A 72089-nucleotide genomic window follows, 5' to 3' on the forward strand; every position below is an offset into this window, starting at 1 on the left:
TCATTCCCTATTGGAGGTCCTGGCAAAGAAACAGATCTGCACGCCAGAGTTGGTGATCATTTTATGTTCTTTCTTCAAAACATGAGATCCTTTATCGCGCAGTGGGATTTTTTTGTTTTCAAGGTCTATTGGGGCAGTGCACTCTTCCTGTGGACTCTTAGGACTACGGAGTGGTGAAGGTAATTGTTTTCTCCTCTGGGGGAGCTACCAAAGACCAGTTTGTTGGACTAGAAAAATACTTCCGGTTGACTCCTCCTATTAGCATTATGCTTAAGTTAGCATTTGCGGCACCATTTTACATTTAGCTGCCATTTTGTGTGATGATTGAAACTAACTTCTGTCTCATTTTGCCTACCACAGCAGAAAGCAGCCTCGATATTTTTTGTTTTTCTCCAAGGCTGAGCTTTGTTGTCTCAATGAATACATGAATGTGCCTTTGCATACCTTTCTTGTTAGATAGGCATGTTCTCATGCTTACAGTGGCGGGCACAGGCAGAGTAATCTTGAAGCTGAGATGACATGTACCTGATCCCAGGGGCGTAGCTCATCTTCTGTATCTCCTTTGCTTAACCTGCTCCAACTGGAAAGTTCCAGTTTTTGGGCGGGTCTTGCTGGGCATTGGAGATGTATATCATCTATTGTAATGTTGGTGAAGGTCAGTCCCCTCGGTAGCATCTTAGGAGGCTAGTCAGACTGGACTCCGCTCGAGTGCATACTAATAAATAACTTGGTTTGTATTCTCTACTGTCTAGTGCACGTCTGACTGGTTATGAGCTGACCCTGTTTGCACAAGAAGTCATGATCAAATGATGTGCCACCCTGAACCCAGCCACGTTACTAACCCTCCCTTATGAAAGTAAGGAAATAGGCATACATGATTGCATTTTTCGGACTGAGGAAGAGACGAAGGAACGGGTAGACCTGACTGATGTTCCCCTATCTGAAACCCAAGGGGAGCTATCTGTCGAGGGCTCTTGTTTCAAATTACCGGATGGCATCACAACTCCGGCATATGCAATCACTACCTTATACACAGTAGTCGAGACATCACGAGTTCCCTATCAATCAGCCTAAGCTGCAGAGTTAGTTGCCCTTCTTCACGCTTGTGAGCTAAGTGAGGGACTGACTGTCAATATTTATACTGACAGCCAGTATGCCTTTGGAGCTGCCCACAATTTTGGGCAGCTCTGGGCAGAGAGAGGATTCCTGGCTTCACACAGGTTAAAGATCCAGAACGGCCCATTGATACATAGGCTTTTTTCAGCTCTGACATTCCCCTAGAAATTAGCGATAGTGAAGTGCAGCACCCATTAGGCAATTACTGATGATGTGGGAAGGGGAAATGCATTTGCAGGTCAAACAGTTAAGGAGACGGCTCGAACAAAAATGAAAAAGATGTTTGTGGCAGGTCCTGCTAAGCGAAGTTACTATGTTTGAGGATACACTGAACAGTGTAAAAGAGATACAGAGTGAGGCAACGATTGAGGAGTTAGCAATATGGCAGGAATGCATAGCACGTTTAGACAAGGATAGGTGCTGGACGGATAAGTCAGGAAAACAAAGGTGGATGCTGCCTGATGCCTATGTCCTCTCTGTAGTCACTATGGCGCATGGGCCAGCACACATTAGCGTCTAGAGAGGCCCGGGCATGACATCCGACCTGGTGATTTTATCCTTGTGCGGCATTTCCAGAGTAAAGGAAGTTTGGAGCCCTGCTGGAAAGGGCCACTGCAGGTGCTCCTCGCCACCAGAAGTGCTGTGAAGGTGACCGGTTAGAAGAACTGGATACGCACCAATCTCTGCCGTAAGGTACCGTTGCCTCTCCCCTATGATCGGTGGGTGATCAATAGCATTGGTGACCATGAGACGGAACAAGTGCCATGCTTTATCCCTTTTTTGGATGCCCGACTGGCGTAGACGCAAACAGAGGAGGAGAAAGACACAGTGTTAAATGAGGCTGTGTCTCCTGAAATAAAGGTTATTCAGGATTCTCCTTCAACTTGCCCACAAGTGCTTGAGCCCCAGTCCCCTGACCCCTCTGAATTTGAGCCCCTGTTTACTGATCACTCTGTGCCCGGAGAGACTAGGTACAATTTGCGTCCCTGACGGAGGCACAGTGCACCAAAGGAGAAGTCAGATTAGTAGGGATGGGGGAATGAAAAATAGGGTGCATGTACCCTGTCTGTGGTTCCAACGATAGCTTAGGGAAAGAGAGATTGCTGCATTGTCCAAGACACTGGGCAGGATAAGCTGAGGGTGTCTTCCCAGAAGGTGCCCTATCATGAGCGACGTGGGATTTCTTCAAAGGGCCGCGATCACGCTGCCCCACCGAAGTGCTCAATAGCACCACCTTGGATGAACAATAGGAGTCTGCCAGCGAGGCTCTGACGGATGCTGAGAATATTTGCCTTTCACTTGTTTCATTAGTAGTCTGCCAGCGGGGCTTTTAATGGACTCTGGGAACATTTTGCCCATCCTCTTGTTTCCTTGTCGCCAGCCCCATTGCATTGCATTTCTTCCCCTCTAATCACCATGTATCCTTTTGACAACCCAATTGTTGAGGAGGAACAGCCTTTTGCATCACCACGTTCGGAGAAGGGTGGGGTTGGTTGGTCCAGTTGGTCAAAAAGCGGTAAAATAGTTTTCATAGTGATTGTCCTGATTTCCCTAATAACAATACTAGGAATAATGTGGTTTCTAGAAGAGAAATACCCTGTGAACTCTTTGATTGGTATAACACCTGTCACCCCTGAACACATGTTTGTCACCTTGGCTCCTCACAAAGTTGAACACAGAAAGACTTATGTAGATAACGTGTTCCTCCAAATATTGAATCAGGCCCACGGTACGTTGAATGTCACAAATTGTTGGATTTGAAGACTGCTCCATTCTGTAACACACAACAATGACGTATTACTGTCCATGCCTTTTTCTTACTCTGGGAGCTGTGAAGAATGGTTCCAGCTCTTTACTATGGTATACACTCATTATCATTCTGATACTATGAATATGATCTTAGCCGACTATGAAACTGTCTCAGAGTATTTACGTGTACATCAAGGGTTTACCCCAGGGGAACAAGGGACCCCGGATACATTGTCCCCGACAGCTTGCATGAATGTGTATGAAAGAGAACAAAATGCAACATGGCTTCAAAATGAAATGTCGGATTTTCGGGGTTTTAATGGCACTGAATATTTCAAATCTTTTCAAATTCGTAATATTACTCATGATGTGGAAATGCCAGTGCCGGTGGTTAACACAACAGCGAGTTTCTGTGTTAAAGGGAAATGAAATGTCGGGGTGGGGTGAGTAATTGCAATTACACCTATGTATTGAGCACTGTAAATAGCCCACCTCTGCTGCACCCTCATAATCTTTACTTTGTTTGCGGGTCCCAGGCCTATGTTTGGCGTCCTCGGGGATGGTCTGGAATATGTTATCTCTCCTTTCTCCTTCCCCAGTTTATATAGCTCCATCCAATTATCATAGGGATCACAGACTACAGCACAGGAGCGCTCATCTGTTTTGTGTTAGACGAGTTATTGACACCGCAGACATAGATCAGACAGACACCACTTTGAAGCAGTTCCCTTTTGGGGCCCCATGTCCAATAGTCTCAATATTCGTAGACTCACCAGGGTGGTGGAAGGAGTAATAAATGCAACAGCTGGAATTCTGACTAATATTACTGCTGAGCTTCAGGCTACGAGACACTGTCCAGCGAATTACAGACCTATATCGCTGCTTCCTTTTCCTATTAAGATTCTAGAGAAACTGGTTACTAAACATCTGTCCAGTTTCCTGGAGACCAACTGCTGCTTGGACGCTTCTCAATATGGCTTCAGACCAGCACACGGTACGGAATCGGCCCTGGTGACCGTGTTGGACGATCTTCGTTCGCGAGCCGACATTGGGCGAGCGGCCTTTTTAGTGCTGCTCGACATGTCGGCCGCTTTTGACACGGTCAACCATGACATCTTGGTCAGAAGACTTGAGGATACAGGGGTGAAGGGCTCGGCTCGCGATTGGCTGTTTTCCTATTTGGGAGACAGACGCCAGGTAGTGGCCTTGCCACCATTCCAGTCGGAGATTAAAACAGTTGAGCAGGGCGTACCGCAAGGGTCTGCCATCAGCCCTATACTGTTTAATCTTTATCTTCGCCCTCTGGTGAGCTTGATTAAATCATTTGGCATCTCGGTTATTAACTATGCCGATGATACGCAGCTCATCTTCTCCATCGAGGGCAAAGATGCGGTGTCGCTGGAGACTTTCCATCAATGTATGGCGTCAACCGCGGACTGGTTGAGGCAGAATTCTCTGCAGTTCAACAGCTCTAAAACAGAGGTTCTACACTGCTCGCTGGACCACATCCCTCGGCCACTGCCTCCTGATTTTTGGCCTGCCTCTTTTCAGGAAGTTCCTTCTGCAGCAGCATCTGCCAGGAACCTGGGCGTTGTGTTTGGGCCTGATCTCCAATTGGATCTTTTTGTAAATAAAACCGTGACCACCTGCATGATGTTGCTTCGCATGCTGTGGAAGATACTTCCGCTGCTGCCGGCCCATGTTCGCCCAGAAGTGGTTCGCGGTACCATTTTGAGTAGGTTAGACTACTGCAACGCACTACTCCTGGGAGCTCCAAACAAATTGTTGGCCAAGCTACAACGCGTGCAGAATATGGCAGCCAAGCTAGCCCTGTCCCGTCGCCGATCTGATTCTTCATCTATGGCGCTAGCCGATCTTCACTGGCTACCGGTTTCACAGCGAGTTATCTTTAAGGCACTTTGTTTGGTGTTTAAAGGACTTCATGGGCAAGGACCTGCTCCATTGCAGGAGCTGTTCCAGTGGTATGTGCCCACTCGTTCCCTTAGGTCACTGTCAGCACATCTTGTGGTAGTTCCAAAGGTATTGAGGGCTCGGATGGGCAGCCGAGCTTTTGGTTTCGTGGCGGCCAAACATTGGAACTCTCTCCCTCTGCTGCTGAGAAGTTCTGGGGAGTTTCCCTCCTTTAAGAAGGAACTAAAAACGTTTCTCTTTCCTAGGTTTGCTTAATTTCACCTGACTGCTATGTGTGGTGGTGGTATAACTGTCTAAAGCGCCAGGATACCCTTCGGGTGACAGTACGCGCTATATAAATACACCATACATACATACATACATACACTCATTGACCTTCAAAACCAGATGGCGTTAGACGTCATCCTTGCTGATCGGGGTGGGGCCTGCTGCTTCATCGGCAGTAGCTGCTGTGTATACATACCGGACCACACTCCGAATGAATATATGCTGCTATACAGAAGCTTCATAGGCTTGCCTCTGACATACACCAAGCGAATGGTACATGGTCTCTCACTGGGTGGTTTTGGGGCCTATTCACGTTCTGGGGTTGGAAGATTCTCATCTTCCTGGTCACCATAGCTGGTATCATTTTAATATATTGTCTGTGCATACACTGCCTTCCTGCCTGTTGTGCCTGCTGTGTACAAATATTGACACTTCACCCCAACCCCCTAGAACATGACTCTAAGAACAAGGTCATGATGATGCAGGGTATCCAGGACCTGATGTGCATTGACAAGGGCATTTTTGAGTATTGATGGTGTATGTCTAGATTTGAAATATGTTCATCACGTAATGCAGAGAGTTCTAGCTTACAATAGTAGCAAAAGTAGTTGCAAATGCTAAAAGGGGGGTCGGTTGGACTAGAAAAATACTTCCGGCTGACTCCTCCAATTAGCATTATGCTTAAGTTAGCATTTGCGGCACCATTTTGCATTTAGCCGGCATTTTGTGTGATGATTGAAACTAACTTCTGTCTCATTTTGCCTGCCTAAGCAGAAAGCAGCCTCAATATTTTTTGTATTTTTCCAAGGCTGAGCTTCGTTGTCTCAATGAATACATGAATGTGCCTTCGCATACCTTCCTTGTTAGATAGGCCTGTTCTCATGCTTACAGTGGCTGGCACGGGCAGAGTAACCTTGAGGCTGAGAAAACATGTGCCCGATCCCAGGAGTGTAGCTCATCTTCTGTGTCTCCTTTGCTTAAACAGGAAATTTCCAGTTTTTGGGCGGGTCTTGCTAGGCATTGGAAATGTCGATCATCTGATGTAATGTTGGTGAGGGTCAGTCCCCTCGGTAGCATCTTAGGAGGCTAGTCAGACTGGACTCCGCTCGAGCGCAATACTAATAAATAACTTGGTTTGTATTCTCTACTGTCTGAATGACTTCATTTGTCTGGAAGACTGAGAGGTGGTTGTTTGGTCATACTCTGGACCTCACATTGTTTCTCCCTCTCTATTACCTAGGGCACCTATCCCCTATGATTTGCAATAGGGGTAGTCCCCTACTCACCCCCTTTACCTACCTTGGATGTTATTTTTGATGGTGTGTAGTTTCCTAATTGAGTAAGTGAGGGAAGGTGGCTGAGGGGGTTATAGGGACGGAAACTGTCTTCTCCAGAATAGTATGGTTTTCCAGTCACTCGCCTGTGTCCTGTGTGATTTCTGTCTTCCTGGGGGTAGAGACGCCTACAGTTTAAAGACATGAGATCATTTCCATTCCATGTCCTGGTCTTTCCAAGGGTAACCTGTAGTCCCACGTGTATGGTATCCCACTTTCTTCCTTTTCCCCATGGGACCAATCGCCAGTGCTGCTTGATCAGCATGGAGGGTTGGTCTGGAGGTAAGAAGGGGGCTCTCTCAGTTTCCGTGGCCCCTGGCTTTCAGGTGAGTAGTATCGCGACAGGTGGCCCTGTGCTCTATGGTCAATCTACTGTAAACTGGCTATCAGCATTTAACTTCTCAAGCATCTGCCTAATGACCTGTTAAAGTGTAATGGCAGTCCTGTGTCACTAGGGGTTGCACTAGGAGAAACAGGATCCCCATTTTGAAGAGTATTTTGGTGATGAGATTCATTCATCAAGCCTCAGACCCCAGAACCTGAGCATCCAGAAAATAAAATGTCTGGGAGTCACCATGAACAGATGCAAGTTCTCACAGAGCTATAATACATTTTGAAAAAATCAATGTCATAAAGGGTCTTTCAGGCACAAAGTCATGTCCATAATCAGTGTCTGACAAATTTCAAAGTGGAAGAAGGCGACATCGAAATGTGTGACATAGTGTATATGTATGTAACAGATCTGCCCTACCATAGCTTCTGCTGGACAAACTGAAGGCTGTTGGGAGCAAACCAAGAACTACCATAAGGACTGGAGTATGCATCCAAGAGGGGAGTTCATTTATCCCAAGCAAGATCCTCACTATAGGAGATCACTACAGGCCCGGCACCACCCAGGAATGGAATGCCAGGGATGGGTGGTGCCACGGTACTGATAGGAACTTGTTTCAGAAGAGCAAAAGGCTTTTCAGCATAACGTGCCTTTCAAATAACGAAGACGCCATCCACGTCTGGGTTCATAAACACGCAGGATGAACTTGGCCTGCCCATGCCCTTCAATGCCATGATAGAAAAATGAGGGAAAGATCAGTGTCCAACTCATAAATAAGGGACAATGGAAGTTTACAACAAGGGGGGTTGAAGGAAGAGGGAGGACAACCTAGAGAAAGCAATGTGACAGGAGGTCATAGGAACTGCTGTCCCCCGATGGCTAGTTCTATCCTGCTCTTCCTAAGAAAACAAGTAAACAGGTAAAGTAGAGGCACAAGAAGGCTTGATTCAATGGAGCTGGGTAGAGGATGAAAGGATGATCAGTGATGTCATCAATGATGGCATAGAACATGTCATGAGTGATGTATTATGTGAAGCAGTGCATGGCAGGGGCACAAGTTACTGGTGAATTTGCGTTCTTTTTTTTTTTTTTTAAATCAAATCATTAATGTTGTCACTGACAAATTACCCTAACTATAACGTTACTTTAACTTTTGTTTTTTCAGTGAATTTCTAATGGTTTTATTTCTTAAACAGATCTTTTTATTATACATAACTATGCTGTTACTTCAAACTTTTTTTCTTCAGTGAATTTTTAGGGCTTTTGTAATATTTTATTACAAAACCTAAAGCTAACATCCCCGCCTCACACAGCCAAAGGCAGGGGGTCAGCTACAGTGCCTTATGTTGTTTGAATGAGAGGGGGGCCCCTCCCTGAGCCTTTTTAATCCCTGGGGACCCCATCACCCAGGGCCATTACTAAAATTAAACTTGATGGGGCCAGTACTAAAATTGAAGAGGAGGGGGGTCGTACACCCTCCCTCCCCAACCCTTGTTACGCCCTGGGGGCCCCATCCCCCAGAGCCATTACTGAAAATAAAGGGGACGGAGCAATATTTTGATCTTTTTCCCTGCCGGCATCAAATAAACAGATCTGGGCGCAAGCATTTTTAAAGCTCTTGCCTGCTGGGAGCAGACTTTGTGACCTATGTAGGAAGCTGGCTCAATATATGCTATACCAAAGTAAGGTATTGAGTCTAGTAGATCCCCAAAGGTAGGCAGAGGTTAAAGTAAATAGTACCTTACTCTCTATTTGTGGTAGTGTGGGAGAGCAGTAAGGCCTTATCAGAGGGTAGTCCTAAGCATTTATTGCACACACTCAGGCAAGTAATGATTTAACACACTCAAGGACTGAACTCTGACCAATTTGTTTTGTATAAAAATATTTGTTAGGTACATTTATTTTCTAGAACCAAGTCAAGCCTGGTACAGGTAAGTATAAAATACTTTGCAAGCATATGCAGTTTAAAAAAGTTTGAATGCAATGAATTGCAATGAATCGATTACAGAATAATGTACTTTGTATTTGCAAATAGCCAGATTTACTTCTCAATTCCTATTCTTATGCAGCCAGGTATCTCTAGATACTAGACTGGTGCATTTCCTGAGGGAAGGAAAAAGGAGATAATGTGTTTTGCAAGCTCAGTACAGGTTTACAGTATTACTCACCAGACACATTTAGTCCTGAGAAGGCAGAACCGGATTTACGGGTCCGTGGGTAGGATTTGGTCAATTGGGCACTCGAGTCGCACCGCCAGCGGCACAGAGGCAGCCGGATGCAGAGTGCAGGGACCACACATTAGCCAACGGGCTAAGCCCAGTCATGGGCTTGAGGATTGCAGCGAGCAGGCCACCAGGCTAAGAAACAAAAGCTCCAGGTATTGAGGTCAGGACTGTAGAGCCCAATGGCCAACACAAGAACTACACCACTAGCTGCCCAGAGGCGGCCGGGTGTAGGATGTGGTCTTGGCTGATGCTGCAGATTCGGTCGAGGTTCGCTCCGAGTTGGTCAGCGGCTGATGAGGCAAATGGGGTCTTTGGGAGTTGTCATCTTGTGATCGCATGCGGTCGGGCGGTCGCTGTTGATCTTTCTAGACCACTTCGGTTACGGAGTCGGTCAGGGTGTAGCCTTCGGTCACGATTCATTAGACCTTCCAGTTGTTGGCTGCAGATTTGATTTGGGAGCTGTTAGAGGTTCAGAGGTCACTGGGATCCAGGCTAGGATGGCTGGGATGACCTCTTTAGGGTGTTGTCTCACTCGGGCTTGGGCTTGGGGCACCGGGAGCGGAGTGATAGAGACTCACCGAGCCGACCATAGTCAGAGTCGGTTCCTTTTGAGCAAGTACAGTGCTCACAGGAGAAAAAGTCCTTTTAAGTCGCAGGGGCAGGGCAGGTTCTCTGGGTTTTCAAGGACTGCTGGCTGCAGGACACAACGAGGTTCTGTTGGAGGAGTCTGAGGTCGGGACTGGCCGGTAGGACTGGGGCCAAGTCAGTTTGTGTCCTCCTCTTTTTCTCTCCACACGGCTGTTCAGTCCTTCTTCTCTTCGGCTCTGGTCTGAGGAGGCAATGTTTCCCGATTGCCCCTAAATACTAAATTTAGGGGTGTTACAGGTAGATACAGGTCGGGACCAATGGGTCCCTTCACCCCCTATTATGCCACTTTCCAGTGGGAGGGGGGTGATAAGCCTCCCTCTGGTTGGTTGGGTCCCCAATCTGCAAGATGGCGGGGACTGAAAGTTGTGCTTCACCTCGCCTCCCTCACCTGAGGGGCGGGATTGGCAAAGGTGGGCACACCTCTCTTCCTAACTTTGGTGTCCCCGCAGATTCTCCTGCCCAAAGTTGGGGTCAAAACCAATGAGGGCCAGTTGCTGGGAGCAGAAAATGGCTGGGGTAGCTCTCAAAGTAGGCAAGCCATTGAAGCTTCCCCTTTGAGGACCCTGCCCATACTGAGGGGGGGGGGGCTTGGCACCTTGTCCCAGGATGTGCTTTGTTTCAGGACCCCGAGTTTGGCAGGCTCTCGACCCAGGGGTCCAGAAACATGTCTGGTGGTGGCAGCTGGCAAGCAGTCACTCAGCCAGGACACTAGAGTTAGGTCGTTTTTCAGGGGACATCTCTAAGATGCCCTCTGGGTGCATTTTTCATTAGATCCCACATTGGCATCAGTGTGGGTTTAATGTGCTGAGAAGTTTGATACCAAACTTCCCAGTTTTCAGTAAGGCCATTATGGAGCTGTGGAGTTCGTAATAACAAACTCCCATACAATATATTCTTTGTGGCATTACTGCACTTACAATATCAAAGACCTCACCACTGGTATAGTGCACCCAGCTAGAGGGGTGGTTTACATATGACAGGGCAGTGGATTGTAGGCATGCTTCACAGGGATGTGTGTCATGTCGACTCTTCACTTTATTCTGCACCAAAACACACAGCCTGCAATGGCAGTGTGTGTGTCTGTAAAGGTACAGGGCCTCTAAGAGTGGCACAATAAGTGTTGCAGCCCTTAGAGGCCTTCCCTGGTCACAGTGCCCTTGGTACCTAGGGTACCTTTTATAAGGGACTTACATGTGGCCAGAGAGTTGCCAATTGGGCTTTGAAACAGCATAGATTTAGGGAAAGAACATAGGCGCTGGGTACCTGGTTGGCAGGAACCCACGGCACACTCAGTCAAAATACATCAACATTAGACAAAAAGTGGGGGCAACCATGCCAAAAAAGAAACACTTTCCTAAAACCCTGCCCCAGGGATAAGGTACCCAGGGCCATTAATGGCTCAGGGAAGGGTGCCGCATGGCCCCTCTCCCTTAAATTAATTGACCCCGAGGGTAGGCTCCCTGGGGCCTTTAATGGCTCGGGAGGCTGTGCGTCCCCCATCCCCCTTTTGAGTAATTTCGGCCCCTGGGGGGAGCTCCCTGGGGTCTCTGGAGGCTTGAGGAGGGGGGCCACGTGGCAGTACAGTGGAGTTTCATGTAGAGGAGGAACGCTTGGGGTAGAGTAACACAGAGTGGAGTGTTGTAGAGTAGAGTGGCATACAGTAGAATAGCATATAGTGAAGTCGCGAAAAGTGGAGGTCATAGAATGTAATAGTGTACAGTGGAGTAGTGTACAGTGAAGTGGCATACAGTGGAATGGCGTACAGTGGAGTGAGGTACATTATAGTGGCATGTAGTAGAATAGCGTACAGTGGAGTGACGCAGAGTGTAGTGGTGTAGAGTGGAATAGCATATATACTGGAGTGGCATACATTGGAGTGGTGTACAGTGGAGTGACGTACAGTGGAATAGCATAGAATCTAGTGGGGAGACTTGAGTTGCGTGCAGTGGAATAGCATACCGTGGAGTAGCATAGAGGGGACTAGCGTACAGTGCAGTGACGTAGACTGGATTGCCATAGAGTGGAGTGGCATAGAGTGGAGTGGCGTAGAGTGGATTGGCATAGAGTGGAGTGGCGTTGAATGTAGTGGGGTAGACAGGAGTGGCATAAAGTGCAGTGGCATACAGTGGAGTGTTGAACAGTGGAATACTGTGTATTAGAGTTGTGTACAGTTTAGTGTCGTACAGTGCATTTGTGTACAGTTGAATAGTGTAGAGTGGATTGGCAAACAGTGAAGTCGTGTAGAGTGCAGTGACATACAGTGCAGTGTACTAGGGTGGAGTGCCGTACAGTGAAATAGTGTAGAGTGGAGTGATGTAGAGTAGAGTGGCATATAGTAAAGTAGTGTAGGGTGGATCACTGACATAACATCGATCCAACAAATATCAAAATGCAAAAATATCGGAAATTAAATCTGGATAACAAAAATATTGACTCCGTATACTTAGCTATAAAAAACACATATCGGGAACATAAATATCATTGTTAAAACTATCAATTTTTACATATATTGAAAACAAAAATACTAGCAATAAAAATGTTGTTACCTTTTAATAGACTTAGAATATGTCAAAATATCCATCCACACAATATTGGGTACAATGTTATTGCCAAAATAAAACAAATAATCATTAATAAAAAACGAATAAAACACTTTTCACAGAAAAAAATTGGTTTAAATAAACCCCAAACCTGCTATATACATATTTAATTTAAAATATATATTACATCAACAAAATATTTACGATTCACTCCAAAAAATTACAATTCTACAATATATACAATTATGTCCCCCCCCAAAAAAAAATACTATTAACTACAAACTAGTAAAGTAAACACCAAACTAAAACTGGTACATGATCAGATGTCAAAAGTGTGCCTATTTCAGCATGCACTGAATATTTGCTTGAAAAAGAATAATCACTACGTGTTTGCGTATTATGCACGGGGGAAATGAATATTCATTACAATCATGATTGAACAATCAGATCAGGCATCTGATAGTGCTCAATATTCTGATACTCTCTTAAAGTTTTTATAGTCTGGATTCTGAATGTAATGGGAAGCGAATTCTTATTCATGATAGGATCCATAACTTGGGTGCAACCCCCACAAAATATAATCACATCATGGGAATATAACATTACTTTAGGAAGCACATTTTTCTAGAAGGTGTTACTAGCATAATTGGGGCCAAAGAAATTCATAATAATAAAAGGTGAGCTATATATATTAAGTTCCAGTGGTGGCTGGCATGGCTCTCGGGTGGCGGGTGGGAATGCTGGGGGGTCGCGTGGGGCAAATATATATTTAAAAAACGTACCTTGCCGCCGGGTCCCACATCTCTACTCCTGCTCTCTTCGTGAAACTCGAGGAACAAGAAGCACAGCAGCCCCCACTGACCAATCAAAACGCTGCAATGCAGGCTACCGTGACCAATCACAATGATGCAATGCAGCGTTGTGATTGGTTTTGAGCGTCCTGGTTCGATGTTCCACCAGGGAATGGGGGGCTGGGCATGATCTCCACGCAGCCTGTAATGCAGCCGGCGTGGAGAAACGGCTAAGTGTGCATGACTGTCAGGCCGCCCAAACAGTCATTGCGCACTTAGGAGTGGGCAAACCACTCCTCCCCTGCCCTGCTCCGAGAGTAGAGCAGCCATGCTCACCCACCCGCCCGCAAAGCAGCACAGAAGCATTAAATTATAATAACACAAAGTTATTATCATTTTACATTTCTACTACGCACTGCTTAAAAGCAGTGGGGCGATGCTCCTCCGCCATAGCGGAGGAACCGCCACTGTTAATTTCGCCTATTTTCAACAGGGTGGATTTCAAGGAACATGGTTTAGGCCCTGACGCATCAGAACAAACCGTAGTGTGAGACTGACGAAAGGCGTTATGGGACAAGGAGGCAAGAGATATTGGTGTGAAAAAGTCAAGTCATGGTGGGAGTTTATCTCTAAAACAGGAAGAAGTGGAAAAGGGGTGTGGAGGAAGGATTGTAGTCTAGACTGGGACGTAGTGGCGGGTTAAAGGGAAGGTAACCCTTAGCAGAAAGAAGCAAAGAGTAAACAAAAGCGAAAGAAAGGAGAGAGGTGTCCATATAAAAGAAAAATGTAACTAAAAAAGGTAAAATATAGGAGTGGTGCCCCATGCAAAAAAAAAAGTGAAAAGGTGGAATAAGGAGATGCATGGAAACAAACGAGGATATGGAAGGACATACCTGAAATTAACAGCCTCTTAAGTAAAAATGTGAAAGCCACCTCAATTCATAGAAACAGTTGTACCAAAATAAGGATCTTGTTGCAGCTGCATAAACACAGTTACAATAACAGTATACCGTAACTTCTGCACGGGTCTTAATGGTTAAAGTTATAATTGTGTGCCAGCGATTACCGAGACATGGGTTGTTTGCATGTTCAAAACTACGTGTTCATTCATTGTTCTTTTTAGGTCTCGCTGAGCCCCAGCGCTTGCGCTGGCTCGAAGAGACATTTTGTATGTGGGATTTTCAAAGTGCTGCTGGCTGGCCTAACGCTTGCGTTCACGCGATCGTGCACGAGCGCAGCCGGCCGCCAGCAGCACTTTGAAAACTCGTGTGTGTCATCGCGATCACTTTCGCTTTCAGAGCGATCGCGATGACGCACGCGCACACACAACTCCCGCTTCTCCCCCTCCCCCACCACATTTTGCGTCTCCGGCCGCTCACGCGCGGCCAACGCTTGTCTTCCTTCCTTACACAAGAGTTCAAGTGAGAGGGAGCACAATTTTCTCTGGTCCGATGCAGAAGTCCTTAACTACAAGGCTTAATGCGCACACATCCTAACCCTCTAACTGCACCCATCTCCAACCAACGTACACGAGTCACACTTCTCTTTCTCACCCCATGCAACTTCGCCACCCATTCAATCCATGTTCGAAAATACAAAATACATAATTTTGCAGCGGCAGTAAAGTACCTACAGTGAATCACTATTATTGGGAGATCCATTTTAGGACACTAAGAAATGCCACATTTCTAATAAATGGATGCTACTTTACAAGCGGCATCTAAACCTACCCTACAATTCTGGTCCAGAAGCGCTACAGACAGGAGATAAAAATAAAGCAGCAATTGCCTTTACTGCCATTGTTAAGCCCACTTTGCTACACGGCTCTTACGATTCCCTAGCAGCTACAATACAGGCTGAAATTAATTTGCACTTTCTTCAGCTAAATGCATATGGCAACCAAACTGGACTGCAAAACCGTTCTGTGCAGCAAGTGGCAGAGCAAGAAAATTATATTCTATATCCAAGGTTTTAAATAAAATCATCCCTTTGCCATGTTGGAGTGAAGCTGTGTTTTCACACGACGCAGCGGTTTTCACCTGCACATTAGCAGGGGTGAAAACGTTTTCAGTTCAGGGCAAGAGAACAGATAAGTGCCCATTTCCCTACCTGCCGTGAGGACCAGAGATGCTCAGCATCTGGCTTTTGGGTTTGCCACAACCTGGACTACTCTTCAACAGGGGCGCTAGCTTCCGCAGGGCAGAGGGTCTCAAGATACAGCAATATTTCAGCTAAGTAGCACACCTTTTGCAAAGTCAACACTGGCGACTTTCAAAGTGCAATACCTGAACTAAGGACATTACACACAAGTGCAGCGGGTGAAGAACTTCAAAGTGCACAAAAACTCGGCTCTGGAACACAGCAGCCAAAAAGGACCATTTATTTTCCCTATGTCTTCAGACAAGGTCAGCTGCTGTTCCTATGCATTGTGACAAAAGTAGAGGTGTGAGTTGCAGGTGACTAGCTTTTGGAACACACTTCACATGGGGATCTCACTGTGGTATACAGCACTGGCATTTGAACAATGGGTCCAGCAAGTACCGCAGCACCCCTAGACCTGTAGATAAACTAACAAGCATTTGCAATGCAATAGGTCTCGCATTTATGCGATTTTGAGCTATTGACATTGCAAATAACAATGCCTTTTATTTTTGTTTTCGTTTTTAAAACATAAATAAAAGGCATGGTCATTTACAATGCCAATAGCTTAAAGTTGTGTAACTGCGAGACCTATTGCATTGCAAATGCTTGTTTGAAACTTACGTTTGTGCTCTTGGCCCAATGAACATCACAGTGCTTGTGAATTGGAAGTCTACTTCTACGCATCTTACATATTAAAAAGCAAAGCTTGCTTTTCAGCTAGCATTAGAGGTCATTGGGAGAAATTGCACATTGTTTTATTCAGGTTTTACTTACACGTTACGGTCATTCTCCTCATTGCAAGTCAAACTTGGCATATGTTGCTTGATACCAAACGAAAAACTATTTTAAGCTGACAAAACCTTTTTTAGAATGTGCCAGGACGAAATGTAGGGCGTTTGTACCAAGCGTAAAATAATCACTTTACTGCAACAACCAGAAAATGTGTCTAGCATTCTAGCCCGCCACTTTGCAGGAAAGTGTTACATTGTTAAAAAAACGGAGTCCACATCTGTCCTGGAATCAACTCTTAAATGGTTTAACCACCAGACAGTGGGAAAAACAACAAAGGAAAACACTGCAAGATAATAAAGGGAGCAAATTAAGTTTGTGACTGTAATGCCATGAAAGAAAGGGTAGTGCATTTCTCTCATAAATGCTGCTACTCTTAAATATTCTGTGATGAAATGCTCATGTCTTCCTTCCTAAAAGCATACAGGAAAAAAACAATAGAATCAGCTGTCCAAAGGGACATGACTCAAATGGAAGTGGCGTTCCAATCAAAATGACAAGTGGAAAACACCTGGCCCGGGCTGCAATCCAGTTTAATTTTCTAAAAAACACTTTTGATATAAATCAGCAATGTGAACAGACAGATATGGTGTCTAGCACAAGCATAAAATTCTCTCTGACTGCAGTGATAAGCTGAGCAGGAATACAACATAAAGCCCGCAGGCAAATACCTAAATGGACCAAATGCCTCACAACATGCAATGCATAGTAGTGACCACATACACACAGACAAAGCGCGCGCACACACACACTCTCTCCTTTTCTCTGTTTTGAAAGTCTTCAAAAATGTTGGGTATTTTATCAAATATTGTGTTTTCTCTCACGTAGTACTCTCACCAATCCGTATTCTTCTTCCTTTCCACAGCCACTAAAGGCCCTATCATGTGCCATGCTTGTCTCTAATGTATTTTATCATTATGTGTGTAGGAAGGTAGGATCCTTCTGCATGGTTACCCCCACTTTTTGCCTGGTGCTAAGTTATGTTTTGACTAGTCTGACTGGGATCCTGCTAATCAGGACCCCAGACTATCTGTTTTCCCTAAACTGTTGTGTTCAGTAACTAGGTACATCCCAGATTGGAGACTGGGGACCTTTTTCAGTCCCGAGTATATGGTACACATGTATCCAGGGTATAGGTAACCCAGAGGTCTCCAGTGGGCTGCATCATGCATTATTCTACCTCTGAGAGACCATTCAAAATGGAGCTACAGGCAGCCTGTGTAAGTTGGTGCATGCACCACTTACTAAAGATATAGGTTTACTATATCTAAGGGTCACTGCACTTAAAACCTATAAGTCACCCCTAGAGCAGGCCTTTACAATCCTGAGGGCAGGGTGCTTGGTTCTAAGTGAGAGGGTGCCCCTGCATGAGCAGGACACCCCTGCAGCCTACGAAGTCCATTCTCCTGGGTTGCCAGTAAAGCAGTCATATACTAATATAGAGGGGCATTAAGTGACCGCGCGATGACCATCTCGAAAAACGGCTGCAACCAAACCTATCCTGTTTGGTATCAAACATGTTGGAATCATACCCCCAAACCGTTACCGGTGTAGGAGGTATGATTCCACCCACCGGGAGAGCCTCTCAGTGTTCCCGGTACAAGCCTTCTAGTACCATACAGCACAAAATTGTTGCTGCCGACCAGAGACACATTTATGCCCTCCTGCTGCTGAGCCAAGCTTGAGCAATGGAAGACAGAACAATAGGCATCCTGTCACAGGGAGGTGTGACCACATCCCAGACAGGATTTAGTGTATTAGGGCTGGGTGGGTGCGCTTGCCAGCGCCTGGAAGTCTGCATGAGGGGCACATTTGGTATCCCTGTGCATAGCCCAGTTCAAACCAGTCCTGGGAGCCATTGCCTCCCGCTCTGGCGCGAAACTGGACAAAGGACATGGGAATAACCTCCCCCCTCTCCAGACCCTCCCCTGGGAGGGTCCCCTGAATCTTCCCAACCCATTCCTTAGGGTACTTAAGGGCTTAAATGGGTGTAGGTCCCTAGATTAATCACGGACAAGATTCAGAGATTCATCGCGGACAAGATTCAGAACTGAAACCACTGCACTTCTACCGTCTGGGCACTCTGGACTTCGCTGGACTTCGTTTGGGTCTGACTTTGTCTCCCTTTCAGTCTGCTGCCTCGTCTGTCCCTGTGCACTATACAGGATCCAAGCAGGACATGTGGAGCATCCAAGACACCTGAAAATAATCTCCCTTGGAGTGAAGGAGACACTCCCCTGCATTCACAGGCACCGCAACACTGCTAACTGGTCTGCTGATCCCGAGCTTCTACGGACTCCGAAGGGTTCAACACAAGAGGTGGGTTTCTATGTCCCTCGAGGGACGAGCTGTCCTCTCACCCAGTTTAAGATGAGAATCCCTCGTGGGAGCTGCAATACCCGAACCCCTGTGCACCGCGTACCTTTGCAAGTGCAAATGCTTGTTGGTAATACTGCAGCAAGTGCATTAGGCTCCAAGTAGCCCCAACGTCTGGCAACTTCTCCTGCAAAGATCTTCAACCACAATGCAACGTGTGCTCCTTGGCCTGTTGTTTTGTATAGCTGCACGAGGTCCTCCGGCGACTCCAGTGTCTTCGACCTGTGGGTCCTGTGGAGGGTCAACTACATCTTCTATGGGCTCCCCTGATTGCTCTGGGCTTACCCTGACTCCCCTGCTTGTGGTGAGTCTACTGGACCTTGCTGGTACTCTTCCTGCAACTTCTTAACTTCCTGTGTGGGTTGCTTTCATCAAGGCTTGTCAGTGCTCCCGCAGGACACCGACCCCTCAGCACTTGACATCCATCGTGGGACAGCTGGTATCCAGCTCCTAGTCGTCCTCAGGGTCATCTGGTCCCCACAGCTGCAAAATCTGTTATATTTCATATCGGTACCCTAATATAGGTCCAGGGAACATCATACACTTTCCCTACATCATCTCCCCTTCATTTCATATGAACGAGCCTTATAAGGACATAACTCCTAATAAGGAGAGAATGCCTTATAGGGACATAACGCCTTATAAGAACTGACGCCTTTTATGGACTAAACCTTTCACCTAGTTCCGTGCAGAGGGAGGGTTTTTCCCAATCGATATTGCTAAGACGTCATCCTTAGCACATATGAATAATTTATGAGGACACTACCCGGGGGGTATACTTCACCTCTCCTATCTACGCTCAAGATTTAATCCCCAACGTCATCCTCATACTGAACAATGGCACATGCACAAGAACTGTATAAATACAGCACCTCTTGCTATCAGTAGGCAGGAGGGAACTGAGACTTCAAGGCTGACACACTGACCAGAGACGCTGAGACTTCTGCATGCAGTCGCTCAAACTGACAGTGGTCTGAACATCCCTTGCGGGGTGTCCAATTCAAGACCAGGATGAGGTCCCACACTCTCAATATTCAGATAATGGGGTTTGACTAAATCCTAGCGGGTTTCTTGGCTCTTAAGCTTATTATCTCTTTCACACCTACTCACATGCTAGGTACACTTAGGTACATCTAGACAGGCATCTTAGGAGTATGCGCTTTATTTTATAAATGCATTTTATATTCATGTATATGTTCATGACTATTGCAAAATGGTGGAACTGTACTATTTCTTTTTATTCATTGTACTGCTGATCCTATATCTCTGCTACTGTGTAACAGTTTTAGCAGCGCATATATTTTACACTAGAAGAACAACGGTACAATACATTCTTATTGTAAACTCGCTCGACTGTTTCTTCTGTGTATCTCTCTGAGACAAAATGAGCAAGCATGAGTGACTGGGTGAAAAGTAGTATATTGTTTCCACGAGTCTAAGAAATCAGGGTTAGTTGTGTTCTGAGGTTGCCAAACACTAATCTCTCTGATAAAAGGAGATTCTAGTGGCACTGTGAGCTAGCTAATGCAAAACACGGCTAACATACGTGGTGGGGGTGCACAGAGTCAGTCTACCACCCGACCCACAGTGTGTGTTGTCCAAAAGCGCAAGTCCTACATGAGGGTACTATAGGAACTACACTACATGGCACCAACGTTTGGTTTGGTACTTATTTAACAGTAGAATCTGAGTAGCTCAGTTGTGCTTATTCTCAGAGACCCCTACTCACAAAAACCTGAGACATCTGGAGTGAGTGGGCAAAACCTCTGCCACAGCTGAGTAGGCGAGATATCCTATTTATTGGCTTTTGGTTAATCAAGCTTGAAGGATTTTTTCCAAAAATTGTGCATAAAACCTTATCATATTTTCCTTGGACAGTTAGTCTGTGTTCTATACACAATGAATACCAAAAATGGAGATTTACCACAGGCACTAAATCAATCAGAAGGTGAGGAAGATGCCAATGCAATACAAATTGCAGCCAAAGTAAGACATACTCTGACAGTTAAACTACTCAAAAATGGGTTAACACCCAGAGAAGGTGTAGTAATATTCGCGATAGAGGCACACAAATATTTCCAAAACAGAGGTGTTCTATTCACGGGTTACATTCCCAGCAACAAATGCTGTCACAGAAACTTTTCATTATTACTTACATGAATAGACTCCAGCGGTCTACACTCCGTTTGAGGAGATTGAAATTCCGCTTACCTACCAGGAACATATTTTCTGGTTTAATGGCACCCTACCCACTCAAGAAAAAGAACAAGACTCGGTCCTTTAGGAAGACCAGGAGCAACATGGCCGATATTAGCGACCTATGCACCACATCCTGACATTGACACACTGCCATGTGATGAACTGCTTGTTCAACAAAAAGAGTTGATAAAACTTTACAAAAACATGACACACTTCGTCTTGAGGACACTAGCGGTCCAACCAATAATAATTACACCAAATGCAGCTCCTACACAGAGCACAGCCACTAAAATTACTCCACAGACATTACAAGCGGTAATTGGTAAATTGCCCACAAAACGTGAACAAATTCCTTTCTGGGTAGCTCAGAAAATAACCCAGTTAGAAGCAGTATTTCCAAATACAACACCATTTTAAAAACACAGAATGTTAACAATCTGCTTGCCCATGGGGATTACACCACAATTAGAGGATTGTACCTCTTGGGGTACAGTCTTTGCTGCCATATATACCAGAACTCATGGTATTCCTTTATTAGCAGTAATACCAGATGCGTTCAGACAAATACAAAATGAGTACGGACCAGAGCCTGCCCTGAACTTAGGGATGAAGTTATGAAATAACTACGACCAGGTATCAACCATAATACAAGCTAACATTAAAGGGGAAGCAGCATCAGTGGCAATCCGCCAATGCTTACGTGAGTTCTCTCCATTAGAACAGGAGAATGAACTACCCAAAATAATAGAAACTGCGTATGCAAAATTAGGCAGGGATAGTTTGAGGAGTAAAGCTTTAAAACCTCAACTACAGGGCAGTCCCGAAAAAGACACTTCTAAGCAGACACCTACTTCTTCTAAAAAGAAGTGGGATAATAAAAAACAAAATTTTAAAGACAAGAGATCTCAATACCGAGGTAGGTCTCCTCCACAGGAGCACTCTGAAAAGAGGTACAAACTTAGGAATAGGGATAATATTAGGAAAGCTGACAGGTATCAGGATACTGATACCCGTTCCTCTTGTTCTTTTCAGGGCTCAAAGAAAAGCTCAGAAAGAGAAGGACGGTCAGAACACAGAGAGGAGCGCACACAGTCCAGAGACAAGCAGCGCGCTCAAGACTTTACTTCTAAAACCAGAGGATAAGCAAAATTCAAAACCTCAATTTAAGAAAAAGAAAGTTGCTGGTCTGAAAATCAGACATCCCAGAATTCTGAGGACACAACTTCTGAACGGGAAATAGGCTCTGACGATGCTAGATAGTGCAACAGAAGTAACAATAGCTCGCCAGAACCTGAAGGAATTTCTGGTGAGAGCCGAGTTGAATGACTACATCATGGTGGAAACACCAGACACCAGGGTGAGCTTCCCACATAAGTTATATGAAAAAACACTCTGGATGGAGGGGGACAAGCCCAGGAAAGTAAGAGGTCTTTTTTGGAAGAACTTATCATCTGGTTATGACATCCTGTTAGCAGAACAAGATTGGCTGCCAGCATTCGTAATTGAGTGCCCAAGGGGAGAAAGTATAATTTTTTCTGCATTTTCCGATCATGTTCCCGTTCACCTTAAACATACATATGCACAGGAGTGGGCAGTAGCCCAAGCTCCAGCATTGTATGCAAATCACACTGGGTGGGATGAGAACTCAACCTACCATGTGATCCCATTACAAGTTTCACCTATTGCTCAGAGGCAATATCCAATAAAGCAAGAAGCTAAAAAACAGGTCAGGGAGATCTTAGATCAACTTGAATACCAGGGGTTCATTGAAAAATGTACCTCTCCAATGAACAATCCTTTGTTTCCCACCTCTAAACCCGACAATACATATCGTCTAGTTTTAGATTACAGACATTTAAACTCATGCACAAAGACATTTGCTGTCCAAAATGCACATAGTGCTGCATTAATGAATAACGGTGTGCGCAAAAAATACAAAACAACACTTGATATCTCAAATGGGTTTTCCTACCAAAATATATATAGCACCTGAAAGCAGGTATCTGACCGCATTCAGTGCGTTAGGGTCCCAGCGACAATTTTGACAACTAGCCCAAGGGTATAAGAATAGCCCCGGGGTATTTTCAGCAAGGGTAACAGAGTTACTTCAAAAATTTGATGAAGAAGCGTTGTCCTATGTGGATGATATTTATCTGACAGACAACGAATTTGAGAGGCACTTGACATGGGTAAGCATCATTATTATGGGATTTGCCACTGAGGGCTACAAATGTAACTTTAAAAAATCAAAAATAGCCCACCTCAATGTACTATTTTTGGGATACGAACTGTCAAGTGAAGGGAAAAGTCCGGCAGCAAACTTTTTAGAAAAGTGTGCGCTGCTCCAGCCTCCAAAATCATTAAAAAAATTACAATCAATACTAGGATACCTAAATTTCGTCAGAACATACATTTTAGATTACACACAAAGGGTAAAACCTTTCTACGACTTAATAAAACCTGACTTTTCAGCCAGAAATTGGACACAAGAACATACTAATATTCTTCGTTCACTCCAGGAAGACATGATAGCTTACAATCACTTACAAACACGCGTAAACGTATGCCATTTGGTGATCCGTATAATTGCGGGTCAATGCGGGTACACTTATTTGACCTTCAATGAAGGCGAAACAGTACCAATCGCATACAAATCACACCTGTACACAAATGCAGAAATGTGTTTCACTTCAACAGAAAAAATACTGACAGCCATTCAGACTGCTGTAGCAAGAGAAATAGCACTGGCTCAGGGGAAACGCATTATTGCCGTAACCCCAGTACCGGCATTAGAAGCTGTTACAAAGGCTAGCATCCCAAATGCGAAAGCATTACATCCAAGATGGATACAATGGGCTAATTCTCTTACTGCAACAGACGTTGAATACAGGTTTGACCAAAGTTTAAAAACACAAGCATTCCTGCAGTACGAACAAGAATATCCTCTACCAAAAGAAACCTTGCCTCTCAATCAATATGAATATATCATTTATACTGACGGATCTGCGCAACCGGCCATAGGAAGTAAGCAACAATATTTTTCGGCGTGTGCTATAGTTAAAGGTCGCATGCGTGATGGCTAGTTCCTTCATAGTTGCACAAAAACACAATCTCTAGGAGACTTCATGGCACAGTTGGCAGAATTAAAAGCACTGATACTGGCTCTTGTAAATACGGATCATGAATTCCCCACACTAATCGTGTGTGATTCTTTTTACTGTGTACAGTCGTACAATGAGTACTTTCAACATTGGGAACAATACGGGTTAAAAGATGTGAAAGGTGCACAATTAAGCATAAATGGGAACAGGTAGCAGAGTTGAAAGCTGAGCTACCGAGGACTCACGTGATTCACACATTGAGTCATCAACGTGATGGCGTTCACGTTGCGGGGAATTCATTTGCTGATGAAGCTGCAAAGGGGGCTGTTCGCACGGCTTCCGTAGCTGCACATAGACAGAGATATTATGGTAGCTGTCATTGCACCACGCAAAGGCAGCTCAGCAGTACCTAAAAAATTTCCACTCAAATACTCCTACAAGTTAGATACACAAAACATTCCATATACTCAGATTCCTGGAGTGGGGGATAGAGTAATACGAAATATGGATCGTAGGCAAGGTTTAATACTAGCTGCACACAAGGGTTTGGGCTCTGCGCACACTATTTCTTTACTGAAACAGCGATATTGGTGGCCAGGGTTAACTAAGCAAACTAAAGACTATGTCTTGAAATGCAACATTTGCCAGCAGATGAAAGGCTCCACCGTTGCACGCCTGGCACAGATGGCATTATTAAAATCAGACAAACATCTTGCATGTGTGTACTTGGACCACTGCGGCCCCTTACAAATGGACGGGGCTGACAAATATATTATGGTTGCAGTGGATTCTTGCTCGAGATTCCTAAGGGTATGGCCTCAGCGCTCGGCTGATGCTCAAACTGTTATCAAAGATTTGTGAGTCTTTATCGGCACATACGCAATTAGCATGTTACATTCTGACCGCGGCCCTGCGTTTAGCTTTCGGGCTTACAAAGAGGTCATGGAAGGAATGGGCGTAGCATTGCGTTTCTCATTTCCGTACCATCCTGAGGGAAATGTGGCTGTAGAGAGAAAGAAATGTGACTTAAGGCAATCTTTAACAGCTAGGGTATTAGGCAAGGGCGGTTGTTGGGTCAAACACCTTTATGGGCTACAGCGGGTGTTAAACAACCAGCCAAGAAACTCTCTAGGGGGTGTCACTCCATATGAAGTCCTCTTTGGGACACAAATGTGGGTACCTGATCTTGATTGTGAAGGCGCAGTGGCGGATCAAAAACCATTTGATATTCATGATCGTTTTGCCGTTTTACAGGATCTAAATGAATCCAGGACAAAACAAAGCAATGTCCATCTAAAGTAGACCTCCACTGAGGAAGTCAAGGTAGTCACGGCAAGACCTGTCTGGATCCCAAAAGTCGGGGATCTGGTCAGCGAGAAAATTGCGGACAAAAAGGAATTTGGACCTTCATACAGAAAAACTGTACCAGTTCTTGCAGAACACGGAACAAGAACTGTGCTGCTCCCGCCTCTTGCCGGAAAAAAGGAGAAAAGATTTGTCTCAATAGACTTAATCAAACCACACTATGTGGCCGATACTAAACAGTAGTCCTCGTGGACTTCGCTGTAGCTACAATCCAAGAAGTTCAAACAGAAAGACTCATCACGTTTGAAGAGCCACCTGTAAGGCATGAAGGACCAAGCAACAATGCTATGGAACTTGTTCCACTTGAACCAGACATTCAAATTCAAAATGAAAATCAGAATAATTCACAAGCTGCAATTAGACCAAATACAGAAGTCTACATCAACATGCCTCGTTGAGAGGAAAATGACATTTCAACTAATCCCGATGCAATTCCTACAATTGATCGAACTGATTCTGGCTATTTCATTAACTTTGATACATTTTCTCTGGATCCAAGCGAGCCGGAAACGACGCCAGACAAAACACCATTCAAGCAACAATTAAAGAACTTTCTTCTCTTTCTTCAAAAGACATACCTGGTATAACCTTGGATTGAACTCTGGGTAATTTCTGGGATATTGTATTTTTTTTCTGGCTAGGCTTAGTACTATCTTTTAATATGCTTATTAATGGACACTATCTTCAACAAAGTTCCACAGCCCAAAAGGTCAACATCCTACTGAAGCCACATACATCATCACATCGTAAACAAAGAGACTTTTCATCAGTGAACATTACAGCAGTTCCTATACGGGATGGTATAGTATGGGACAGGGTTGAGTTTAACATATTGGGCCGACCGAACTTTAAAAAATTAATAATTTATTTAAAATATCATTAAGTGATATCATTACCTCCAGTACATTCTCTGAAGATTGGGACACTGAAACAGTAAATAAAATGTTATCTGATTTAGAGAAAACTGCTGAATTTTCTAATAATTAAATGTTAAAAGGTTCTTCAGACTATGACAAATTGTACTGTTACCAACATTATGATCATCATTTCCTGCACAAATCCATTTCAGCTAGAAATGTTTTTGAGTACCATCAGTGGGAACATTGCCCAACACCACCAAAAAGTAGTTCACAAGCGTTTGCACAGAAATTTGCATACTTTTCAGGGTTTAATACACAGGATCCAGCCTCATTTTACTATAAGGTTGTACCAACATCAGCACTGAAAATTATGTTGACCAATACTAAACAGATTTACTCTGCTTCCTTTTTGGCCCAATTGTCTGAACAGGGTTTCAACCTATGGAAAGACGAAATTGACTCAAAATCAATTTGGCGTTATAGGGACTGGCAAGTCCAGGGTACAGAGGCACTATTTAGTGCATGCCTCATTCCACAGCAGATGATCTTTTTAAATGATACTGTGCAACAGACATCCTGTCTTGGACTAGCCAAGATCAAGGACCTGAACACTCCTAGGTTTCCAACACCAATACAGGGGTGGCAGAATTCAACTACAAAAGAAGGGGCAACAGTGGATGACATACTAAAGTCCAACAGATCAGACCCAAATTGGGAGGAATGGGTGGTTTAGCCCTTAGACATAAACATATGTCATAAGAGATTCCTGAATATCACCGAGGGACTCAGTATGCAAAGCCCAGACCCACGGTATGTACAGAGAGAACATCCAGGGGTAGTGACATCCTACAGTGTTGGGAAGTTGTGCCTAGATTGGCTAGAAACCTCAACACTTGCAGAAGTGAAACAACATTTATCTTTACTTTCACATGACATGGATCTTAGGGAATTTTTATCAGGACCCAGGAAGCAACGTCAAAAACATTTCATATATGCAGGCATTTATGCTGCCGATAATGAAATCTGGAAGATTTCCCAACAAGAAGCCGCAGAGAGAATACGGGAAATAGACCGTATAAACTTAGAAAAAGCTTTAGCTGTGGTAGATAATGGGTTAACAACTTTGACCTCCAGAATATATTCATTGGGCAACATTGTATCTTCTGCTATTGACATACTGGAACCGGATTTAGCCATATTACAACACAGCCAATCTCAGTTACGTTCTATTATGTTATTGAGCTGGACGCTGCAATCTTTGCATGCAGGCTATGTGCCTTGGCGTTTTATAAACAGCACGTCTCCGTTTTCCGAATACAATCTAACTGATACACAGATAGAAATGGCACAAGGGGGAGCTAAATATACAATGCTGCAAATTGAAAAACTGGACAGGCTACCATTCACAGTGGTGGAATTGCCATCAACAGAATGGCCAATACACGGCCAAATCACTCTCCCGGTCACAACCTTTCAGTTTCACTATTGCACAAAGGCAGGCAGGCAGAAATGAAAAATTGGGTAAAGAATACATTAAGAAATCCTGGGATTTATCATATAGATTTCAATGCCGGAGTGGGGATCGAGAAGTGTTTCTTAGTGGTACAAACTGCAAGAACGCTTTAAGCGGTTCTCTCATGTGCCAAGATATTGATTTGCATGGAGCCTGTAAAGGTTCAATAGCTAATCTGTGTTGCCACATGAAAGGAACTCCAGCTGCTGTGATCACGTCAGCGTTTGAGTTACTAGTCACTTGAAGCTGAATGATCAGGGTTGCTGTGGAATGCTTCCGGGCATCGCCTAGCTGGTCACTGTGGACACCAGGGTTACTTGCTGTATGCAAGTATTGTTTCCACCCACAAATACAGTCAGGGAGGCGCCGCTATGGCCTTAACTGAATGTTTCTTTTATACAGTTTGATGCTTTGAGCAGAATGAAAGCCATGCTTTTACAGAAGACCGTACCCTTAACCTCCGCTCGAGAAACCTTTGAACTTCAAGTCGCAAGGACCTCAACAGAGATACAGGCACTTATACCTACCAACTGCCCCCTACATTTCGTAGAAATGGTGGGTCGTATCTTTAACATGTCAGATACGAGTGGTATTGTACACCTATGTAAGACCATAGGGTCAGGATTCCTTAGCACCTTCCAGACAATCCTTGGAGTTATTCCTAACTTTATACACTCTGTATTTGGAAGCATTTTTGGGGGTCTACCTCTGATCCTGCTCACAATTGCTGGAATCCTGATTTTGGTTTACCTGCTACGCAATGGACAGACCAGCCGCCAGCAAGATTGCAAAAGCTCTCCTGGAGAGATATTACCGTGAGTGCATGGTACAACATCTGGGTGCACCTCGCCTTCGAGAAGTAAGTGTTTCTTGGTTCTTATCATTCAGACCAGTCTTTGAAGACTGCATCGTACCTGTTTTATGATGCCTGTGTCGCGAAGAATGCGAGTTGGACATCTGTCTGACACCTCCAAAGGAGACGCTGGCGGACTTAAACTCCAGGCTGGAACTACTGCGGTCCCATGCTCGACTCTGTCCTCAGCGTATTCCCATCTTGACAAATGCATTCCTCAAGGATCCACAGGTGCCCTTTTCAACTAAGTTGAATTTCAGCTCCACCATTGGCACCAAGGTATCGACTACAGCACCTTCTGCCTCTCCAACAACTGTTGTCAGCGCTGAATTTTATTTGTGCACTCTTGACGTGCTATGCAAAGTATTAAAATGTTTGTCACCTACGGCAGCAGGCAGCGATAATGTTGTGTCTCACAGCCAGGACATTTAATCTAAATCTGGCTCACCTTGTGCTGGGAACAAATTCAGATTTTTTCTTTCCCTTTTCTTCAAACAACTTTTTCAAATTGACACTTTCCATAACAAAGCATGGCCTTCTAAGTATGCTTGCAGTAGTTCAACTTGTGTGATCAAACTCATTTAGAACTGTGATTTGCGGAACTTTACAACAAAAATTCATATTTCAAGAGAACATTTCTTTCTTAAACGAATTTTTAACGTTTTTAGAAACATTTTAAATGACTCATTGATAATGTTAGTTACATCAAAGGGGAGTGATTCAATTAAGGAATGGAGAGACTGGAATCAGGTTAAGTGTCAATATACAAAATACCTCTCAAACCACAAATCAAACACAAACCAATTCAACTCAGAAGTTACATTTAATAACTTCGAGGTAAATTACTTGTTTTTTCTTTATATTGTTTTTAAGAGTTTTTTCCCTTTCTTTTAAGGATGGTTTAAGACATAAACCGCTATTTGTGGTATTTACAGGGACAGAGTGAACAAACAATAAAATATGTACATCATACACAACAAAATACTATAGTGTTTGAGTTTGAGTTTGAGTTTAAAAATTCTTATATAGCGCTCTTACACCAGCGGTTTCATGGCGCTGTAACTGGCAGATCTCCTCAATAGGCAAGGAAGGGAGGTCGGGTAACAGAGGATTAAATGAAAATTTTGCTGAAGAAGTAGGCTTTAAGTTTCTTTCGAAACTGGGAATATGGGGTTAGGGATCTGAGATCAAGGGGTAGTGAGTTCCTGTCAAGAATTCCTGTCATACAAGGGAAACATGCCCTTATGTAAACAGGAGAGCTGTTACATAACTCAAGGGAAACACGCCCTTATGTAAACAGGAGAGCTGTTACATAACTCAAGGGAAACACGCCCTTATGTAAACAGGAGAGCTGTTACATAACTCAAGGGAAACACGCCCTTATGTAAACAGGAGAGCTGTTACATAACTCAAGGAAAACACGCCCTATAAAGGGAGGAACCGGGAGGTACAAGGCTGTCGGATATTGTGTTTACACCGACGTACCTGCTTCGTGAAGAGCAGTGTTCCGGAGTGGTGCTCCAGTAAGGCAAGAACGGAGGTAGGTCGAGTCGTTACTCCCTGGGCCGTGTCTTGCCCCATCGTCACCTGTGAAGGACCCGGAAGCTCTACCGGTCAACCATTGAGCTTCGCTTTTTGACTCGGCTGAGTCCAAGCGCAGTGGCGCTTTTGCTGGTTGGAGTCGTAACTCCCAGCCCGACCAGAGACACAGGGACTGCCAGCTGTAACGCACACCAGGAGGTGTTTGCCGCGTTACAGACTCGGAAGTCCACAGGATCGATCGAGCGGCTGCTCTCGGTTCAGTCTTCTTGCTTGTGATTGGGGTATCGGTGACGCATCACCAGGAGGTGACTCCGCGTCCCGGTGCAGTCTGAGGAAGAGGTTGAGCGGCTGCTCCCTTCAGGTAGAGACCCCGGCTGGGTGTTTCCCTGACTCCTCGATTCTCCCCAACACTCTTCGTGCCCCTCACAGCCTACCGATTGGCATTGTCGGCCATTTCATTTCTGCCCTCTGTTGGCATACGCCGGGATCGGCGTATATGCAGAGGACGGTTAGGACCATCCGTGCTGTGGGCTGGTAACGTACTTAGCCTGGAGGATTCCAGTGACTATAACTTTTGTTTGTTCTTTGTATTTTATTTGCCTTCATTAAAAGAACTAACCCTTCACAAGTGGTTGCGTCCTCATGGTCGTGTCTGTTAAACGATCCTGAGACGTTCAGGGCGTTACAAAATATCCGACCTTAATAACACTAACTGTCTCCCGGTCGATAACAGACATGGCAACACTTGATGATGTGCTGGCTGCTTTATTGGCCATGCAAGTTGAAGTGGCTGCCTCTAGGCAAGAAACAGCCGATGTAAAAGCCAGACTGGATGCTATCCAAGTGGACCCGCTCACGCCCAGCACCTCCCTCACGAACCAGACCCCTGCGGTAGTAGTGGAAATGCCGGTAGCCATCCCCTTGTCAACACCAGAGAGGTACAGTGGGGATCCTAACACAGTGCAGGTATTCCTCACACAAGTGGCGCTACATTTATCGTGCAAACCAAAGGCGTTCCCCACGAGTCAGGCTCGTGTGGCTTTCCTTATATCCTATTTGGCTGGAAACGCGGCACAATGGGCCGTACCTCTGGTGAGCAGGGACGACCCCCTCTTATGTGATTGGGGTGCTTTTCGCGAGGAATTCCTGAAGGTATTCGACAGAAGGGCTGACTCGTACACGGCGGACCGTGAAATGCTTGAGTTGAGACAGGGATCCAACGACCTGGTGCAGTATCTCAACGCGTTCCGAAGGCTGGTTGCGGAAACCAAGTGGCCTGTTGCTAAACAGACGGCGCTCTTCCATCAAGGGCTGTGCGATGAGCTCAAGGACGCCGTGGCTCATATTGACCCTCAACCCAAGACATGTGAGGGCCTTATCAACCTGGTATTACGGCTGGAACATAGGCTAAGTGAAAGAAAGGGGGATCATGGGAGAAAAGGAAAATCCCTTCCATCCTATGTGACGGTGGGAAGTCCTGAAACTTCCACCGCATCCAAGGGAGAACCCATGGACATCAGCGCAATACGAGCGAGCCTCACAGCCACGGAGAAAGAGTCACGCCGTAAACAAGGATTGTGCCTATATTGTGGCAAAAAAGGCCACTACGTACGTGAATGCCCTGCCAAACCGAAGACGTCACGTTATCGGGCCAACCGGTCGGTAACAGCCGTGGTGGACATACCGGCGGAAAACTAGAGGACTCCAAGACCAGAGAAGGGGCATCTCGGAGTCACTCATCCATCCCTTCACTTTCCAACTCGGTCACTAAGGGACAACAACACCTGTTTATCACGGTGCACGTGGGAGTGCATGACCAGTGGATACCCGTTGTGGCCATGGTGGATTCAGGGGCCACTGGCATGTTTATGGACCACAACGAGGCATGCAGGCTAGGGCTAGTGCTTCTTCCCAAAGCAGTACCCGAAGACGTCTATGCGGTAGACGGAAGGCGATTGGTTACGGGGCCCATCGGACAGCACACGGGGGTCCTTCCGATGAGATATGGGAGGAACCATTTGGAACAAATCGATTTTAACATCATCCGAGCGCCCCAATATGGCGTCATATTGGGATTGCCGTGGCTACAGAAACACAACCCCTTTGTGGATTGGCCAACACATCGCATCGAAATGACGTCACCGTATTGCATCCTGCATTGTGGAATAAGAACGGAATCCCTTGACGCAGATGAGAGCGGGAGTCAGACGGTGGCTACAGCGGCAGAAAAAGATGTGGCTCTCCCCCAGGCTTATCACAGTTTTGAGGATGTATTTGATGAGGTGAAGGCGGAAGTGCTACCACCACATAGACAGTTTGACTGCCAGATCGACCTGGTGCCAGGGGCCAGCGTTCCCAGCGGCAGGCTGTATGCCCTGACGGAGCCTGAAAACGTGCATCTCCGGGGGTACCTGGATAAACTCCTCAAGCTAGGATTCATCCGCCCGTCCAAGTCTCCGGCCGCCTCGCCACTCTTCTTCATCCCGAAGGCTAATGGGGAGCTGAGAGCCTGTGTGGACTTTAGGGCATTGAATGCGATAACCATAAAAAATCGGTACCCCTTGCCTCTCATCAGTGTACTTCTGGAACAGGTCAAGAAAGCTCGTATCTACACCAAGTTGGATTTGAAAGGGGCATACCATCTGGTGCGCATGAGGGACGGAGACGAGTGGAAGACCGCCTTTAAGACCAGGTTCGGCCTTTTTGAGTACCTCGTCATGCCGTTCGGTCTGTGCAACGCCCCGGCAGCCTTTCAGTACTTTTTGAATGAGGTATTCAGAGAGGAGTTGGATATCTACGTGGTCGTATATATCGACGACATCCTCATCTATTCGTCCAGTGTGGAGGAGCACGTACACCACGTCAAAGCTGTGCTCCAAAAGCTGAGGGAAAACATGCTGTTTTGTAAACTCAGCAAGTGTGACTTCCACGTCACATCCGTGGAATTCCTCGGAGTGATGCTGAGTCCAGAGGGACAGGAGATGGCAGAACGAAAGATCAAGGCGGTGAAAGAATGGCCGGTGCCCCAAAGCGTGAAGGACGTCCAAAGTTTCATTGGCTTCGCCAACTTTTACAGGCGGTTTATAGATGGATTTTCAGGAGTGGTGGCCCCAATCACACAGCTACTGAGGAAGTCCAAGGAGTTTGTCTGGTCCCCTGAAGCGAACAAAGCCTTTGAGGCCCTGAAAAGCGCCTTTGGTAAGGCGCCGGTGTTGGCTCACCCCGATCCGGATCTCCCCTACGTGGTGGAAGCGGACGCGTCGGATGTGGCGCTGGGGGCTATCTTGTCCCAACGCAACCACGACACAGGGGTGCTTCATCCCGTTGCGTACATGTCCCGCAAACTCAACGACGCCGAACGCAACTACCATATTGCGGAGAAGGAGCTTCTCGCAATCAAGGACGCCTTCACCGAATGGAGGCATTGGTTGATGGGGGCAAGACATGTGGTATCGGTGTACACGGACCATCGGAACCTACAGTTCATGACGGCCACTAGACACCTTTCTCCCAGGCAGCTGCGGTGGATGATCTTCTTTGCGGGGTTCAACTTCCGCATCACATATCGGCCGGGGACGGAAAACCGGAAGGCGGACGCCCTGTCCCGTCAATCTGCAGTTAAGGAACCATTGCCTGCAACCGAGCGTTCCATCATTTCCCCGAGGATGGTATTGGGGGTTATCCAACCGGATACTTTCCTGAGGGGAATAAAGAGAGGGATCAGGTCATTTGCATGGCGGAGGTGGCTCCTCAGTCACAGAGAATGGCTGCTGAAGGACGGGATACCCCTGAAGGGCAGGTGCCTATTGATACCCACGCCTAGGCTAAGGAAACAAGCATTCATCTGGTGCCATGACTCTCCATGCGCAGGTCATTTGGGCTTTGAAAAAACGGTGGCTAGCATGGGACGGCATTTCTGGTGGCCAACCATGAGAGTGGATGTCAGGAGGTGGGGACAGGAGTGTCCTACGTGTGCTACCATGAAGGCCGACCATGGCCGAACCCAAGGGCTCTTACATCCACTTCCGACCCCGGATAGACCATGGGATAGCATATCACTGGACTTCGTGGTGGGCCTACCGGTAGACCAGGGGATGACGGCAATACTGGTGGTGGTGGATTACTTGACGAAAATGGGGCACTTCATCCCCTGCAAGAGAGTCCCTACGGCCGGGGAATTGGCGTCACTACTCCTAAAGAATGTGGTACGACTGCATGGATTACCTGGGGTGATCGTGTCGGACCGGGGGTCGCAGTTTACTGCGCAATTCTGGAAGACTTGGTGCACTGCGCTGCGCTGCATGTTAAGACCGCCCTGTCCACCAGCTACCACCCTCAAACGGACGGCCAAACCGAGCGCCTGAACCAAACGCTCAAACAGTATCTGCGATGTTTTGTGGACCAGGGCAGGAAAGAATGGGTCGACTTGCTATGGGTTGCAGAGATAGCCTATAACAACGCCACTCACAGCTCCACACAGTCATCTCCGTTCTATAGCAACTATGGCCAACATCCCAGGTTCTTGCCATTTCTACATCCGTTCAGAGAGGACAGGATTCCCGCCACAGCGGACAGGGTGGCACACATAAAAGACACGTTGATGCGCTCAAGGGCTGTCCTAATAGAGGCCAAGAGAAGATACAAGGCTGCGGCAGATAGGAAGAGAAGGCCCGGGCCACTGTACCGCACTGGAGACTACGTCTGGATATCCACAAGAAACATGAGGTTTCGAAAGAACAGTGTGTTCCATCCCAAGTACATGGGCCCCTATCGAATTACCAAGTGTATGGGTCCCGTGAACGTGAAGGTGTGCTTGCCCCAGTCATTGCGGATACACCCTGTCTTTCATGTATCATTGCTCAAACCAGCACCCTCCAAACCGTCTGGGACACCTAGGCCGGTATGCGTGGAGTCGGAGGTGGAGTATGAAGTGTCGGGCATACGGGCGTCCAAATGGCGCAGGGGGAAGCTGTGGTACCTGGTTGCGTGGAAAGGCTATGGCCCGGAGGAGCATTCATGGGAACCGGCTGAAGGGGTTCATGCTCTGCGCTTGGTCTCCTTGTTCCATCGGCGTTTTCCTGCCAGCGCTGGACCTGTGGGGAGCCGCTGAGAGGGAGGATGTACTGTCAAGAATTCCTGTCATACAAGGGAAACATGCCCTTATGTAAACAGGAGAGCTGTTACATAACTCAAGGGAAACACGCCCTTATGTAAACAGGAGAGCTGTTACATAACTCAAGGGAAACACGCCCTTATGTAAACAGGAGAGCTGTTACATAACTCAAGGGAAACACGCCCTTATGTAAACAGGAGAGCTGTTACATAACTCAAGGAAAACACGCCCTATAAAGGGAGGAACCGGGAGGTACAAGGCTGTCGGATATTGTGTTTACACCGACGTACCTGCTTCGTGAAGAGCAGTGTTCCGGAGTGGTGCTCCAGTAAGGCAAGAACGGAGGTAGGTCGAGTCGTTACTCCCTGGGCCGTGTCTTGCCCCATCGTCACCTGTGAAGGACCCGGAAGCTCTACCGGTCAACCATTGAGCTTCGCTTTTTGACTCGGCTGAGTCCAAGCGCAGTGGCGCTTTTGCTGGTTGGAGTCGTAACTCCCAGCCCGACCAGAGACACAGGGACTGCCAGCTGTAACGCACACCAGGAGGTGTTTGCCGCGTTACAGACTCGGAAGTCCACAGGATCGATCGAGCGGCTGCTCTCGGTTCAGTCTTCTTGCTTGTGATTGGGGTATCGGTGACGCATCACCAGGAGGTGACTCCGCGTCCCGGTGCAGTCTGAGGAAGAGGTTGAGCGGCTGCTCCCTTCAGGTAGAGACCCCGGCTGGGTGTTTCCCTGACTCCTCGATTCTCCCCAACACTCTTCGTGCCCCTCACAGCCTACCGATTGGCATTGTCGGCCATTTCATTTCTGCCCTCTGTTGGCATACGCCGGGATCGGCGTATATGCAGAGGACGGTTAGGACCATCCGTGCTGTGGGCTGGTAACGTACTTAGCCTGGAGGATTCCAGTGACTATAACTTTTGTTTGTTCTTTGTATTTTATTTGCCTTCATTAAAAGAACTAACCCTTCACAAGTGGTTGCGTCCTCATGGTCGTGTCTGTTAAACGATCCTGAGACGTTCAGGGCGTTACAGTTCCAAAGGGTTGGGGCAAGGGTCGCAAATTTTGAGCCCCCCCACTTTTTCCGGCGAAACCGGGGAACTATCAGGAGGGATTGGGAAGAAGATCGGAGCTCCCTAGTTGGCAAGTAGGGGATAATCTCCGAAGAAATGAATGCAGGGGCCGTACCCAATCGAGCCTGGTAAGTGATAGATGCAAGCTTGAATTGGATACGTTCCCGAACCGGAAGCCAATGTAAAAGTTTCAGAAGGGGGGTGACATGTGAGGGTTTAGGAAGGTTAAAGACCAGCCGAGCCGCCTGGTTTTGGATCATCTGCAACCGCCTGAGACTATATGCAGGTATACCTGCATATAGGGCGTTGCCATAATCCAGGCGGGAGATGACCATTGCAAGGACGATCAACTTCAAGGCCTCAAAGGTGAAAAATCGAGAGACCCTGCGGATGGTGCGAAGAGACAGAAAAGAGGAAGAAACCACAAAACTAACCTGGGAGTGAAGGATAAGGTGAGAGTTGAGTTTAATACCAAGGGTTTTGACCGAAGTAGAGGGGACCGGAGAGGGACCAAGGGAAGGGGGCCAAAAGAGTGAAGACCAGGGACTGGAACAACCACCCGTCAACACCAACTCGGTCTTATCAGGGTTGAGTTTCAGGTGGTTGAAATCCATCCAGTCCCTGATGAAAATCATAGTGGACTGGAAATTAGAGATAGAGGCAGAAGAAGAGGACAGATTAAAGACAAGTTGGAGGTCATCCGCATAGTTGTATACGGAGACCTCCATTTGTTGTAAAGAAAAAATGAGGGGAGAAATGTAAAGATTAAACAGAAGAGGTGAAAGGGAGGAGCCTTGGGGGACCCCGCCCAGAACTTTCCGAAAGTCCGCAGTGAAGTCACCCAGGCGAACTGCCTGGGTGCGGTCCCTCAGGAAGGAGGACAACCAGACCAGGGCCGTACCCCCGATCCCCGCCGCCGCGACACGGGAAAGTAAGATGGTATGATCCACCGTGTCGAAGGCGGCAGAGAGATCGAGGAGGACCAGTGCCTGGAATTGATTGGTGTCCCTCCCATCCCTGAGGTTGTCAAGGACCGAAAGAACTACGGACTCCGTAGAGTGTGCGGGGCGAAAACCAGCCTGGCGGGCAGCCAATACCCCATTTTCTTCCACAAAGGTGCTCAGAGACCTGGTGACATGGCGCTCGAGCACCTTAGCCAAAAATGGTAGGAGAGAAATGGGGCGAAAGTTGGCTGGGATCGAGGGGTCTGCGCCAGGTTTTTTTAAAATGGGTAAAATGATAGCTGATTTCAAGGGGTTGGGAACAACCCCCTGAGAGAGTGAACTGTTTAGTAAGTGAAGGGGAGGATCAGGGCAAGAAATGTAAATGTGACGAAGTATTTGAGCGGGACAGGTGTCAAGGGGAGAGCCAGATTTTACAAGGGGGATTAAGGATGTGAAGGATTCCTTGGTCAGTAGAGGGAGAGAGTTTAATTGTCCTTGGGAAGGAGGGCACTGAGGATCAACAAAAGACGGGGAAGGTGCAGGGATATTAGCTTTAATGGCAGCAATTTTATCAATGAAAAAGCTGTTCAGAGAGTGACAAAGGGCAAGGGAAGGAGAGGGCTTAAGAGAGGTACGATCTGAAAAGGCTAGGTTCTGAACAATCGAAAAAATTTCCCTAGATTGGTTCTCGGCTGTGAGGATCTTGGAGGAGAAATAGGCCGTTTTAGCGGCCAAGATGGCATTCTTATATTGAGCTAAAAGGGTGGTAAAATCAGCTCTTAAGATGGGACAATAGTTTCTCCTCCAGGCCCTCTCAGCACGGCGTACCGATAATTTGATGGTTTTCAAGTCATCGGTAAACCACAGGTTGGCATCTTTCTCTCGCTTGGAAGTCAGACGTTTCAAGGGGGCAATGGACTCACTGGCTGAGTGTTCACAAGAAATTAGAGTAAAAGACATCAACAAACATAATACAGTAATGAAACTGCTGTGATTAATACACAAATAAATCATACAATGAATCGATCATCAGAGCTTATCAGTCCTACTGTCCTTTTGAATACATCGGGACCTATGCCTTCAAGTCCTCTGTGTGGTGTTTCTCTAAGGTCCTAAGTAGTTCAGAGTATGGATGTGTAATTCTTGGGCTGTGCCAGTTTAGTGCGGCACGTCAATACTCCATTTATTATGGTATTTCAGTCTAGGTACTCTTGGCCTCCGTGTGAAAATGTCAACGCGTTTCGACCTTCCTTGGCGGACCCACAATTAATTTGGTCGAAGGTCTTCATCAGGGCAGGGCAAATGAAGTGTAGGACATTGCAGTTAACCTAGTACAAAAAAATGAGGTACTATTCAGCAGAGTGTTTTTTACTTACAGGTGCTCTGTGTTAAGCTCTTATAATAATCATACTTTTTACATACCGAATTGGGGGTATTTTGCCATTGATCTGCGTCACTACCTACTCAGGGCTAACAAGAAACTGGCATACAGTAAAGGGATTGGAAGTATTTAAAGATACACCAGTCTTCACGTTGAAGAAAAACAAAAGCATTAAGGACAAACTGATACGAGCAAAGACGATGGTAAAGACACCAACACCATCAATACGAACAATGCTGGCACTACCTCCCATTAAAGGACATTGACGATGTGGAAATTGCGCATCATGTGCAAGCACAATTGAAGGCAGAAAATTTACCTATGGCAATAAAAATGTGAATCACAAAGAATTCACAAATTGCAACACACATAATGTCATATACTGTGTACTCTGTCCATGCCCCAAGGCCTACATAGGTAAAATTACACAGCCTGTGAAGAAAAGAATAACTCAACATCAGTCACGAATAAAATGCCAAGTAGTGAACGCACCCATGGTCCAACACTGTATCGATAAAGGCCATGGTCCAAGTGATATCAAATGGACAGTTCTGAAACATGTCACAGGTGGCAATATTGACAACTTACCAGCCACATTTGAAGCAAAAACCATCATGCATCTAGGTACTACGGCGAATGACCTTAATGAAATGATTGAGATCACGCACTGTATATAACAAACAGGATGTTGTAAGCCATAACTACTGAAAAATCTGGAGACTAGGGGGCATCACCCCAGAGATAAGATTTCACCTTGCCTGAACATACAATATACAGGAAGCAGCGCAGCACTCATCAATGCGCACGGAAAAACGAACTGAATTTGACTAGCAAAATGCACAGTGGTATGACTACGAGGTCGCTGATAGCCAGTCATAATGCACAAACCAGCAAATCATGGGGCTCTACACCTCATAAAAAGGGTTCACTAACTCCAAGTAAAAAACTCATAAAATGCTGCAGCGCGCACCAGCTCTTAGGTAAAATTAATCAAAACAGAGAAGCCAGACACGCGTTTCCATGCCAACAAGGAAGTGCAAGTGTGAAAAAGGAAGTCAGGCAAGGCCAGGCAACACAAAACATAACGGAAGTATGTAGAGACGGCAACGTGCAATAGAAGCGAAAAAGCGTAAGGAAACTAGATATAAATATGCCCGCGACAGAGAAGACTGAACTAGGCAAAGAGAGCAGCTGGTTGGAAGAAGCCATCTACAAAGAAAAAGAGGCGACGCCCGAAACACATGACAGAAAGAAAGGCGCCGCATGACCGCAGAACGAGCTGAGCGCGAAGGTAAAAGACAGCGCCATTATGTGTACTTTGTCACTCCAGCATGTATACCAAATAAATCTCACTTTCGGGTTTTGACATAAACATCGAGCATGCCAAGCACAGAATGTGTAACTCACTCCGAGTACCCATAGCATGCCTGCCACCACCGGTAAAACACGAATCACCCGACTGCAAGTAGCATGATGCCCCAGGCGCTCACACAAGAGATTTATATAACGATAGCTGACACAGATACCACATAGGTTGTTTTCATCACCATTGCAAGACGCTGTTCCTAGAAAGATGCCACTTTTTGAATTAGTGTACGATCTCCATTATTGTTCAAAATGGTCAACTCAATAGCGTCACCCGGTAACATTACTCCTCTATTCCTCCCCATGTCAAATAGAGGCACAAGGACGCTGCAAGAGCTAAGAACAATACTACACGGATGAAAGTGACGCCCAACACCATCAATCATTGATGGCTAAGTAAAATACCCCCAATTCGGTATGTAAAAAGTTTGATTATTATAAGAGCTTAACACAGAGCACCTATAAGTAAAAAACCCTCTGCTGAATAGTACCTCATTTTTTGTACTAGTTTAACTGCAATGTCCTACACTTCATTTGCCCTGATGAAGACCTACGACCAAATTAATTGAAATTCCGCCAAGGAAGGTCGAAATGCGTTGGCATTTTCACACGGAGGCCAAGAGTACCTAGACTAAAATACCATAATAAATGGAGTTTTGACTGTGCCTCACTAAACTGGCACAGCCCAAGAATTACACATCCATACTCTGACCTCCCTAGTACTTTAGAGAAAAACCACACAGAGGACTTTAAGGGTTAGGTCCGGGTGTATTCAAAAGGACAGTACGATTGATAAACTCTGGTGATCGATTCATTGTGTGATTTATTTGTGATTAATCACAGCAGTTTCATTACTGTATTATGTTTGTTGATTTGTCTTTTGCTCTAATTTCTAGTGAACATTATAGTATTTGTTGTGTATTATGTACATATTTTATTGTTTGTTCACTCTGTCCCTGTAAATACCACAAATAGCATAGAGGTGTATGTCTTAAACCATCCTTAAAAGAAAGGGAAAAAAATCTTAAAAACAATATAAAGAAAAAAACAAGTAATTTACCTCGGAGTTAATAAATGTAACTTCTGAGTTGAATTGGTTTGTGTTTGATTTGTGGTTGGAGAGGTATTTTGTATATTGACACTCATTGATAATCTTATGCACTGACACCGTTATAAATGTGTATCTCAAATTGTGTATTATTATTGTTGAGTATTTGGAGGAGTGGGTGTTATATTTCATATCGGTACCCTAATATAGGTCCAGGGAACATCGTACACTTTCCCTACATCATCTCCCCTTCATTTCATATGAACGAGCCTTATAAGGACATAACTCTTAATGAGGACAGAATGCCTTGTAGGGACATAACGCCTTATAAGGACTGACGCCTTTTATGGACTAAACCTTTCACCTAGTTCCATTCAGAGGGAGGGTTTTTCCCAATCGATATTGCTAAGACGTCATCCTTAGCACATATGAGTAATTTATGAGGACACTACCCGGGGGGTATACTTCACCTCTCCTATCTACGCACAAGGTTAAATCCCCAACTTCATCCTCATACTGAACAATGGCTAACACACGCACAAGGACTGTATAAATACAGCACCTCTTGCTATCAGTAGGCAGGAGGGAACCGAGATTTCAAGGCCAAAACACTGACCAGAGACACTGAGACTCCCGTATGCAGTCGGTCCAGCTGACAGTGGTCTGAACATCCCTTGCGGGATGTCCAACTCAAGACCAGGAAGAGGTCCTACACTCTCATTATTCAGGTAATGGGGTTCGGCTAAATCCTAGCGGGATTCCTGGCTCTTAGGCTTATCAGCTCTTTCACACCTACTCACATGCTTGGTACACTTACATACATCTAGACAGGCATCTTAGGAGTACGCGCTTTATTTTTATAAATGCATTTTATATTCATGTATATGTTCATGACTATTGCAAAATGGTAGAACTGTACTATTCCTTTTTATTCACTGTACTGCTGATCCTATATCTCTGCTACTGTGTAACAGTTTTAGCAGCGCATATATTTTACACTAGAAGAACAGCGGTGCAATAAATTCTTATTGCAAACACGCTCGACTGTTTCTTCTGTGTATCTCTCTGAGACAAAATGAGCAAGCACGAGTGACTGGGTGAAAAGTAGTATATTGTTTCCACGAGTCTGAGGAATCAGGGTTTGTTGTGTTCTGAGGTTGCCAAAAACTAATCTCTCTTATAAAAAGAGATTCTAGTGGCACAGTGAGCTAGCTAATGCAAAACATGAATGGGGGTGCACAGAGTCAGTCTACCACCCGACCCACAGTGTATGTTGTCCAAAAGCGCAGGTCCTGCATGAGGGTACTATAGGAACTACACTACAAGTCAAGGTCATTGACATCTATCCTGTAGCACCCAACATCAATGGGCATTCATCTACCGAGCCCCTGGTCACTGTCAGGTGACCCAGACTCTGTCCCCTCTGCTTTCAGGTACTCTTCCCCAAGAATCCACGTTTGGATTCCCATGGACACTTTCTCCTCTTCCATCAGTGGCACTTTCCTGCAGTCCTCCATTGGGTTCGACAGCGGTTTCTGACCCCACTATACACCTATGCACCCGGGTCCCCTGGGATAGGTAACTTGGGTACCACGATATCCATGGGTGTGGTGGCTCTCCAACAATCTGTCTTCCACAGGGTTTCTTCAGGGTCCACTGGGAAGGGTCCCTAATCCTTAAAAATTCAACCGTGACTTACACGTAGAGTTGTACGGAGCCCGCAGTCATGTTCTCACACTGCATGCGCCCTCCGTGAGGTCCCTGTCTACTTACCTTGGGTGGTTCCTTGGGTCCTCATTGATTCTGCAATCTCTCGACATTGTCCTGACTCGAGTCGTACTTCTAATACCGCTTTCATAGTATATGGTTTGATCCTTACCTGGGGCCCACTGTGTATTAGTGCTATTTACTGTGATTTCTTTGCTATAGTATTGTGTGCTTTGTGTATATCTCCATGTGGGAGATATTGGAACGTACTAGTTAGTATTATATAATAAATACATATTTTTATGAATACCTTCTGTGGTTCTTTTTCATTTAATCTATACTATAAGATAGCATTCTAGTAAAACAAGCTTCTTTACACTCTTTCAAGACTAAGCCTGAAGGCTGCTCTCCAAAGCTACCACTTGGATAGCTTTCTATGGTTGTCTGAGACCTCTATAATTATCAGGAGGGTTGTCTGGACTGGTGCAAGGTGCCCGCTTACATTAGTGGACATCATATACCAGGCCAGCTTCTCAGAATGTGCCAGCCAGATTGTTGGAAAACCTGAAGATCACACCCCCACCTAATCTTACTGACCAAGCTATGCCCTTGGGCCACTGATATTATCGAGATCCAGAGCATAATTTCTCAACATACCATACCATACCATCCCCAAAACCCTATGTTTTATTGCACTTTTACTCTGACTTGCTTTCAGATCCTAGACCTCTTAGTCTTAATTACAATATAGTGGCTGGCCGTGTATTGTAGCCTGAATGGCATATAAGTCTCCAAGAGACTAAGGGCTGCGTGCACTGTGGGGGTTGCTGGACTGTGAGTTATACCACTGATCTGTAAAAATGATTACTTTAAAAGGTGTAAAGAAATATTCTAGTTTTAGGCCCTAGGTGGAATACACAACCCCGTGAGGCTTACTTCCTCTTGTGGAACCTCTCTCCTGTGTCTGAAGAGAGCAGAAGATTCAAGAAGGCTGAGGATGTTTAGAAGAAATCTACTAGACAAGATCCATCTGAATATTTCTCGTTCCTTCTTTGGGATACTTCTCACTTGTGCTTGGAGTGTATAGACATTCAGATAGACAAAGAAAAGCTGTTGCAGCTGCGGGAATCTATGAGACACCTAGAACTAGGCATTTTTTCTGTGAAGAGGCGTGCTAGAGGATTTTGTAGGGCCTGCTTCCAAAACTTGAGACAAGGCTCACTGTCACCTCATTCAAAGTATAACATTAAACACCCTCTAGGGGAAGAGAACTCAAGACAGGTATGATATTTGGCATGAAACTGCTTTATTATTTTTGTATGAAACTTTTTATTAATTTTATTCAACAATAAAAGGGGGCGAGGGATCCCTCACTGGAACAATAGTCAATTCTACAGACAATTTGGACATTACAGGGCATCTTTGTAATAAAAATACAAGTACACTTGTCACTGCCAGGTCATTCATGTATATCTGAAAAAGAATTTCCACATTAGACGCTTCTTGTGGAATAGTTCTACCAGGGAGACCATATTTTGGGAAGTTTTTAATGCACCCCACAAGCCATGTAAACCAGTTTCTACATTGTGGTGCAAAGGTTCATATCTCTGTTCCATTCCTCCAGCCAGGAAAGCTTCGCCTTGCACCAGTGGCGAGCCAAGCCTCTTGGCAATCAGGCCCTCCCAAATTATCCATAATTCCTAGGATCACAAACTTAGGGTCCAGGGTCAATGACCACTCCACCACTTCCCTCAGCACACCACCAGGAATTTTAAGAAAATACACACAAACACATTCAGTAGAGTGTCCATTAATCTCCACCAGTAGACTTCTACAGGGGGGACTGCCATACCATATGAAAATATGTGACAAGGAGGAAGTCAACCTTAGACAGCTGGAGTTTTTGCCCTCTACGTTTTCCATAGATGGAAACGATTGTAGTAATATTTATGTAAGTATTTCAACTGAATAAGGCGTAAGTAGGCTACCACCCAAGATGCATCTTCACCTCAATCCAGTCATTGTCATTCAACTCACCAAGATCGAGTTCCCACATTTCCCTAAGATTCAAATTTGAGTTGGGGGAATTAACAACCAGGGACGGGTATAATACTGAGATGTCCTTCGCCCTTAAGAATTTGATAGTGAGTTTAGTCTCTAAGGGTCTAAAGTCCAGGAGTGCCACCAATGTGTTCCCATAGCTCTCAAATGCATTTCTCAATTAGAGGTATGTGAAAAATTGGGTTTTGTAAAGTTCTAAGTATGATGTCTTGAACAGACTGTATAGTGTATGTACACCACCCCTCACCCAGCGATAAAATGCCTATCATGTTCCATTTCCATAAGCTTACCAGCTTCGCCATCTGTACGAGCCAGGTGCAGCGGAATAATGGAGTCATTGCGGTGGGTTACACTTACCATTGAATGTGCCAAAGAGCTTCCTGCCAAAACAACAATAGGATTCTAGTTACTGCCAGGAGCGGTCTGAGGATTGTCTTCCTGTATAAGACATGAAATAGGTCAAACTAGTCTAGGAGGTCTAGTCCCAGCCTGTTCGGCAGATCTCCTCTGTCCACATATATCCAATCACTAATGCAGACTAGTTGGAAAGCCCAGTAGCAAAACCGGACATCAGCCACTCCTAACCCACCATTATAGGGGGCCTGTCTGCACGTCTCCCAGTAGTCCCCCGGGGCCACCCCTCCCTGAATTAATGTATTAATTTGAAACTGCAATTCCGTGAAAAAGTTCTGTGGGAGTTGAAATGGGTAATTATGTAGGATGTAGAGAAAGCGTGGTAATGAGATCACTTTCAACAACGTGCTTTTGCCCATGATTGGAAGAGGAAGGGAGGCCATGATGCCATCTCCTTCTCTAGATTGAGCGGAATTACGTTTATCCCACGTTCATTGCTGATTCCCCAAAGTTACCATGCACAAGTATTTGAAGTGTAATCGTGTGACCTGAAAAGGTATTGATGCCAGGAGTGAAATATGGCCTGACCCGATAGGCACATAGACAAATTTCCTCCAATTTACCTGAGGTCTGGAGGCCACGCCATATATTCAGAGGACATACATGAGAATGGGAATAGCGATCTCAGGTAATTGGACTTATAGCAATACGTCGTAGGCATATTTAGAGATTCGATCCTCCCCTCTGTTTGCCTACTGGAATCCCTCTGTCAGAGTGGCAACACAAATCCATGCTGCTAGGGGTTCAGCTACTAGTGCACCCAAAAGTGGGGGAAAGGGGGCACCCTTATCTCGTGCCCTGCCCCGCTCTGAATGACCAAGACATGGTTCCATGAACTTGTCGCAATGAATCGGAGATGTAGCCATCGATAACTTTAAGATGCATGTCTTCATCATCATTGAATACATTGAACTTGCAGTGCTTTATAAGCGTATCAAGGCTCTCTGCAAACTCATCCATCGTCTCACCAGGTTTCTCTCTTGCTTGGTTGAAAGTGTAACTTTCATAGTCGACATTCGTACAATGTCTAAAGCGGCTGAGGCCTACATCAATTTCATAGTAAAGTCAAGTGAACCTGCAGCTCTTTCTATTGAACAGATTCTGCCAGCTCCTGACACTGACATCCTTAAGCTCAAGAAAATGAATACAACACAAGTACCAGAAATTAAAGCATGCTTGGGAAGAACTTTCAGTAACACATGATGGTGTCATACTAAAAGGGGCAAGAATAGTTATCCCTGAAAGCCTGGAGCAACAAGTCTTTGAACTGGCACACACAGGACATTGGGACACTGCTCAAACCAAAACAGCCCTCAGGGATCAAGTGTAGTTCTTGATGAACGAGTTGAAAGGGAGCTTAAAGATTGTCATCTGTAAAACTATCTGTCTCCCAAAATGACTCAGCACCCACTCAACATGGCTGGTCTTCCTAGGCAAACCTAGGAGACAATTGCTGTTGACTTCTTTGAATCCCTCAATAACAGACATCATCTCATGGTAGCTGTCAGATTTTTCTCTAGTCGAAGACTTATCATCAATAACACATGACAGAGTCATCGAGAGGCTGGATGACATTTTCACAACATGGGGTGTTCCCTTCCTTCTGAAATGTGACGATGTTCCACCTTTCAATAGCAGAGAGTTCAAAGACTTTCTTAATCGTTTCAACATCAAACATCAGAAAAGTGCACCTCTCTTGCCACAGGCACATGGAGTTGTTGAACGGTTTATGAGTACTTTGAAAAAGGGGGTTCAGCTTGCTGCACTGAAAGGCATCTACCTCAAGTCAGCTTTACACCCAACTCTCCGTGCCTACCGTTCCACTTCCCATTCCAGTAGAAAGTCCTGCCATCTTGCTGGTGAGGAGAGCTCTTGGTATGAAGATACCACAATGGACCACCAGTTAGTCAATAGACCCTGTCAATTACACCTCTTGCAAATGCAAAATGAAGGCCTAAGCCAATAAGCAAGGATGTTTTCAAGACACAGTTTTTAAGAAAAGAGGCCGAGTTCTTGTCAAGCAAGAACCGACATGCAAGACGGATGCTTCATTTGATGCTGAACAGCTGAGAGTTGTGGCTAGCAAAGGACGTATGGTAACTGCCCAACAAGCTGAAAAATCCATAACCAGAGACTCGTCACACTTTAAGCCTTTGCCTCGATGCTTGTCAGCTCCAGACCTCAGGAGTGAGGCCCGTCCACATGAGTGCCCATGTCAAGCATCAAATTCTTCTCCCGCGATGCCAGATGAAGGCGCCCCTCCTCTATCTCATACAACTAGATCAGGAAGACTGAAGCATGCACCTTGATGACTGATCAAGGAGTTATAATGTATATATAAGTACCTGCTTCATCAGGAGAGACAGACAGCATGTCCTTAAGGCCACAATGTGGCCCTTCAGGTCAAATATCTCCTGAAGGCTATCTTGTGACTTACCATTGGTATAGGGCACAATGTCTCCCCTTATGACTCTTTTAAACACCTTCTAGCGGTTGACAGAGGCAGTCACCAAATCAGTATTAAGGGAATAGTAGTCAGCAATACTGGTGTGAAGGCGGTCTAGTAGGGTGTCATCCCGCAGCCACCAGGCATGAAATCACCATATCCCACAATGCCCTCCTGGGGTCCCGCAAACTCATCTCGACTGGGGAGTGATCACACATTCCACATGGAGGAATTTGGGCATCTCCTACTGTCCGCAGCGGGTACACTAAGAGAAGAAGATAATCCATTCAAGAGGACAAGCCATGACGAGAAGAGTCATATGTATATTGCATATGAAATGGATATTATCTGCTCTATGGTTCAATCATGCCAAGAGGCCTAGCCCACTGGGAGACTCCTGTATGTCTGGTAGACCATACAGTCAAGGTGCAGTCATACTGTGAATTTAACCTGTCTACCCACAATCGTCATGCCTAGAGGAGAATTCACAAGAATTTGGATCACAGCGGAGACAGTAAATTCCTGCTGGGTTGGAGATTGACTAGATGCTAATAAGTGTCAGGGGTTGGCCCTCCATCGATCCAGTAAAAATGAGGTAACAGCCAAAGTTGGCTGTGTGGGTCAAGCTCACCAGTAAGGGGAAAGTTTCTTGAGAAGAATTGCAACTTCCCTGGAGCCCCAGATGAACCAAGAATGATAAACTCGGTCATATCCATAGCGGTCCAGGAAGCTGCAGCACCAGCCCAAGCGCAGTGTCTCTTGGAGAAAACGTATAGCTGGGAGACGCTGCTTAACAAATTCCATAACAACACGATAGGCGCCTGGTCTGTCACTTAAAAAATTAACCACCAGTTTCTCTGACAAAACTAATGGAATAGGAATCATGGCTGTACCGGCGACTTGTGTATAAAAAACAACAAATGCAAACAACACCCAATCTCCTAACTACCCCCCCCACACACTTCTGCCCCAGGAGTATCCATCACTCTGAAAAGCAAAAGACATCATATTCAACAAAAACAACCCATATAGGAGTTAACCAGTCTGAAATAGGAAATGGCAATGTTCACATTCAGTAGAGTGTCTATTAACCTCCATTTCGACACTCTGCACCAGTGCACTGCCATATCAGATGAAAATATGCGACGAGGAGGAAATCAACCTTTGACAGCTAGAGTTTTTGCCCTTTCCGTTTTCCATAGATGGAAACAATTATAGTATTTTTTTTTTGTAAACTTTATTGAACTTCAGCACAGAACAATGAAGTATTGCAATCAGGAGTATCACATCCACAATCCAGTAATAAAACAGTTAGCATTACATTGCAATTGGTGTCTTCGGTATACATTTGTGCAATTTACATGACTGCTTTACACCATATGAGGCCCCCTAACGTTCCCCATGAGTACTATACATTGTGTTATCAGAAGCCTATCCCAAGTGTGCATATCTACTCTTTCAACCTTTCCCAGTGTACAGGGAGTCAGTCACATCTTGGTCACGATATCATGCACAGTGAGTCTCTCAACAACCCTATTTATCTTATTGGGTGCTCAGGTGCCTATCCGTGTGCGGTAGTGTCTGTCCCTCCTTCAGCGTTCTCTGTAGTGGCCAAATACGTACGATATAATTCCCAAAAGTTTTTGGGGCGGTTACTTGGAGGAAGGAGTTCACTATAGTGTTCAGTCTGTGTGGAGCAGTATATCATGTATTTTGACCAGTTTGCTAGTGTAGGGGTCGTTCCCCGGGACCAGTTCATCGCGACCCGTTGTCTAGCTAGCAACAGCCCCATATCTATCAATCGTCTTGTTGGCTTCGGGAGAGGTAGTGAGTAGCCCAGTAAGGCGAGCAATGGGTCAGGTGTCAGGGCCGTTGTGATGATCTCCCCTAGAGTCTTGAAGATCTGGGTCCAGTAGTTGGCGATCCCCGGACAGAGCCACGCCAGGTGGAAGAAGTCAGCCGGTTCACTACCGCAGCGTTTGCAAGTGGCAGTGTCCCGCAGTCCATACCTATGCAGTCTCTCCTGGGTATAATACACTCTATTGAGAAATTTGAAATGAATTAGCCTGTGCCGTCCGTTTAAAGAGATGCGCTTCGTACTCTCACAACAGTACTTCCACATTCTGTCATCTATGTTCTTGCCTATCTATATCAGTTTGCCATGCTAGTCTGGCCTTAATGTAGTGATAGGCTTGATAGTTCTGTGTTAACTTATAACTTATAAACTTTGGACACCATCTTCGTCGTCGTTTCCGTCTTTATCAGAAACGTAAGTGCAGCTACCTCAGGCGGTTCGGCCATATCATGACCCAAGATTTCTTTTAATGGTTGCCTCATTCGGTGATGCTGTCCCTGCTTCTCCACTGCATCCCATTTCTTCACTATGCCCCCCTCAAACATGTCTCCTATTGTTTTAATGTTTATGCCCGTTAGTGTCTGGATAACCCCTTTATCTCTGCAGGCGGGAAGCCAACGGCACCAATCTAGGGGGGCCAGTGGGGAATACAAAACAGCCCCAGCCTGTAGCTTCAATAAGTGATGCCAGGCATGGACTGTTGGAGTCATGGAGTCCAGAATACCCGATCTACGGTACGGAGGCATGAATAGAAGAGCCGGGACCGGGAGCGGTGCCGCCGCCACTTTCTCGATTTGCAGGTGCGGTGTGTCTACAGGGCCATGGATCCAGTAATGAGCATGTGTGCACTGAGCTACTCTATAGTACAGGTCTAGGTCCGGCGCCCCTAGTCCCCCCAGGTGGTGTGGCAGTGTCAGTACGTCCCACCTAACTCTAGCATGCTTCCCCGCCCAAGCATATCTGATTAATAAAGATGTGAGTGTTTTAAAAAACGAGGACGGAAGGATCATCAGGATATTATTAAACAGGACCAAAAAGTGTGGCAGTATGACCATTTTCATGATCGAGACCCTACCCGCTAATGACAGGGGCAATCGTATCCAGCGTTCGATATCGGATTCTAGCTTGCTGACAGCCATGCCATAGTTTTCCTTCAATATTGTCTCAGAGTCCATATGAATCTTAATCCCCAAATACCTCACAGTTCGGTTGTCCATTGCAAAGGGAAATCGGGGTAAAGTAGGAGGTAGTGGGAGTAAGGGGGAAAATTATCGACTTGGTCCAGTTCACCTGGAGGCCTGACTTCGCGTAGTATGGGAGATAAGTTGCGTTCGGGGTCTCTGACGTAAAGTAACGTGTCGTCAGCATATATAGATATTACTAATTCGTACCCCGGAAAGCAAATACCTCTATATCTGTGATATTCTCGCATCGCACAGGCCAACGGTTCCGCTACAATTGCATAAAGTAACGAAGATAATGGGCATCCCTGCTGTGCACCCTTGGTAATTTGTATTTTGTCAGTGACCATGTCGCCTATTTTTATTCTGGCCTGCCCCACGCAGGACCACTTTGAAAGCGTCCCACTCAAGAGTTCTGAAGTTTGTGGTGCCTGCATTCTCCGAGAAGTAGTTTTGGATGTTTTCTTTTTACTCATGCTGAAACACCGGGTCCTCCAGGCAATCTCGGGGGAGCTGCCACGTGGGAACCGGCAGCGCGGGTGGGTGCCACCTGAGAGTCATGACATGGGCGTCCTGGTCCGATATCACCCTACCTAAGTAGTCTGAATGTTGGATGAGGGGGAGGATAGCCTGCGTGCACATGAATCTGTCTAGCCTTATGAGCAGATTATGGGGAATAGAGTGGAAGGAGTTGAGTTTAGTTGTCGGGTGTGCGTGACGCCAAGCGTCCATCAGTGACCAATGATTAGTCCAGGTTTGAAATCGGGCTGTTTGTGCGAAGGCTTGTGAAGCTTTGGCGGGGTGGTGGGATCTATCTAACGCGAGGTCCAGGGAACAGTTGTAGTCCCCTCCCAACACCCACGGGGAAGGTGTGAATTGAGCCAAGTTGTTCGACAGGGTCTACCAGAATATTGTCTGTTCTGCATTTGGGGCGTATATACTGCCTATTAGTATTGGCTGACCGTCTAGTAACCCCTCCAAGAACGCATATCTCCCTTCAGGGTCAACCTTCCGGCCCATCCCTAGAAAGGGGACTCCTGGCCGGAGCCAGATTAGGGCACCCCTGGCATACGCTGAATAGGTCGTGGCACAGAAGGTGCCCTGCCATTTCTTCTGGAGCTTGTCTAGATCCCCTTTTGCTAGGTGTGTTTCCTGCAATAAAATGGCCTGTGCTTGCTGGCGCTTGATATATGCATAGATAGCGTAGCGCTTTCTAGCCGTGTAGATACCCCTGGCATTTAGAGTGAGAAATTTGATATCTGTCGTCTGGGTCATGGTGGCTGATGGGTTGCGCGGTGTTGGAAGGTGGTCCCGGGAGCTCCTTTGCAAACCCCCGGTGTTGATGGTTTTTGCCTGATGGGAGGTGTAGACCTATAAGCGGGTGCCTTAGCCCTTTATGGCGGGATAGGTGGTAGGTCAGGGTGCAGTGGGGGGTTGAACTAGAACTCTGTGGGGTTGGAAACCCAATACAGGGGACATGCCGCAACATTCAGCACATCCAAACTGGTACTATTGTGTACCTGGTAACGAGCAGAACAAAGGAGTCCATGTGGCTCGCGTAAGCCCCTGAGGTCCTCTAATGGGGGCCCCATGGTGATGTGTGTCTGGTACGCAGGGGAGCCTTGCGCTGGCGCGTGTAGTCTGTTACCATCGCGGGCGTATTGTGTGGTGCGGTGTGGTGCTAAGGAGTGTGATTGGCTTCTAGAGTTCGTATAGCTACCATCTCGCAGGAGCTTCAGATGAGTGTGTCCGCAGTCTGTGTTGTGACCTTTGGCAAGGTACCGGAGTTCTCGTCATTCGGGTCCTCTTCTGGCGTGAAGATGGGTGGAGTGCCTTTATGGTTCCCAAATCCGCCACTGCCTGTATTGCTTTCCGGCGGACGGCTATGATCTGTTCCAAGTCCGGCGATGTCAGCAATGTATGAAGTGACTGCGTGTCCGATTGGCTGTGGGTTGTCTGGTTGCAGGCGTCTCGGAGGCTTTAACGACTCTCGGAGGTTCCTCTCCATCCAGCTTGTTGCTTCTTGTGGATCTGTGAAGAATATTGTGGCATCTTTGTAAATAATTTTGAGTCTCGCTGGGAACAACAGTGAATATTGAATGTTCTGGCTCCGAAGTAGTCTCTTTGTTTCTAGGAATGCCGCTCGTTTTCGCAGCACTGATCTCGAATAATCCGGGAAGAGCATTACATGTTTATCCTCCACCATGATGGGGTGACTCACTCTAGAAGCCCGTAGTATTGCATCCTTGTCCCGCAAGTGGAGTAGTTTTACAAGCAAGGGGCGAGGGAGCAAGCCCGGAGGAGGGTGGCGCGCCGGCACTCTGTGCGCCCTTTCAATGGAGAATTAGGGCTTAAGTTCTTCACACGGCGTGAAAGATCGGAGCCAGGACTCAGTGTATGCGATAGGGTCCCTACCCTCCACGCCTTCTGGCAAATTCAATAACCGCAGGTTGCTCCTCCTAGACCGTCCCTCCAGATCGTCTGCTCTTTCCTCCAGGGTTGTGACACGGGCATGCATGTCTTTTATGGAGTCTTGTTGCGCTTTGGTTTGAGGTTGTATCGTTGCCAGTATTTTTTTTCCGTCCACCACCTTGTCTGCTAACTTACGGTGATCATCCTGCAGCAGGCTGAGGTCCGTGGACAAGGTCCCGAAGCGCTCTTCCATGGTGACTTGCGAGTGTTCTATTGCTGCCAGGACTCTGTCCAATGTTTCTGACATGGTGGCGCTAGAATCTGTGTCCGTCTATGAGCCTGCTGGGGTCGGGGATGCCTTTCTGGCTTGGTGGGAGGTTTGGGGAGCCCCGGCTGTCTTGAGGCATCCCATGGTTGCAGGTGGCGTAGGAAACGCGTGGTCGCCCTATGAAGTAGCACTTCCCCAGGCCTCTGTCCCCTGCTTTGTTTACTGCCCTCTCCGCTGTCGTGCTAGGGCTAAGGCCATGAGTGCACCGCAGTCTTGTCTCACATATTGGTACGCAGCTCTGTAACTTCCCCGGCGAGGCCTCCTGGCTCCTCTGTTCTATGCCTTCTCAGGCCGTGGCCACCATCTTGTCCAGCTCGTAAGCGTAGCGTCCCATTGTCTGCCCTGAGCTCCCACCTCAGTGAGGGGAAGGATCTGTATGGTCCCCCAGCCCGTTGTGCTCTGCACTCTTCCGCACCTTTGTCCGCACTGACTATGCGTTGCTCCCGTCTTACCAATGTGCTGCCCGCGCGGGTACGGCTGCAGTTGTCTTTACGGAGAGCCTCACCACCTCTGTTGCGCTCCTCCGATAAGTGGGCGGGCTCCCCAGTGCGGAGGTGAGACCCTGTGTCAATTCCTCTGGTAGCTGTGGGCGAAGTCATTCCCAGGCTCCCGATTGTTTGGCGGCCTGCACCAGGAGCGGTATTCCTGTCGCTGGTGATAGTGTGGTTCCCGGAGGCAGCAGAGGGGCCCCACCAGGCCTCTGCGTCAGGCCTCAACCGCATTACTGGTTAGCTCTCCGGTGGGTTCTCGAGCCTGGCGTATCAAGGCACTGGGGGCCTCCTCTGGTCTACTTCAGTCTTCAGAGGGGCCTACACAGAGGTTACTCGGGTTGGTACCTTTGATCACCAATCCTCCCAGGCACCGCCGCACACTGTGTGCTCCCCAGGCGCGCTGTCTTCAGGGCCTCATTCTCTCCCGTTGCGGGTGCTGGGCGGGCGCCATGTTAGGGTCAGGCGCTTCCCCACTCTTATTGGTCAGTGACTGTTAGGAGCTGGGAAATGACTACTTTGGGCCGAGAAGGGAGTTTCTGTGCTCAGCCTGTCTCCTGTTCAATTTGCAGCTCTGATTGGGCTCCAGTGGTTTGGGCCGCCACCTGCCGGGGACCCCCTCAACTCCGTCGCGCCACTTCCCCGGTGTGCCCCGCGCCAGATATATGGTGGCAGGGATAGCCGCGGCTGAGTCTCCGTTGCGTATGCGCAGGTGTTGTGCACGTTCTGATTGCACTGGTAGCAGGAGACGCACCTTACCGCTCTGTCGGTTCCCTGGGGCACAAGGCTGGTAACAGCCGCTGCTAGGCGGGCGCCATGTTGAAGTCAGGCACCCGACCCCCTGGTTGTCCAGCCGTGCCCGTCTCCGGTTCTGCTGGCCTTCTGCGCTGTTTCCAATCGATATCCCCGGTGATCAGACCTCCAGGTGAGGAGCTCTGGCCGTTGTTCAGCCCCCGCTGTGGTGGATTAAGGACGATGGTCAGGGCCCCTGCGCGGAGCCTCAGCTAAACACGACCGCCATCGTGACCAGTTAAGCCACGCACCCATTGAGCCAGCCTTCCATGATGTGTTTGCGATTAGGTCCTTCTATCTGCTCAGGGAACCCAACAAAATGAAGATTATTGGTCCTCATGTGTCCCTCATTTGTCCCTCTGCGTCCTCGGTGCGTGTACAGAGTTCATGGGTCATTATTTTTAATTTCTGAACTGTATCTTTGAGGTTTTGGCGACCCTCCTGGCTATGTTCTGCAGGTTCTGAAGCAGGAGAGTGATTTCAGTACCCACTGACCCAATTACCATTTCCAGGGCTTACTTAGTGTTCACAGTGGCGGGATGACACACAGTAGCCACAGTAGCCTCCGTAGGCTCAGGGGGGCCCAGCCACCTCTCTAACTCTGCATGGACTGGCGGGTCATGTTGCTCCATTAGAGGCTTAGCAAATGTATCTAATCCCTTGATTAGGGGTAGCTGAGGTTTTGTAATGTATTATGATGAGTTTGCGAAGTTGTTTGTGGCCCAACATACTCAGTAGCGATGGGATCCTGTGGACACTGGTGCAAAGGAGAAATGTGTTATGTCTGTCTCCCAAGTGACATAATGTGGGGGTGGCACCATGTAGCTGCAGGGAACTGTGTGGGGCCCCTGCACATACAAATGGTTTGGTTTAGCCCCGTGCATGGCGTCCCTGCACACCAGTTACAAGCCCAACCCAAATTACGCACCATACATCTCCCAAGTGGTCTGTATAGTGGCATGCACGAACAGCGCGACAGGGCCACCAGCTGCACGTCCAGCGAGGTGCTGAACCTCAAGCTCCGGAGGGAGCTTACTGGATGTGCAGATCGCCATGACCCGCCAGCCTCAGACCCCCAGGAGGCTTAAGCAGCCACAGTCTATGCCACAGCAGGATATGGGCCACCGATCCACCTGCCAGGCTTCTGAGGGTGGATGAACAATGGGGACATTCGTGAGCCAGAAACCTCATCTGTATGGCAGGGAAGCGAGCAAGGTTGGGTCCCAGAGCAGTCCCCAGGCCCCGGGACCATGCGGGCAGGGAGGTAAGGTTGAAGACGGGATAGTATTGAGAAATTTCCCCTCAGGCCAGCCATTCCCTGATGCAGTGAATGTTCAGGCCCCTTGGTCTTGGCCTCGGATGGGGACAGTCGAGCTCCTCTCAGGAGGGGGTGAAGTGTGCTGCAGCCACTGGCTTCATCCACTCCAGAATAGGATGCAGCCTACTCAAAAAAGAAGCAAAAGAAGCAGCCTACTCACCTCACAGTCCCAGTCGATATGGGGCCTCCTTGAAGCAGACCACCTCCTCCGTAGCGCCACTCTGGTTGAGCAGGACACGCAGACTCGCAGGCCTTGTGCTCAGGGCTCCTCTTGCGGATTCAGTCAGACCAGCTCGGGGTCCTCACAGCTGGGCCCCCAAGCCACAGCACGTAGCAGAGGTTTCCTCTCTGTGTCCTTGGCAGAAAACAGGGCTGCCACATGGAAAGGGAACAGGATGATGCAGGATGTAGAGGCATGGCATGGCGGTGCTCTAGGAGAGAGCGTCTGCCATTCTTCGTGGAGAAGCCACACCCCCAAGAAGTGTTATTAATAATAAAGACTGAACAATGACTTTGAATTATAACTCTATAAATGCGTTTAACTGCCTGAGCACAGCGCCCTTTCAAAAGTGAGGTGCTTGGGTCTGACTCGCATTCTGCTCCTCCTTCGTGATGACCCCAGTTGTGGACCTGAAAGGGAATTGTCTGAATTTTCATGCAGCCATAAATTATGACCACTATCCTATAAACCAGTCCTGAAGATTTGCAAGTTTCATCAAACAACTTTCAAAAAAACATTGTTGTTACAAGTGAACCAATTGTTCTCTCCTTAACAAGCTGCTATGTGCATTGCTTTTTCTTGGTGCCCATTCACACTGTTGCCTCCGCAGCCATTTTGAGAAAGCTCCCAGTGAATAGAAATTGAAAGGACAGTTTTGATCAAAAGTAGCCCCAATCCTTTTTTCTTAAACATTTGATCCCCAACATTACAATGAACAAGAGACCGGTCACTGCAGTCCAGGACTTGCTACATAGCTGCTGTCTGGGACCTACAACAGGGCCATAACCCCACAGCACTAACATCCAAAGCTGAATCAGCCAAGAATCTCAGCCATGGTACAAGGGGGAAACCTCTTTTCAAGATGGCTACTGTGTTTTCCAAATAGTTATAACAGCTGCGTCTGTTCCTAAAAACTATGTACCTCACGCATTGCAATCGAAGAACTACCTAGGAGGTGGAATAATATACCCCTTTGAGTCCAATATGGGTCAAAGAAAAATGATTTGTAACGGGGAGCCATTCAGAACAAACATGGATTGAGAGGTAGACAGCCCTTGACTCTAGGCCTCATTGCCTAACCCTCTCAGAGGCTACAGTTTAAGTACCAGCAGACCCTGTGTCTGGACCTTACACTTAACCACTTTCTGCATATGTCTATCACTCTTGTCGTCTGTCTTTCTTACTGCCTAACATTCTGTCCTGTCCACTCAGAGCTGACAGCCACTACCTCTGGTCTTCATACTTTCAGTACCACTCTAGCCCTTCCAGCTGCCGGAGCACATTTCCTGCAATGACAACATTATGTTTTGCAATCAAACCCCTTTCAATATACAAGCACAGCACTACATGGATGTATGACGTAACAACGCCTGTTATTACAACGCGTGCAGTTACATCGCGGTCGTTACAACGACTGTGATGTTACTACGCTATGCCATTACAACGCAAGTCTTTACATCGACTTGCGCTAGATGGTGTGCTAACATTAGAAAAGCGTAATTTACTATTCCGACTCCAGTCCACTTAACAGTAGGGACGGTGTTGGGATAGTAAACTACACTATTTGTAATGTTAGCACGCCATCTAGCGCAAGTCGATGTAAAGACTTACGTTGTAATGGCATCGCGTGGTTATATCGCGTTCGTTGTAAAAGTTTTGTTGTAATCGTGGTGCGTTGTAAAACTTGCGTTGTAAAGGTTGTTTACCGCACTACATGCACCAGCTGAATCCTGTTTTAACACAATTAGCCAGTGTATTTCAAAGTCACCTTTTACCACAGGGTGTAGGCATGGCGCTGCTCTATTAATGGTGCATGTTGTTTCAAACCACATGGGATGTACATTTCTACAAATACTTTAGAACAGCCAAAAGAACTGGCTTCGTCTGTGTTTGTTTCCTCTGACCGGGATGTAGTGCTCTCGCTTTTTTCAACACACGTTTTAATATAACTCATTTCCCTTTTAAAACTTGGGCAGCCAAAGTTCCTTCCCAATTCTCTGTACCAACTAATTCATCATTTATTTGGTTGTGTTTGTAATATAAATTGCTGACTGTCTGCTTTCCTACATTCCACACATCCAAGTGCATCCAAGAATGTCGTATCCTGGACTTTGTTGCAAGTTGCACTTTGCCATTCGTTTCCGTTCATTTTATTGACATGCCACATTCCAGCTGGACATTCTAGTTGATGCAGCAAACGGCCTTTACTTACTACATTATCCATCGAATTTTTAATAAAACTTGATCATTTAAAGCTTGCAGTCTTCCTACCCTGCATCCCTCCACCATATGATCTTACGTTCACGCTGTCTATGTCACCCTTTAAGATGATTTAAACCAGTTCACCAACCTATAATTAAGTTTCCCACTCTCTCACGACACACTTCATTCTGTAATTTGCTATTGCTTAATTTTAAAGTTGTTAATTTACAGTAGTCCTCAGTGGCCAGAGAGATGACTTTTCAGCAATTGCTCCATTTCAGATTAGAAGTTCTCTACACCACAGCAGAACTCAGGTGCTGGAACTCTGAAACACCGTCCCCGTGCCTTAAAGGTACCTGCAATACTGATAGGTTTATGAACACCTTATAGAAAATAAGAGATACAAAATATCCTGTTTTGGCCGAAAGGTATTTTCAATCCTCCATTTTGGTAAAATGTAGTGTCATCCGTAGGAGTTCGCAAACAGTTTGTGAACTCTGGATACTGCATGCGAACTTCATTGCATTTCCACTCTGTCTTGCTGCTTGCAGATTGTTCTGCACACTTTCTGAGCTTTGCAAATGTTAGACATCAAAGCTATTTGTACATATTATGTAGTGATTAGCAAGTTGCCCTGGTTTTATCAGTTTGTTTTGTTTACAGCTGTCCTTCTAGTGTTCAGTGTGCCACTGCGAGATTATCAGTCTCACATTGAGAGCCCTGCCTTCAGTGCTTAATTTGAGCCGGTGGTTTCTGGTGCGAGGCAAAAATAATAACCAATCATGAAATGTGGTCCAATGATTCATCTGTCTTGCATACTGCCTGAAGCATATATTTTACTCATCAACCGCTATGAATTTTAAAAAATGTTAATTTGTTCATATCACATCAAAAATGAATTATTTTGCATTGTCCACCTGAAGTTGACACAAAAGATGGAGTTGGAGGAAAGGAGTATTATAAGTGATCATAGATCAGCATCCCATTAGAGGGAATATTCACAAAAATAATGTTTAACCGTTAGGTGGAAGAAGATGCGAGGGTATGAGATTCTTCCAAATAATGGATAATAACTTCATTTTTTTCACCTCGTAATAATGTTTTTTTAGAATACAGGGGAACAACATGAGTAGTTCTTATGCATTATTTGGGGAAATCTTCTTCCTTCACCACAGCTTCTCTTCCTGAGGGCCTATATGTTCTTTTTGTGAGGATCCTCTGCTGGTCCCATGTTCCTTCTGACTTTAGATATAATATGTTTTTAGATATGTGACTTCTATCTTACAAGGAGTGCCAATGACCTGAGAAATCAAACCCCAGCTGCTTACACCACAATAGCCGGAGAGTACGGCTGGAGCCGGAGAGTACGGCTGGAGCCAGAGAGTACGGCCCAGGTGCGGAAAATAAAGATACGACTCTGGGAATACCAAAAGTCGTAAAGTTAGACTTTGTCTCAGATTGCCTTTGTGAATCGGGCCCCTTGTGTAAAATACTGAACAGTCTTGAATGACTTTCGGGACATCTAGCCCTGTGGCCCAGGCATCTCTAGCTTCCTAACTGTACCTTTTCAGCTGAGCTGATTATTGTTCATCCTAATGTTGCCCTTTGGGTACTGCACCACTGTCTTGATGCCACACTTAGCTAAAGAGATGGCCGCTACCATAATTTACGACTACAGAGCACCATTTCATTAATAGCAACTTAGGGGTTCCTTTGGCTGGTGGATGCAGGGGCGTAGCTTGGCCAGTATGATTGGTGGGTGTGAGCGTCAGATTTCCCAGGAATCACGCTGGAGCACCTTGTTAAAACACATTATTTGAGAAGCAGGACACGGGGAGGGGGGCAAAGGGGCAGGGGAAAGAGAGAGGAGTGTGGATTGTTAAAGGTACTTAAGACACAAAGGGGCATATTATCAAGTACGGTGTTAAAATTATCGCCGCTTTAGCGGCCGAAAACTGCCGCTAAAGCGGCGATAATGGGCTTGATAATATGCCCTGGAGAATTCCAATAGAAACCCATGTTGACACCAGAACATGGGCTTCTATGGGAATTCACAAGGGCATATTATCAAGCCCATTATCGCTGCTTTAGTGGCAGTTTTCTGCCGCTAAAGCGGCGATAATTTTAACGCCGTTTCTTGATAATATGCCCCAATATTTTTTAAACTAGTGAACATTTTTTAAGGCCTTCAAAACATAGATGAGAGATAGTGATTGTGTTCCTGTCAGAGAGGGCATGTAAAAATCCCAGGTGAATCCCACAGACACTTCACATTACCCGACTGAAAGCACCTGTTTATTAACTATTTATTACAGAATGCATTTTTTGGGGAGGTGTAACACTCCAAACACCCCTTGGAGCTACGCCTCTGGGTGGATTGCAGCCAAATGATCACACAATCAAATGATTCAAAGCAAATAAAGACAAATGACTGCAGGCACTGTCAGGGTGATTAGGGATTGAATTATACATTGGTAATTTTGTTTGGCCAAAGTTAGCCATTGTCGTCTTCGATTTTTTAACCACTTCTGTGCCCATGACGAGATAGTCTCGTCATGGAGCACGGTTGCGCTGTGCCCATGACGAGACTATCTCGTCATGAACCCCGCCCGCTAATGTAACGCCCGGCACAGGAGGGGGAAAGGGCGGGGCACTGAAGGGGTTAAAGAGCAGTCCTGGGAGTGATGGGCCTTACAGATAGTGCAGTATTGCAGTGGAAAGCTCTTGCTCATTTCGTTTCTCTCTCTAATTTTGCAAGGTCACATATATACTAGCCAGCTAAGTTCTTGTGAAGAGATGTTATTACTCAAAAAGAGAAACTGCACGTCAACGTGGCTAGGGCTGAAAGTGTATCTAGGAAAGGACCATTTACTAGTCACCAAAAAATAATTATCGGATTTAAAATGTGCTAGAGTTGTGTATGGAACAACAGAATATTGGGTTGCCACTGCTATTACCAGAATATGTTTATGGTGCTCTAGGACACTATTTATTTTCAGACATAATGCCTATTATTATTATTTTTTGCACAATCATGCTTTTCACTGATGATCAAGCTAAGGTTACATTTAGTGTTCCCAAGTTTTTGGTGATGCATTATTATGTGGCGCGTGCAACATTCAGAATTACGACACATTGTTACTCAAGTATGAAAACGACAAGTGAGATTTTCAGAGAATTGATGCTCAGAATATTGCTCATCAAGTTAATTAAGCTTGCAATTGCCTGTGTGACAAACACCAGAAGATTGGAAGCAAATTCACATTTATCTTACATAGCTTAAGAAATTGTATGTTATGGCGTGAGTCTTGGGCTGGTCTTGGAGATGACACTACCCCAATTACTCAAAGCATTCTTTCTTCCAATTTCTAGGTGCTTTGTAGATTTTTCTGTGTGCAACTTCCTGTCCAGAGAGTGTCACATAAACCAAAAAGGCCAGGAATCTATGCACACTACTACAAATATTATTCTTAAAAGTCTGGATTTTTCTGTATAATCAAAAGTTATAGGTGAATTGTTGAACACTTATATATAAAACAGCAGACATGTTTCATTCTGGCTATTTTACTATGGAGCTTTCACTGGGCTAGTTGGGAGAAACCATTTGTTGTTATATGATGTGGCTGTGAGACCTTACCATGTAATAAAGCCACAGTTCCATCTCAGGCGTTCTTGGCTATCAACGCACCCAGTCAGGTTTCCTCAGCTTTTGTGTCCCCGTCGCTATAATCACCTCTTCTTCTCGAGGATGGCATTTCCTTGAGCAGGGCACCGGAGGCACAGCCCTCTCTTGCAGTCCAGTCTTTGGTGCAGCCTCTCTTTGCTGGGTTCAGAGAACAGCAGGGTAGTCTTTCTTCCATCCTCTCTACAGTTCAGACGTGATCTGCGGTCTGGGTGCCATGGGTGCCATGGGTGCCACTTTTGTGCCCATTTTGTGCCCTTGGCGGATGTGACAACTTCAAGCCATTAGGCTATCAGGTCCCCTCCCACCAGGTGAAGGCTTCCTGTAAAGTGTGCAACTAGCTTGCCCAGAATGCATCATTCTGCCCACTCCCAGCTTGGCAGAACCCTTCACTTGGTGTGTGGGGCTTCCCAGACCCTACCAGAGGTGTGGCTACTTGGGGTCTACACACCCATGGAAAAAACTGTTTGACAGCATCTTCTGCCTCTCTGTTTGAGATGTCAGCCTGTCTGCTAAAACAAAGGAACAACCTCTCTCATGTGTTACTACCATGTGCTCTTCTTAAACCCTTTCCTTTTGAAACTCGGCTTTTGGGCTCACAACCTTGTTTAGCCATCCAGCTAGGAAGAGTTCACACCTCTTCCAATGGCAGGCCCTTTGTGTTCTTTCCTGAGTCTTTCACACCTCTCCTCAGGAGTACAAAAGGCTGCCTCAAGGACAGCAACTTGTGTGTAAGCATAGGTGGTCCCTGAAAACTTGGAGCAACAAAGTGGCAACTTTCTAAAGTCCAAAACGTAGGTACCTCGTCAGGTCCCAACCCAGGATTCACTGCAAATATATTTATATTCACAAATCAATATGTTTCAACAGACTTAAGCAGGTTTATTCCGTGTATTTATTGAGTTTAATTTCTTCCATATTTCATATTTCATCCACTTTATTCATAAGTTCAACCACTGCCTTTCCAGGCTTTACTTCTACAAACATGGAGATTCATCAGTCTTCAAATCACGACGTGTCAGGTAAAACCCAAAGCATTTCGGGCACTGAACAGGGGTAACTATGTAAAAATCGATCCCGCAGACTACTTGGTCTGGAAGAAATTGAACTCAATAAATACATGGATTAAACCTGATGAAGTCTGTTGAAACATTGATTTGTGAATACAAATATATTTGCAGTGCATCCTGAGTTGGGACCTGACGAGGTACCAACATTTTGGAGTTTTGTGTCACGTGCATGGGCGGAACGTGTTAACAGGGTCACACGCAAAAAACAGCCAGTAGGCACCAAAAATCATGAGAGACAAAGATACAGGTGTGCATTCTACCACTTTGATGTGTGTATAACTTTCTAAATTCAGCATTTGTGCAAAAGTTACATTAAATTTTACTTAAGTGTCAAGTTGGGTTTAATTCAACAATTCGTTTGATACCTTGAAGTATCATATTTAGTAGTTGCATTCAGAAGTTAGCACTGCGGAGTTGTTAGCATGGAATCTGTACCCGCCAATGGGGCTACTAGACTTTCCACAGTAAAAATAACAATGCCGGGTTTTTACTGTCAGGACATGTAAAGTTAATATAGCACATGTCCATCTTTTTAATTGAATACACCCTGCCTGTACGGCTCAGTAGGACTGCCTTAGGGGTGACTTACAAATATTTCAAAGGAAGGTTTGGGCTTTGCAATTCCTTTAAATGACAAGGTTGAGTTAGCACTGCAAAACTGCTCTTCCAGCCAGCAATAGTGACTGCCTTGATTTGTCACACTTGTGGCACAATAAGTGCTACAGTCCACGAGTACCAGTTATACATGTATCCTTTTAAGGGTCAGACCACTGGCACTGAGGCCAGTTTGGCAGGACTCAGTGCACCTTCAGAGTCAAAGAAACAGCGGTGTAAGTCCAAAAACATGGGAGTGATCATACAAGAGGCATTTCCTTAAAGTGGTATTAAAATGCTTCCATGTGCAGGATGTTTTTATCGCACATTCAGATATATTTGTGGATGGTACACCTGTATCATGATCATGATTCCCATTAACTATGATTTTCGTCACAATCATGGTTTATTCTAGGCATGTTTAAGCCACCAAGCAAAGAAATAAATTGTTTAGGGTAAAAGAAGGCGATTAATTGAAAACTGCATTAACTGTGGTATGAAGAATAAAAAGTTGTACCTCTTAGCGTATTTATATCAAAATGAAAAGCTGGGATTTTTGAGTATGTGTATTTTCAGAAAAGCTGATATTTGAGGAAAAAATTGTAAAACTGGCATTAGAGGGAAAGTCATCATAGTACCAGAAAATGCTACACTACTGTTTGTGAATAAGATAAGTGCACGTCTATAGAATATTTAGGATGATATGTGGACGAAAATGCATGCTGGTGTAACCTGAGCAGTAACTCTGCTATCTGAGTCTGTAAAATACGTATAACCAAAGGAGTAGATCGACTTTATATGGTTTGGGATTCGTGATCTGTGTAAATTCCCTTTTTTGCCATCCTAACTATTCCATGTAGGTTCTCAGTTGTAACTTCCTGTTTTGCCTTTCTCGCCCAGCCTGCCTCAAGTAGTTTTATTTGGTGACTGATGATCAACTTGGAGGAGCCTTGATGGGACAGTGAAAGAAGTTCAGAGGCAAAAATGAAGGAAGATAGATAACATCATATTGAACCCCTAGGCCTTTATTACGAGTCAGGGTGAGCTGTACCCCAGGTCAGGATGCTGCTCAGTTTGATCACGACTGGCTCCCAGCCACTCTGGTTATGGTAATACTGACCCCATTTCACTGGATGGTAATTCCAGCCCGTAAACTCACATGAGGCTTTGGCTGCAATAGCAGCTAAGCCTCATCCCTCGCCTCATTCTGGTTTCTTTTCTCTGGCATGGGGGAGCTTTCAGTGCTCCCTCTGCTAGTACTAATCTTTCCATTCCCACCCTTACCTTACTATCCCCTCTTCGCTCCACCGTGGCCCTACACAAAAGCTCCTACGCCCATGTACCACTTGCTCAGAACAGATAGTGGGTGCTTGTGTGTCAACCCCATTGAAAAGGGAATGTCACGCTGAATACTGCATGGCAATTCTGTGTACACATATATTCCCAATTCCAGGTGGCGTAACTCTCAATTACACACTACTGGTGGGGTGTTACCATAGGGCGATACCACCAGTACCTTCCAACTAGTATTTAGGGCCTAAGTATACTTAAACTTTTTGTTCAACAAAGGCGTTCTCAGCCATTTTCTGAGGACAATTGTGTTGAAAAATTTAATTTGCCTAAATTATTCTTTTCAAGCAAAATTGAAGTCGCAAGTGGATTGAAACAGATGTATTTTAGCACCTCTGGTATTTACTCTTCACCTGTCAACTTGCCCGATGCATTACAGATCGTAAGATACTTTCCTCTCAAAGTTCAGCAAACATATTAACTTCTTGCACCTGGTCTGGTTAGCTATAGAGAGTCAAACTGCACTAAATCTTCAGCACTGGGTGACTGGTTGGTAAGGGATTACGAGTAAAACAAATGTAAAGATTTAACAGGTATTGGTGTTGGGTAAGAGAGCTTCCGGTTTTGTTTGGGAGCTAAACAAATTTCCTCTGGAGATTTACCTTCCTATGAATATTTAAGTATTTTGTTCAGCAGTCTTTCCTGGAGGCCTCATTAGGAAAGGTGTGGGCAACACTCTCAGTGAAATAGGTGCCTTAAGCAAGTTTAATCAACTCTATTGAGTTTTCTCTGTTTCCCTTGGTGAGAGTCATAAAGGGCACAGTGGTTCCTATTGCCTTGCTTAGGTGCACCTTGACCCTCCTCAAACCTATATCTAAATATAATAGATTAGAGGAAAAGGGCTGAGTCATTTCCAGCTCTTCTAAACGTTCTGCCCTACTCAACGCCACACGCTCAATATCAAAGTTCAAAAATAAGTTGGTACATTGTTGAGTGTAGATGGACCATATGTTAATTGTAATTTTAGTCATTTTTATGTGTTCACCAGATTAAGTTTAAACTTACAGATCATCTACTAATCAACACACGGTCCACACATAAATATTTTAATTTGACTGAGAGCCTGATTTAGATCTCGGTGTACGGGTTACTCCCTCACAACAGTGACAGATATCCCGTCCACCGAAATAATGGGATTTATATTTCGGCACACGGGATATCGGTCACCGTTGTGATGGAGTAGCCCGTCTGCCGAGATCTAAATCAGGCCCTTAGTCAAATTTAATAGTCTAATGTTTGCTGGGATCCAAACCTTTAGGAAAGCTTTAGGAACTTGTTTGAAGTCTTCTAGTGAACAATGCTGAGAAGTAGACTTTGGCATCTGGTACTCCAGACATTTGCTGAAGTTCTACTTTATCTCAGCCTTGCTTCCTTAGAGAAAGGATTTCTGTTAATTAGAATACCCATCACCCACTGGTTCCCATCGCATTTAGAAATATCCTCACCCCCAGGAGGCATTTCCGCCTTACAGTGAATTGGCGTTGTGATCTGAAGCCTTAGCAGTGAAAATGTGAAGAATAGAAACCAGCATTTGAAAGGGAAATTGCATGGAAAGTGCTTAACCCGTGCATAGTTCTCCAGTTTCTAATGATTAGAGCAATTTTGCAAGGCATATGTATTTGTGCTCAAAGAGCTTTAAAAAGCACCACTAAGTACACACACTCAAATTTATTCAGATAAGAACCAATAGCCTGGAGCCAAATGATTTTACAGGATCTGCTATGATGTTTTGCAAATTACTGGATGACTTTTAGGTCTTGGCAATAAATAGCTTTAGCTGTCTGACTGGCCGGACTTGTTGTTTCAATACAGTGGCCTTTGGGTCAGCCACTTGCTCTGGCTTGAATAACTTTGTTGTCTAGCTCCCTTCCCTGCTCCTTATATGATTAATTTCTTCCCAATTCATGTGTATGCCCCGCCAAGGACCACTGCTTTCCCACAGTGATCTGATTGGGTTACTTGTATCCTTCAACTGCTGACCTTGCTTGCTTTCAGGGAGCTACTTTTCTGCAAGCAGGAAGTGCATGTATTTTCTTACTCTCCCCCCCATGTGCTCCTTCCCCCTTCATCTTTCCCCAATACCTTCACTCTCTGATTTGCTTCCCCCACTCCCACTTCGCCTCCCGCTTGTTTGTTATCTTTAATACATGCTTAAGCTCTCTTTTGTACACCCCCCTCATCCTGTTGCTAACTACCCGATACCCGATACCACCTAAAAGAACCAACAATCATTTCCACACTTAAAACATATTTTTTTTATTTTAAATAGTATTTTAATTTACCAATTTAACATAGGCATCTGCCATGTTAGACTGTTAAATTAAAAATGGCTGCCGGCATCACAGCACACACGTAACAATGCACACATCATAACCCATGCATGTGCATGCATTGCGATGCCAGAACCATCTTTGAATGCGTTTCTTTGTTAGAACCCATTCCAAAATTGCCACTGAATGTATGCATATGTGCCCTCATGCCTGCTCAGATATTTGATGTCAGAAAAGCATTGGCAAAGCCAATACTCCAACATTTTAGAGCCAAGACCTATTGGCATGTTTATTAGCTATTCTCTCATCCAGGAAAAAATATAATTAAGTATGCTTTTGATGCATAATAGGAATCAATGTACAGGCACAGTAAGTTAAATAATTAGATTCTTAATGGAAAAGTTGAAAGATAAAAGTGCACTCCTCATGTGAGTCAAAGAACCTTCTTACGGTGCTGCTGTTTTCTTGTTCCAGAGTCTTACATGCTACACTGCAAGCTTTTTTGATTAGGTAGTAGAAAAATACAAATTATGAAAGGCAGTCTCATAATGCTCTTAAATAACTAAAATGACAGTAAGAAATCTCTAATAAGAATAAATTATACAGATAGCAGAATTAAGTCTTTGAAGAGACCAATTATCTCTTAAATAAATTAGATAGGGACAGGAGACATATCCTCAGATTAATTAATTATTCCTACAATTAGTTGAATAGTTTAAAAAAATAGTCACTTTGACAGAATGTTTGCTATTTAGTCTCTTGATTATTCCTTTTTGCAAAGGTTATCTCATAAAACGAACCCATTGCAATTCAGTGTGTCACAGAGCAAAATATAGAATCTCTAATAACTTCCAATGCTATAATATAAGTAAAGGTGTGACAGACTTTGCAACAAAGATACATGTTCGCTCTGGACCTAAAAAAACGTTATCGTTCTGCACACAACCAAGCAAAATAGTAAAAGGTTCAGTGAAAAAACTCTGCTTTAGCTTAAGAGCCATATTATGAATATGGTGGACCATAGGACCACTGTATTCGCGGTGGCGGTCCGCCCACTGTCACACTGTGGGCCTGCCCGCAGTATTACGAGTGTGGTGGTTGGACCGCCACTGGACCGATGTGTCCGCTGGGGATCCAGGATCCCGTGGCCATCGCGCAGAGGACAGAGGGCAGCAATATGCTGGCGCTGCGGCACCATCACGCATATTACACAAGTTGCCTGTCCATCGCCCCTTTCATGGCGGTGAGCCCACCATTAAAAGAGTGGAGGAGAGGCAACGGGCCCCCTGCCATTCCTGGGCCTGGGGTTGAATGCGGGGGGGCACATGTTGTGCCCCCCCCCGAATTGCACCCCAGTTCCTGACCATGCAGGAACGTGTTCCAGGCCCTGTCATGGCTGCCCCTGCTGTTAAGGCTCACCTATGAGCCTTATACCGAAGCAGACATGAGACCGCTGCAAGCCCTTCCACCACCCATGGATTACAGTTGTAATCTGGCGGGTGCACAACGGGCTTGGCGGGCCTCCTGTCGGCGTGGTGGTGGTGGGCTGACAGGAGGACCACCAAACTCGTAATAATGCCCTAAGACTCAAATATGAAAACAACTTCCCAGAAGGAGCACGGGTGGGGGCAAGTAGCTATAACATGCTGCCAATCACCCAAAAAGTTCTGCAGGCATCTAAAATAGGACTCGAGGAAGATGGAAAAAACTTGTTAATAAGAGCAATGGTCTACAAAAAGTATCCTCTAAGTTTGCTGCTCTAAACAACTTGTAATTCAATTGTGAGATCCCTCCCCATTCATACATACTGACCTGTTTCTTTTTTGATTCTATCAAAGTTATGGAGAATAATCAAATTCTGATTATTTTTCTGTAGGCATCAATACAAATGACCTATTTCTCTAATGTTGTATTTGAACAACATTTTTAGAATACAATCTACCTTCTCAACAGCAAAGGCTGAAAACTGCTTCATCATGCTTCTAATCTTCAGGATGATCGACCATAACCCCTAGTAATCTTTACTTTTAGTAACCTCCAACTGGTCCCACATCTTCCAGGAGAAATTGAAAGGAAAATCAGCTATTGTTTTAATATCAGTGGTGTCCAGTTCTCTGATCTCACAATTTGAAAGGGCCAGGCACAGACCTTTACAATTGTTAAGGGATAAAAATTCATGGCATTCAGATATATTATATTCAGTCAAAAATGCAGTTTTTCGAACGACTAGCTCATAAATTGTTTTGTAAAGCATATTTTTAAATTTTAGACAAAGGGTAGATCCATTCCAGACTCCTTTTATAGAAGAGATAATTGTGAAAAACAGGGGTAACCAGCGTATTATTAATCCTAGCTGTTATACCCATTAACACGGCCTGTTAATATAAGTGTAAGTGAGGCAAAACCAATCCTCAGTGTCCTCTGCCACTTATAAACAGTCACATTTAACTTAGCATGCTGGTTCTTCCAAATTAAATCTCGAATCAGAACATTTATGTGGTCAAAGGAACTTTTAGAAATTTAGTAAAAAGCAGATAAAATATAATAACAATTTCATTTTTGATCTAACCTACTCTGCCAATATTAGTAAGTGGTAACAATTTTGATTGATTAAAAAGATGCTTAACTCTCCCTATAGTAGCTGTATAATTCAATTTAAAAAGGTCAGAGTAATGATTGGTAGCATAAATCCCTTCCCAGGTATCTGATAACTGGGGAGGGACTCAGCCTCAATGGGAAGATGTTAGTGATTACATTGAAAATAAGTATCTCATATTTCATATGAAATAGCCTCTGATCTGAGTGAAAGCCTGAATTTTGTTGATTGTGTATTGAGTGTTAGCTATGTCAAATTGTAATTAAAGAATGAAATCATCAGCATAAAGTTTCAATTTAGACAAAATTGGGAGTTGAGGACAAATATTGATGTCTTTACAAATACCAATAACCAGGGGTTGGATAAAAAGAGCAAAAAGAATAGGAGCCATTGGATAACCATGGTGAGTCCTTGAGGAAAGATTAATTTTCCCTCCATACAATGAATTTATTAAAATAAAGGCTCACGCCTCAACATATATATACTTTTTAATCTGGAGGAGCTGGTTGGGGAAAGTGAAAGCTTGGAGTGTTCTAAATAATGCAGACCAATTCCCCAGATTAAAAGTTTTCTTGACTTCGATCATGAGTATTGCAGATTCACAATTGTTCTGTGAAAAATAGCCAATGGTTTGAATTACATAATTAGCATTAGCAGGTATACATCTGTTAGTCGAAAAGCCATTTAGGTCCGGTGGGTTAGAGAGGATGCTATAGATATGATAAAGTTAGCAAATATTTCGAAAAAAAAGTTTTAGTCAGCATTCAGCAAACTAATAGCAAGAAAACAGTTGGGATCATTAGTGGGTTTCCCAGTCCTTAAAAAGCTAATCATCATTACATAGATGGGTACAAAAATACAAAATAAGATCACTAGCATGAAAGCATGTTCGCTTGTTGCGTATGTATCAATTCAGGTAAAAGTTGACTATAAAACTTTCAAAGTGCATGAAGTGCCTTCAATCTAATAGCCCAGGCCCATCCCAGAAATTTCGCTACAGCGATGACAATAGGAGCTGTGGTGTTCGTACGCAATATTCTTAGTGAGTCTACACTCCTTCTGGTGCTCAGTGCCCTGCAAATTGGCGTCAACCAAGATCGACGCGGGCCAGCATATGTAGGGCAGGCAAACAACAAATGCTCCAGAGACTCCGGCTGCGTCTTACAAATGGGGCATACTATATCACCTGCTGTGACCTATTTTGCTATATAGGATTTAACTGGTAGTGAACCTACCCTGAACTGGAAATATAATTACAGTTTGTGTGGTTTTGTTATTTTGTCCCAATACTGCTCCAGGCTTGGAGATGGTTTAAATTCTATGAATCTGCCCGTGAGTGAGGACGTGTCACCATTTCTATACGTGTTGTGGGTCACCAGCTCCCAATATTTCTTTTTTAAGATCTCCTTGGAGGGAAAGGGGGCACATAAGGGATTTTCCCACAGTATTGCCATGCCTATACTTACTAAGGATGCTCTGACCTCCCGTAACCGTTTGATTTTATGAAAGCAGTCAGCACTGATTAGATCTTGTAGGCCTGCAGCGTAGGTTGCCAGTTCTGGGGTGCACCAAATTCAGTGCCAATAAAATATTGGGCACAGTCTTGCTATCTCAGCCAGTGCTTTCCTGCCTAGATCGTAGAGCAATGGACGTACTTGGGTACTTTGCGGTATGCTCGTGACCTTACATAAGAACCTATTCTCAGCTGCTGTTAGTTTTGGCATCTTCTCAAACCCCCAAAGTTCTACTCCATATAGTGCGGAACTGACCACTTTCATATTGTATATTTGGAGCACCGGGCTAACTGGTTTTGTCAGGGAGGTGTTAAATTCTGTTTGCAAAACTCCAGATAGCTGCCGGTGTTTCAACGTGGCCATGTCGCCAGCTAGGACTGGGGTATCAGTGGGGGTAGACTCCAAGAGCTTAGCGATCCCATTAATAAACAGGGAGAATAGTCTGGGAGCCAAGACACAACCTTGGTGCACGCCTCTCTCTATGGGAAAGGGGTTGGTGACATTATCCTGGGTGCCCCAGCGGATTTTGCACAAAATTACCCTTATGGAGTCCAGCGATGAGGGAGATCAATTCAGGAGACATCCCCAACTCCTGCAGAACTGGCAATAGTTTACTATGGGACACGCGGTCAAAAGCTGACTTAAGATCAAAAAAGGCAGCATACAAGCTGCCCTTGCCTAGGACCACCGTCCTCCAATACACTAGTATAAACCTAAACACCTGGTCAATTGTACTAATGTGTGACCGGAGCCCAGCCTGCAGTGGGGATAGTATGCTCCGCTCATCTATCCAATCCTGGACCTTGTTTAAAACTAACCGCCCCATTATTTTTTGTTAGAAATCTTTTAGGCTGATAGGCCTACTCCGCCCCTTTCCAGGAATCGGGTACAGGTGCGCCTCTTGCCATTGCATTTGCTACCAGGACAATATACCGGCACCATCTCGACTTGTCATAACAAAATATGTGAGCTGGGATACCATCTAGGCCCG

The sequence above is a fragment of the Triturus cristatus genome, chromosome 6 (genome assembly GCF_964204655.1).
Source record: "Triturus cristatus chromosome 6, aTriCri1.1, whole genome shotgun sequence".
Taxonomy (NCBI): domain Eukaryota; kingdom Metazoa; phylum Chordata; class Amphibia; order Caudata; family Salamandridae; genus Triturus; species Triturus cristatus.